This window comes from Mercurialis annua, linkage group LG6 (assembly GCF_937616625.2).
Source record: "Mercurialis annua linkage group LG6, ddMerAnnu1.2, whole genome shotgun sequence".
NCBI lineage: Eukaryota > Viridiplantae > Streptophyta > Magnoliopsida > Malpighiales > Euphorbiaceae > Mercurialis > Mercurialis annua.
The window spans coordinates 24,223,612-24,295,700 of record NC_065575.1 but is presented as its reverse complement, the minus strand read 5'-3'; the positions used below and the strand labels follow the sequence as shown (position 1 = coordinate 24,295,700).

The 72,089-nt window shown below is 33.2% G+C and overlaps 2 long non-coding RNA genes across 2 annotated transcripts; both read right to left on the bottom strand.

Moving 5' to 3' along the window:
• Window positions 1-32,250: 32,250 nt before the first annotated feature.
• Window positions 32,251-33,471, bottom strand: LOC126686330 (uncharacterized). Its single transcript, XR_007643910.2, has 2 exons — window positions 32,959-33,471; window positions 32,251-32,473 (listed from the first exon to the last, which is right to left on the bottom strand). It is a non-coding gene; the product is annotated as an uncharacterized LOC126686330 (long non-coding RNA).
• A 16,414-nt stretch (window positions 33,472-49,885) lies between these two features.
• On the bottom strand, window positions 49,886-50,796 carry LOC126686331 (uncharacterized). The gene is made up of 2 exons (XR_007643911.1): window positions 50,594-50,796; window positions 49,886-50,108 (listed from the first exon to the last, which is right to left on the bottom strand). It is a non-coding gene; the product is annotated as an uncharacterized LOC126686331 (long non-coding RNA).
• Between the last annotated feature and the right edge of the window lie 21,293 nt (window positions 50,797-72,089).

The window sequence follows — 72,089 nt, the reverse complement described above, 5'->3', positions numbered from 1 at the left end:
TGGTTTTGTAATGTTTGTAAACGTTTGCCTTAACTCGTAAAACAGGTGAAACGTTTTGTTTTATTTCGTAAAGTTTGTAAACGTTTGGATTAAATTGCTAAAAAGTTGGAACGTTTGATTTTGTCTCGTAACGTTTGTAAACGTTGGGCTTAAATCGCTAAAAATGTGTAACGTTTAGATTGGTTTCGCAACGTTTTAAACGTTTGGCTTGAATCGCTAAAAATGTGAAACGTTTGGATTTGTTTCGTAATGTATTAAACATTTTGATTGGTTTTGTTACGTTTTAAACGTTTGGCTTCAATCGCTAAAAAGGTGAAATATTTGGATTTATTGTGTAACGTTTGTAAACGTTTGGCTTAAATCACTAAAAAGGGGAAACGTTTGGATTTGTTTCGTAATGTTTGTAAACGTTTGTCTTAATTTGCTAAAAAGGTGAAACGTTTGGATTTGTTTCATAACTTTTAAACGCTTGGATTAGTTTCGTAATGTTTTAAAGTTTGGCTTAAATCGATAAAAAGGTGAAACATTTGGATTTGTTTTGTAACATTTTAAACGTTTGGATTTCCTTCGTAATGCCTTAAACGTTTGGATTTGATTCGTAACGTTTGTAAACGTTTGGCTTAAATTGCTAAAAAGGTGAAACATTTGGAATTGTTTCATTTTGTTTGTAAACGTTTGGCTTAAATCGCTAAAAAGGTGAAACGTTTGGTTTTGTTTCGTAACATATATAAACGTTTGCCTCAAATCGCTAAAAAAGTGAAACGTTTGGATTTGTTTCGTGAAGTTTGAAACGTTTGGATTGGTTTAGAGATTTAAGCCAAACGTTTAAAACATTATGAAACTGTCACGACCCAATTTCATGAATCGTGACCGGCGCTAGGGTATGGGTATGGTTGTACCAAAACCCGTAGCAAGCCTTGCGGAAATCAAATGAACATTTAAACCTGCAGGAAAACTGCTCGGGGGCAACCGAGACTCCAACCTAAGTCTAGCAATTTATAATACAGTTCTATTATAAATAACTTAAATATCTGAAATGCTCAACAGCATGCCTTAAATATAATAATAAAATATTCCAGTGTAACATGCTAAAAATAAACAATCGGACTAATCGATAATCCCAATGCAATAACAAATGTAATATATAAACTAGCTCTACTGCGGTTTAAGAGTTCGAAAATAGAAATTAGTTTAATAACATAAAAACCTCCGAGGAATCAAAAGAATCGGAGTGGACCGGCTTTCAAATCATAAACCTGGAAAATTTGGGAAAACAACGGGGTTAGATATACTGAGATGAGTTCGCAATACTATTTAAATTTATTAAGTTTAAAACCGTTAAATCAAAACATTTTTATACTAATATAATATGATTATGGAAAAACAGTATTGAAATGATCCCAGCGTAAGTATGACATAGCATACTGATAAACCCAGAGTGGACGGGAACAAATCCTCGTCATAAATATATACCAGCGTAAGCAAGACTTTAGTCTGCCGTTTCCCAGAGTACTTACCGGTGCACACAATCTCGATACAAGCCTATCGAGCAGTTCGTTTCAATCCAGATCCATAATCGCTTAAAACAGTTCGAAAACATTTATAATACTAAAATAAATTGCGGTACTTAATAAAGTGGTAAATAGCACTACAAACTCACTGCTTGCTTATCCACGTAACTCTTGGCAACAGCTAACCCTGCGTAGACTCCGTAGCACGAGCAGTCGACGGGTCTAAAACATAATATAAGTTAAATTCCGAACAACCCCTATCTCTAAGAATACTAGACTCCACATAGGACTAGCATTGCAACCAACAATCAAACAAGGTAATCAAAGTACAACTAAACATCCATACAACTAATTATCCAAATAAGGCAAGTTCAGTTTAGGTGAGTTCATATCTTTAAAAAAACAAAACCAAAGTCTTACATACTTAAATAATCTTCAAAACAATAACAGTTCCCAAAGTAGTGTGTTGGCCTTACTGCAGTATAGCCTAACACAACATGTCGGAAGACCACGTCTAACCCGAACCAACCATAAACCAAATTTAAAGCCAAAGTCTTTAATCAAGCCTTAAATGAAACCAAATTCGGTTTTTAAAAAAGAACTCACACCGAAACTTAATAATGCCATAAACAATTAAGCTTGCTAACACTTAGGAAGTAGCACCCCAAGTACATTGAAATATAACACCATGAATAGAATCAATAAGATTCAACATCTTTTAAGTATCAACTTGAAAATAGAATAAATCAATCAAAACCTTACATGACAAATAACACTCTTATATGCCTTATATAGTTTAATCAAAATCAAACCACAGCCTAAGATAGAACTAACATCCTGAAATATGTTAAAACCAATTAGTAAATAATTTCCAGCCCTTAGTAACTTGATTAAAATCACCCTAAGTATGTCTCAAAGCTAGGGCAAAACCACAACACTTAGCAAATTAAGCCAACAACCAAAAGAGACCCAAAGTATTCGATTTTACTTTATAAAATAAATTCTTAAACTTACAAATTTCCAGCCACATATCTATGTTCTTAAAACAGCGATTTAAACCATCAAAACCATATTTAACATATGTTTTAGCCATTAGACAATTACCTCAAATCACTCAATGAAACAATTGTTAACAAACACCCTTTTAACCTTTTTAAAAGAAATTTCCAAATTTAGTTTTTAAATCAAAACAGAGTTTAGTCCAAAAACTTTAATCAAATGCAACACTAATCTACTTAAACGATTTCTCCAAGCCACCCAAAGTATTGTTAAGTATCTAACACCTTATGATTCATTCGCTTGAAATTTCCAGGTTTGAATAGAGTTTCAAAACAGAATTTACAACACAAAAATGTTAGCAATTTGATAAACCTTTCAATTGTAACATCTAAACCAAACCACCCAAGTTACAAGTAATATGAACAAGCCAACAACACCTTAAATCAACCATTTACAGATTTAAAATCAATACAAACAGAAAATATACTCAAACCACCCAATGTATCGAATCCAATCAAAAAGCTAACAATCTTAACAACACAAAATAAGGGATTAGATCTACTAACCTTTTGAGATAACACACAACAAGAAAACCCAGCAATAAGAACAATTCAAATCAGCCTAAGAACGAACAACAACCCAAAGCTAATGAGCACACAACCCAAGGATAGATAAAATATGAATTAAACCTTAAAGAAATGATGATAATACTTACTAATGATCACCAAAGGCTTAGGAATAGGTGGAATATGAAAATCAGAGAGTATGTGCCGTTTTAGGGTTTTTAGAAAAGTGTAAAATCAGTTTAGGTCGAATTAGGTGAGTTTAAATAGAAATCAGCGAACTGCACAGTGCACGCGTCGCGCCCGCTACACCTCCTTCGCGCCCGCGATACATGAATCGCGCCCGTGATTCATGCATATCGCGCCCGCGAAATGCTAGTGCCTCCGATGAAATTTTGAGATTTTAAAATTTAAATCGAAAACGTTTCAAACTCCGAGGTTACTTCTAATACATCTTAAAACACATTTTAAAAGGTTTGGAACCTTCGACACGCGAATCTAAGTGGTCGAACCACTCAATGAACCCAAGGTATCGTTTGGGCTAACGGAACAAGTTAGAAAAATACGGGGTGTTGCAGAAACCAATCCAAACGTTTAAAACGTTACAAAACAAATCCTAACGTTTCACCTTTTAGCTAGTTAAGCCAAAAGTTTAAAACGTTACGAAACCAATCTAAACTTTACGAAACAAAACCAAACGTTTAACCTTTTTTGCGATTTAAGCCAAAAGTTTAAAACGTTACAAAACCAATCCAAACGTTAAGAAACAAATCCAAACGCTTCACCATTTTAGCAATTTAATCGAAATTTTTAAAACGTTACGAAACAAATTCAAACGTTTTACCTTTTCAGCGATTTAAGCTAAACGTTTACAAACGTTATGAAACAAAACCAAACGTTTCACCTTTTTAGCTATATAAGCCAAACATTTACAAATATTACGAAACAAATCAAAAAGTTTCACCTTTTAGCAATTTAAGCAAATTGAATTTGTTCGTAATATTTTAATCTTTTGGCTTAAATCGCTTAAAAGGTGAAGCGTTTGTATTTGTTTCGTAGCATTTTAAACGTTTGGATTTGTTTTGTAATGTTTTTAACGTTTTGAATTGTTTCGTAACGTTTTAAACGTTTGGCTTAAATCGGTAAAAAGGTGAAATGTTAGGATTTGTTTCGTAACGTTTTAAACGTTTGACATAAATTGCCAAAAAGGTGAAACGCTATTATTTGTTTCGTAAAGTTTAAAACATTTGGATTAGTTACGTAACGTTGTATACTTTTGGTTTAAATAGCTAAAAAGTTGAAACGTTTGGTTTAAATAGCTACAAAGGTGAAATGTTCGTATTTGTTTTGTAACGTTTTAAACGTTCGACTTAAATTGCTAAAAAGGGGAAACGTTTGGATTTGTTTCGTAAAATTTGTAAACGTTTGGCATAAATCGCTAAAAAGATGAAATGTTAGGTTTTGTTTCGTAACTTTGTAAACGTTTGGATTGGTTTTGTAACGTTTTATTCGTTTTGATTGGATTTCGTAATATTTTTATACGTTTGGCTTAAATCGCTAAATAAAGTGAAACGTTTGGATTTGTTTTGTAACTTTTGTAAACGTTTGGCTTCAATCCCTAAAAATGCAAAACTTTTGGATTTGTTTTCCAACGTTTGCAAAAGTTTGACTTAAATCGATAAAAAGGTTAAACGTTTGGATTTGTTTCGTAACGTTTGTTAAAGTTTGGCTTAAATCGATAAAAAGGTGAAACATTTGGATTTGTTTTGTAACATTTTAAACGTTTGGATTTCCTTCGTAATGCCTTAAACGTTTGGATTTGATTCGTAACGTTTGTAAACGTTTGGCTTAAATTGCTAAAAAGGTGAAACATTTGGAATTGTTTCATTTTGTTTGTAAACGTTTGGCTTAAATCGCTAAAAAGGTGAAACGTTTGGTTTTGTTTCGTAACATATATAAACGTTTGCCTCAAATCGCTAAAAAAGTGAAACGTTTGGATTTGTTTCGTGAAGTTTGAAATGTTTGGTTTGGTTTAGAGATTTAAGCCAAACGTTTAAAACATTATGAAACCAATCCAAATGTTTAAAACGTTACAAAACAAATCCTAACGTTTCACCTTTTAGCTATTTAAGCCAAAAGTTTAAAACGTTACGAAACCAATCTAAACTTTACGAAACAAAACCAAACGTTTAACCTTTTTTGCGATTTAAGCCAAAAGTTTAAAACGTTACAAAACCAATCCAAACGTTAAGAAACAAATCCAAACGCTTCTAAAAAGATGTAAAGTTTGTAACATTTGTAAACGTTTGGCTTAAATAGCTAAAAAGGTGAAACGTTTGAATTTGTTTTGTATCGTTTCTTAACGTTTGGCTTAAATCGCTAAAAAGGTGAAACGTCTGGATTTGTTTCGTAATGTTTGTAAACATTTGGCTTAATTTGCTAAAAAGGTGAAATGTTTGGATTTGTTTCGTAACGTTTTAAACGCTTGGATTAGTTTCGTAACGTTTTAAACGTTTGGCTTATATCGCTAAAAATGTGAAACGTTTAGATTTGTTTCGTAACGTTTTAAATGTTTGGATTGGTTTTTTAACATTTGTAAACGTTTTGCTTAAATAGATATAAGGGTGAAACGTTTGAATTTGTTTCGTAACGTTTGTTAACTTTTGGCTTAAATCGCTATAAAGGTGAAACGTTTCGATTTGTTTTGTTACGTTTTAAACGTTTGGATTGGTTTCGTAAGGTTTTAAACGTTCGACTACGTTTGGATTTGTTTCGTAATGTTTGTAAACGTTTGGATTGGTTTCAAAGATTTAAACGTTTGGCTTACATCACTAAAAAGGTGTAACATTTGGGGTTGTTTCGTAACGTTTTAAACGTTTGGATTGTTTTGTAAAGTTGTAAATGTTTGGCTTAAATTTCTAAAAAAATGCGACATTTGGTTTTGTTTCGTAACGTTTGTATATGTTTGGCTTAAATCGCTAAAAATGTGTAACGTTTGGATTTGTTTCAAAACATTATAAATGTTTTGCTTAAATCGCTAAAATGGTGAAACGTTTGGATTTATTTCGTAATGTTTGGCTTAAATCGCTAAAAAGGGGAAACGTTTGGATTTGTTTTGTTACTTTTGTAAACGTTTGGCTTCAATCCCTAAAAATGCAAAACTTTTGGATTTGTTTTCCAACGTTTGTAAAAGTTTGGCTTAAATCGATAAAAAGGTTAAACGTTTGGATTTGTTTCGTAAAGTTTGTAAAAGTTTGGCTTAAATCGATAAAAAGGTGAAACGTTTGGATTTCCTTCGTAACGCCTTAAACGTTTGGATTTGATTCGTAACGTTTGTAAACGTTTGGCTTAAATAGCTAAAAAGGTGAAACATTTGGAATTGTTTCATTTTGTTTGTAAACGTTTGGCTTAAATCGCTAAAAAGGTGAAACGTTTGGTTTTGTTTCGTAACGTTTGTAAACGTTTGGCTTAAATCGCTAAAAATGAGAAACGTTTCGATTGGTTTCGTAATTTTTGTCTTAACTCGCAAAAAAGGTGAAACGTTTTGTTTTGTTTCGTAAAGTTTGTAAACGTTTGGATTAAATTGCTAAAAAGTTGAAACGTTTGGTTTTGTTTCGTAACGTTTGTAAACGTTGGGATTAAATCGGTAAAAATGTGTAACGTTTAGATTGGTTTCATAACGTTTTATATTTTTGGCTTGAATCACTAAAAATATGAAACGTTTGGATTTGTTTCGTAATGTATTAAACATTTTGATTGGTTTTGTAACGTTTTAAATGGTTGGCTTATATCACTAAAAAGGTGAAACGTTTGGATTTGTTTTGTAACGTTTGTAAACGTTTGTCTTAATTCGTTAAAAAGGTGAAATGTTTGGATTTGTTTCATAACGTTTTAAACGCTTAGATTAGTTTCATAATGTTTTAAACGTTTGGCTTAAATCGCTAAAAGTGTGAAACGTTTGGATTTGTTTCGTAACGTTTTAAATGTTTGGATAGGTTTTGTAGCATTTGTAAACGTTTGGCTTAAATAGCTAAAAAGGGGAAACGTTTGAATTTGTTTCGTATCGTTTCTTAACGTTTGGCTTAAATCGCTAAAAAGGTGAAACGTTTGGATTTGTTTCGTAACGTTTGTAAACGTTCGGCTTAATTTGCTAAAAAGGTGAAACATTTGGATTTGTTTCGCAACATTTTAAACGCTTGGATTAGTTTTGTAACATTTTAAACGTTTGGCTTATATCGCTAAAAATGTGAAACGTTTAGATTTGTTTCGTAACGTTTTAAATGTTTGGATTGGTTTTTTAACATTTGTAGACGTTTGGCTTAAATAGATATAAGGGTGAAACGTTTGAATTTGTTTCGTAACGTTTGTTAATTTTTGGCTTAAATCGCTAGAAAGGTGAAACGTTTGGATTTGTTTTGCTACGTTTTAAACGTTTGGATTGGTTTTGCAAGGTTTTAAACGATCGACTACGTTTGGATTTGTTTCGTAACGTTTGTAAACGTTTGGATTGGTTTCATAACAATTAAAACGTTTGGCTTACATAGCTAAAAAGGTGTAATATTTGGATTTGTTTCGTAACATTTTAAACGTTTGGATTGTTTTGTAAAGTTGTAAATGTTTGGCTTAAATTTCTAAAAAGTTGCAACGTTTGGTTTTGTTTCGTAACGTTTGTATATGTTTGGCTTAAATCGCTAAAAATGTGTAATGTTTGGATTTGTTTCCTAACGTTTTAAACATTTGGATTAGTGTCGAAACATTATAAATGTTTTGCTTAAATCGCTAAAATGGTGAAACGTTTGGATTTGTTTCGTAATGTTTGTAAATGTTTGGCTTAATTTGCAAAAAAGGTGAAACTTTTGGATTTGTTTTGTAACTTTTGTAAACATTTGGCTTCAATCCCTAAAAATGCAAAACTTTTGGATTTGTTTTCCGACGTTTGTAAAAGTTTGGCTTAAATCGATAAAAAGGTTCAACGTTTGCATTTGTTTCGTAACGTTTGTAAAAGTTTGGCTTATATCGATAAAAAGGTGAAACGTTTGGATTTGTTTTGTAAAGTTTTAAACGTTTGGATTTCCTTCGTAATGCCTTATACGTTTGGATTTGATTCGTAACGTTTGTAATCGTTTGGCTTAAATAGCTAAAAAGGTGAAACATTTGGAATTGTTTCATTTTGTTTGTAAATGTTTGGCTTAAATCGCTAAAAAGGTGAAACGTTTGGTTTTGTTTCGTACTGTTTATAAACGTTTGGCTTAAATCGCTAAAAATGAGAAACGTTTCGATTTGTTTCGTAACGTTTGTAAACGTTTGGCTTAAATCGCTAAAAATATGAAACCTTAGGATTGGTTTCGTAACGTTTGTCTTAACTCGCAAAAAAGGTGAAACGTTTTGTTTTGTTTCGTAAAGTTTGTAAACGTTTGGATTAAATTGCTAAAAAGTTGAAACGTTTGGTTTTGTTTCATAACGTTTGTAAACGTTGGGATTAAATCGGTAAAAATGTGTAACGTTTAGATTGGTTTCGTAACGTTTTATATGTTTGGCTTGAATCACTAAAAATATGAAACGTTTGGATTTGTTTCGTAATGTATTAAACATTTTGATTGGTTTTGTAACGTTTTAAACGGTTGGCTTATATCACTAAAAAGGTGAAACGTTTGGATTTGTTTTGTAATGTTTGTAAACGTTTGTCTTAATTCGTTAAAAAGGTGAAATGTTTGGATTTGTTTCATAACGTTTTAAACGCTTAGATTAGTTTCGTAATGTTTTAAACGTTTGGCTTAAATCGCTAAAAGTGTGAAACGTTTGGATTTGTTTCGTAACGTTTTAAATGTTTGGATAGGTTTTGTAGCATTTGTAAACGTTTGGCTTAAATAGCTAAAAAGGGGAAACGTTTGAATTTGTTTCGTATCGTTTCTTAACGTTTGGCTTAAATCGCTAAAAAGGTGAAACGTTTGGATTTGTTTCGTAACGTTTGTAAAAGTTTGGCTTAATTTGCTAAAAAGGTGAAACATTTGGATTTGTTTCGCAACATTTTAAACGCTTGGATTAGTTTTGTAACATTTTAAACGTTTGGCTTATATCGCTAAAAATGTGAAACGTTTAGATTTGTTTCGTAACGTTTTAAATGTTTGGATTGGTTTTTTAACATTTGTAGACGTTTGGCTTAAATAAATATAAGGGTGAAACGTTTGAATTTGTTTCGTAACGTTTGTTAACTTTTGGCTTAAATCGCTAGAAAGGTGAAACGTTTGGATTTGTTTTGTTACGTTTTAAACGTTTGGATTGGTTTTGCAAGGTTTTAAACGATCGACTACGTTTGGATTTGTTTCGTAACGTTTGTAAACGTTTGGATTGGTTTCATAACAATTAAAACGTTTGGCTTACATAGCTAAAAAGGTGTAATATTTGGATTTGTTTCGTAACATTTTAAACGTTTGGATTGTTTTGTAAAGTTGTAAATGTTTGGCTTAAATTTCTAAAAAGTTGCAACGTTTGGTTTTGTTTCGTAACGTTTGTATATGTTTGGCTTAAATCGCTAAAAATGTGTAACGTTTGGATTTGTTTCCTAACGTTTTAAACATTTGGATTAGTGTCGAAACATTATAAATGTTTTGCTTAAATCGCTAAAATGGTGAAACGTTTGGATTTGTTTCGTAATGTTTGTAAATGTTTGGCTTAAATTGCAAAAAAGGTGAAATGTTTGGATTTCTTTTGTAACTTTTGTAAACATTTGGTTTTAATCCCTAAAAATGCAAAACTTTTGGATTTGTTTTCCAACGTTTGTAAAAGTTTGGCTTAAATCGATAAAAAGGTTAAACGTTTGGATTTGTTTCGTAACGTTTGTAAAAGTTTGCCTTATATCGATAAAAAGATGAAACGTTTGGATTTGTTTTGTAAAGTTTTAAACGTTTAGATTTCCTTCGTAATGCCTTTAACGTTTGGATTTGATTCGTAACGTTTGTAAACGTTTGGCTTAAATAACTAAAAAGGTGAAACATTTGTAATTGTTTCATTTTGTTTGTAAACGTTTGGGTTAAATCGCTAAAAAGGTGAAACGTTTGGTTTTGTTTCGTACCGTTTATAAACGTTTGGCTTAAATCGCTAAAAATGAGAAACGTTTCGATTTGTTTCGTAACGTTTGTAAACGTTTGGCTTAAATCGCTAAAAATGTGAAACATTAGGATTGGTTTCGTAATGTTTGTAAACGTTTGCCTTAACTCGCAAAACAGGTGAAACATTTTGTTTTATTTCGTAAAGTTTGTAAACGTTTGGATTAAATTGCTAAAAAGTTGGAACATTTGATTTTGTTTCGTAACGTTTGTAAACGTTGGGCTTAAATTGCTAAAAATGTGTAACGTTTAGATTGGTTTCGCAACGTTTTAAACGTTTGGCTTGAATCGCTAAAAATGTGAAACGTTTGGATTTGTTTCGTAATGTATTAGACATTTTTATTGGTTTTGTTACGTTTTAAACGTTTGGCTTCAATCGCTAAAAAGGTGAAATATTTGGATTTATTTTGTAACGTTTGTAAACGTTTGGCTTAAATCACTAAAAAGGTGAAACGTTTGGATTTGTTTCGTAATGTCTGTAAATGTTTGTCTTAATTTGCTAAAAAAGGTGAAACGTTTGGATTTGTTTCATAACTTTTAAACGCTTGGATTAGTTTCGTAATGTTTTAAACGTTTGGCTTAAATCGCTAAAAATGTGAAACGTTTGGATTTGTTTTGTAACGTTTAAATGTTAGGATAGGTTTTGTAACTTTTGTTAACGTTTGGCTTAAATAGCTAAAAGGGTGAAACGTTTTAATTTGTTTCGTATCGTTTCTTAACGTTTGGCTTAAATCGCTAAAAAGGTGAAACGTTTGGATTTGTTTCGTAACGTTTGGCTTACTTTGCTAAAAAGGTGAAACGTTTGGATTTGTTTCGTAACGTTTTAAACGCTTGGATTAGTTTCGTTACTTTTTAAACGTTTGGCTTATATCGCTAAAAATGTGAAACGTTTCGATTTGTTTCGTAACGTTTTAAATGATTGGATTGGTGTTTTAACATTTGTAAACGTTTGGCTTGAATAGATATAAGGGTGAAACGTTTGAATTTGTTTCGTAATGTTTGTTAACTTTTGGCTTAAATCGCTATACAGGTGAAACGTTTGGATTTGTTTTGTTACGTTTTAAACGTTTGGATTGGTTTCGTAAGGTTTTAAACGTTCGACTACGTTTGGATTTGTTTCGTAACGTTTGTAAACGTTTGGATTGGTTTCAACGATTTAAACGTTTGGCTTACATCGCTAAAAAGGTGTAACATTTGGATTTGTTTCGTAATGTTTTAAACGTTTGGATTGTTTTGTAAAGTTGTAAATGTTTGGCTTTAATTTCTAAAAAGATGCAACGTTTGGTTTTGTTTCGTAACGTTTGTATATGTTTGGCTTAAATCGCTAAAAATGTGTAACGTTTGGATTTGTTTCCTAACGTTTAAACGTTTGGATTAGTTTCGAAACATTATAAATGTTTCGCTTAAATCGCTAAAATGGTGAAACGTTTGGATTTGTTTCGTAATGTTTGTAAATGTTTGGCTTAAATCGCTATAAAGGTGAAACGTTTGGATTTGTTTTGTAACGTTAAAAACGTTCAGATTGGTTTTGGAAAGTTTTAAACTTTTGGCTTAGTAAACGATTGGCTTAAATCGCTAAAAAGATGAAATTTTTGGATTTATTTCGTAACATTTGTAAACGTTTGGATTAAATTGCTAAAAAGGTGAAACGTTTGGTTTTTTTTCGTAGAGTTTGTAAACGTTTGGCGTAAATCGCTAAAAATGCAAAATGTTTGGATTTGTTTTGTTTTGTTTGTAAACCATTGGTTTCAATCGCTAAAAAGGTGAAATGTTTGTATTTATTTCGTAACATATATAAACGTTTGCCTCAAATCGCTAAAAAAGTGAAACGTTTGGATTTGTTTCGTGAAGTTTGAAACGTTTAGATTGGTTTAGAGATTTAAGCCAAACGTTTAAAACATTATGAAACCAATCCAAACGTATAAAACGTTACAAAACAAATCCTAACGTTTCACCTTTTAGCTATTTAAGCCAAAAGTTTAAAACGTTACGAAACCAATCTAAACTTTACGAAACAAAACCAAACGTTTAACCTTTTTTGCGATTTAAGCCAAAAGTTTAAAACGTTACAAAACCAATCCAAACGTTTACAAACGTCAAGAAACAAATCCAAACGCTTCACCATTTTAGCAATTTAATCGAAATGTTTAAAATGTTACGAAACAAATTCAAACGTTTTACCTTTTCAGCGATTTAAGCTAAACGTTTACAAACGTTATGAAACAAAACCAAACGTTTCACCTTTTTAGCTATATAAGCCAAACATTTACAGATGTTACGAAACAAATCCATAAGTTTCACCTTTTAGCAATTTAAGCAATTTGAATTTGTTCGTAATATTTTAATCTTTTGGCTTAAATCGCTTAAAAGGTGAAGCGTTTGTATTTGTTTCGTAGCATTTTAAACGTTTGGATTTGTTTTGTAATGTTTTAAACGTTTTGATTTGTTTCGTAACGTTTTAAACGTTTGGCTTAAATCGGTAAAAAGGTGAAATGTTAGGATTTGTTTCGTAACGTTTTAAACGTTTGACATAAATCGCCAAAAAGGTGAAACGATATGATTTGTTTCGTAAAGTTTAAAACATTTGGATTAGTTACGTAACGTTGTATACTTTTGGTTTAAATAGCTAAAAAGTTGAAACGTTTGGTTTAAATCGCTAGAAAGGTGAAATGTTCGTATTTGTTTTGTAACGTTTTAAACTTTCGACTTAAATTGCTAAAAAGGGGAAACGTTTGGATTTGTTTCGTAACATTTGCAAACGTTTGGCATAAATCGTTAAAAAGATGGAATGTTAGGTTTTGTTTCGTAACTTTGTAAACGTTTGGATTGGTTTTGTAACGTTTTATTCGTTTGGATTGGATTTCGTAATATTTTTATACGTTTGGCTTAAATCGCTAAAAAAGTGAAACGTTTGGATTTGTTTTGTAACTTTTGTAAACGTTTGGCTTCAATCCCTAAAAATGCAAAACTTTTGGATTTGTTTTCCAACGTTTGTAAGAGTTTGACTTAAATCGATAAAAAGGTTAAACGTTTGGATTTGTTTCGTAATGTTTGTTAAAGTTTGGCTTAAATCGATAAAAAGGTGAAACGTTTGGATTTGTTTTGTTACATTTTAAACGTTTGGATTTCCTTCGTAATGCCTTAAACGTTTGGATTTGATTCGTCACGACCCATTTTCATGAATCGTGACCGGCGCTAGGGTATGGGTATTGTTGTACCAAAACCCGTAGCAAGCCTTGCGGATAACAGATAATTATCATAAGTAACAATGTACCTGCATAAAACCACATGCTCGGGGGCAACCGAGACTCTAACCTAGTCTAGCAGTACATATAAGCAACATATATTAAAAGCATACTTAATTTCAATTTAAACTCCAACAACATTGCGATTAATATATAATATCATAAACAATATAATCATGCCAAAGCTGATAAAAAGTAGTCGGACCAATCCAACAAACAATAGTCTAAATGTAAACGTAGACTATAACATAAATAAACTGATACTACTACTGCGGTCTAAAAGTTTAAAATAGTTCGAGTCTTTTATTCTGAAAATAAAATAAAAACCTCCGAGAATGAAGAAACGGAGATCGACCAATGCTCAAATCATAAACCTGGAAAATTTGGGAAAACAACGGGGTCAGATTTACTGAGTAGAGTTTATATAACCATTTACATTTATTAAGTTAAAAACCTTTAAACCATTTAATAAAACATTTTCATTATGGATTATCAATGAAACCCTAAACCACAATTCTAAATCCATTATCGTGTCGGTGAGACGTATCTCAATAACCGATCACCAACTATCACTTAATAAATAGTGAGCCCAGGAGACGTATCTTCCACCGGTGCCCTCACTAAGGGGAGACGTATCTCAAACCTACCTCAATACCATGATCATTACCGGTGCGCACGCAGTCCCGATGATGCCCATTGAGTAGCACGTTCCAAATCAAATCCACAATGCCGAAAACAGTTCAAAAGCTGTTTATACGTATAAATATACAAAATATAACATTTGCTTAATAAAGAGGCAAATAGAGATATAAACTCACTGCTTGCTATTCCACGTGAAACTGACAAGCAATCTAACTCTGGTTCGCCTCTGAAGTACGAACAGTCGACAGGTCTAAAATAATAAAATCATAATTAAAAAGAGACCCTAACTCTAAAGAGTACTAGACACCACATAGGACTTGCACAAACGACAAATCAATGTAAGGCCACGTCAGAGTAATCATAATACTCAAATAAATTATAAGTCACAACAAAATAAATCTATCGAGTTCCCGCCTTAAAATACGTTTCAGAAAATATTATTTAAATACTTATTAAATAATAAATCAATTTAATTTCGAAGTAGTAGGTTAGCCGAGTTACCGATAACTATCAATCTACCTCACATGTCGGACGACCAAAGTCTTACCCAACCCGAATATTTTATCAAAATTATAAACCATAGTTCATAATTATAAAATGGTACTTTTGATAAAATAATAATTAAATATTAAAACGCAACTCAATATCTTAAAACATAAGTAATCAAAAGTTACAGTCAAATACTTAACAAATATGAGTTAGGAAAAATATTTAAAAGGTAAACTGCTATTTAGCCAAATCGGTATGCTAAAATAATATTTTAGTAATTCATAATTACCCAAGTAATTATACTAATATAGGTTAAAATATAAATATTATTTTTAAATAAATTTAAATAAAGAAAAAAAATATTAAAAACAATCTGATTATATTTAATCAATTTTTATTTTCAAAAAAAAATATTGTGCTATAAGTTATCAAACAAATGATAGTAAAAGTTTGGTTTTAATTTGATAATTAACCAAGCAAACCATTAACGAATAAAAAAAAAATATACCAAATCACCATATATATAACTCACGTGGCCATGCACTTGAACCATTTCTGTTGCCAAATCAATTTGTTTTGTAATTTAAATTATTTACTTTGCCGCCCAACACAAATCCAATAATGAATATCAAACCAATAATTTGTATCTACACGTTATTACAATAACCATTTTACCCATCATTATATGCTATTTTTGTGCCTAATCGTTTGAGTATATATTGAATACTGGTGTTACGCTCACTGATATTTTTTTATTTACTCATAGGTTATTTGTACTTAAACCGATCCATCACTAGATTAACTTTATCCAATGGCTGCTACTATCTACTGCCAATTAAAAATATATCTCAGAATGATAATATGCTATATTACGATTTTTATTCAAACCAACAGTGTCAATTTTTAGGCCTCAAAATCACATGACAATTCTTAGTTCAAATCATTCAAATCTTAAAAATAACATAAACATCATTGTGAATGGAACAAATAATTTGACAGCAACATAGATGAACAAACAGTGAACACCAACTCAAACTGTGAATCGTACGACGTCTAAAACGGAAGGATTTACGTACCGTTAAGGATTTCAACACCTAGGGATTTATGAGGGCGATGAGTAATGAAGAATCGTTGCAAGAAACTTCAGATATAAGCTAGCATAATAAAAATTATGAGTTATGAAACGGTAAAAGCGATATCGAACGGAATAGCGAGAAAAGTGATGAGAATCTTACCGGATTGAAACGAATGAATGGAATGATGAGAGTTATGTCTCAGAGAAGTTTAGAGTGTTTGACGGCTAAGGTTTCGAAGAAAAAAAAAACAGGGTTTAAAAATATAAAGAAAAAAAACGAATGAAAAGAAAAGAAAACGCAGAAGCTATATATACTGGTATACAAAATTTGTTTCTGCTTCATATTGAAGTACACGGCTAAAAGGCTTTTCATGCATAAAAGAATGGGCTTTAATATATATGGCCAAAACAATACATTTAGGCTTATCATGCACAAAAGAATCACGTGGAAAGGAAGGTGATTGCATGGCTCATTTTCATGCCAAAAAAAATAAGCTTACTTTTTCCCCTTTTATTTTTCTTTTAAAAGTTAATAATAGAAACCATATACGAATCCAATCACGAACGAATAAATGAACGACTTTAATAAAATCAAATAAAATATTTAATAATAATAATAATAATAAATTACCTAAAGTTTGACGAAATTCAAAAATTATAATAAAAAAAATAAAAAAAATATGGGATATTACGTTCTCCCCAACTTATTAAAAATTCGTCCTCGAATTTAAAACAAAAACGACTAACGTATTACACAACATAAATTACATACAGAACACACATAACCAATGTAAAACTCACGAACAAGATACCCAAAGTAAACAAGGATAACAATAATAATAATTACGTGTAACGAACTCCGTCTCTTAAGAACATTCCTCAACCAAGTAACTAATAAAATCAAAACCATACAACAGTTAAGCCCTATTGAGTTCCATTTGAAAATATAATCTGGAAACCTTTTCAAACCATTGGGTAAAACAACTTAAAAGAAAATAAAATGGTACTTGGCCGAGTCAACTAAGACTTCTAAGCTTAAATCACGTGTCGGGCGACCCAAGTCAAACCCCAACTAAAGAAACCCCAATATAAACCAATGTTTAAAATCTGGAAATTCATTTGATAAAACAACATGAAGTTTGAAAAGCAACGGAACTCAACATTACTTAACTAGTCAGCAATTAACAACGCGCACCCAGAGTGTTCGATAAAATCCAAAATAACAAACATGCTAAAAATGGCACCACAAGCCACAACATAGTAATTTCGTGCTTAACGACTTAAGCGCTTGCGTAAACAAAACTCAACAGGTTGTTCCTCGAACAATAACTCAATAATACAACTCATACACTAAACAATCTCAAATGGTCACAAAAAGTAATAAAACTAACTTTCACTTGACATAAACGATAACACCAAATCTTGCTGACATCAACGAGGGAAAACAAACTCTCCCACTAAAGTTTTGACTTAAATAATCTAGAACGAAACCTCGAATCTCTCGCAATGATAACTCCAAACAAAAATTTCACTCGGTAAGGTCAACTGAAGATGAAACACGCCGAAAACATATGGGGTATTACATTCTCCCCAACCTACGAAAAACTCGACATCAAATTTTTAAATCTAAAACTGACCCGCAGTATAAACGGTCAAAACACACTTATGCGCAAAATTCTGATTCTAACAACTTAGTGCCCCAACGATCAATCGATCAACATAATGTGAATAATCAACAATTATCCAATTGAGAGCCACAAATACTCTTTAACAAATTGGCTTCCAAAACTAACTTTAATCTATATGATTACTAACTCCACATTATCAAAGTGCAAGAACAAGCCCTAAGCTCAACTATAGTTCTTACAATTCCAAACTCTATCATTTCATACCGGGTATTGAAAACACAAGCTGATAAAATCTTGCGTTCTACAACACCTACTCACTTATCCACTTATATCGAGCTCGACACCCAAAGCAATCGATAACAATACTCCACAACAACTAAGTAATATTTTGGCCAAAAAAAAACTACCACTATTTGAATCATTTGGTCCAACGATTAACACCAGTTTTGATAATACCATTAACTTTGTGAATCATAAACACAAAACTCTTACCGTCATTCAAACGAATACGTATACTTAACTCATGATAACAGAATATCCAGATTAGCAACAAAATATCAATTCTAGTTATTTCTCCAATCATTCAAAAATAAAATAGGTCGTAATAATCTAAGTATCTAATCATCAACTTACTTCCTATCTATCTCTCACAAACTTAACTTTATTCCGTACAAAAAAAATTTAATATTCGAACAAAACGATATCAAACTCTCAACAATTAAATCCTCAATCTACAGTGTCGACCAACCAGCTTTGTTGTCGAAACTCACCAAACACAATCCTCAGATTTTTTTTAAAAATCAACTAGTTCATATACTCAAAGCAAATATAAATTCTCAAAATTATTCCATCAATTGACTATAACCTTGTATACAACAAGAAATCACTACGACCAATTTTCCCGACCGGATTGTTAGTTATGCTAAAAACCAACCTATAAAGGTATAAAATGTTCAAATACGCAAAACATTGTATATTCAAAATTTTCCACCTCTCTTTTAAAAGACTTAACACCTTCTTTTTATATATCAAAATCGAAGTACCTTTACCGTTGGAAAACCATCAGTTTTGTAGACCCCTGAAAATTTTCAAAATGTTTGCAATTATAAATTCGCATATTCCCCTTTCTTTTAAATAAGTTTGCAATTTGTGAAACTGTTCAACTGAATGATAAAACTTATGTGATCTGTAAATCAAACTTGCTAAATAATTTATCCTTTTCTCGTAAATAATCAAACTGTGAAAAAATCTGTATTCAAAATGCACATTGAAGATTCAAAATATCCAAAATTTAAGTCGCTCTTAAGTCTTACTCTCAAACAAAAATACGATTTGAAGAATCGTTCAACCGAAAAAAATTAATTATTCCTTTTGAATCAAATTTGACAAAATTCCTTTCTTTCCACCCGGCCGTAAAAATTAGTAATGCATATCTCTTTGTTTACTAAAAAACCTTTATATCAATGTACCAAAAAAAAAATTACAGTGTAAAAAAAATATAAATAGAGCATAACGAAATCCCTTAATCTAACAATCCTCTAATCAAAATCGTAAATTGTTCACGAAAGTTTTCTAATCTACATATAACTATATACTTCACTTAGCACAACTAAATTCTCGCACGCAACCTTAAAATATTCCTTCAATTCCATACTTACAATCTACCGAATCATACGATACCACCAAAACAAATCAAAACAATGTCTCCAATAAAACTCATAAGCGTAAAGTAATATCCAATAAAACTCCAAATAAACTGAAGCTTAATTCAGAGAAAACAACAGATCACATACATTTCTACAAAACTTACCATCAGTTTCCGAATCACACCTAATCAACTTAATGAAAACACCAGCATATTAAATACACCAATTTATAATCTCGGGTCAGGATTTTCAGTATCCTTTTCCAGTATAATTAGAAACCACCAACCGTTCCAAGAAAAAAAATTCCCTACACTTCCTCGATATCGAAACCCAAAGATTTCGACTCATAAACAAAACACCAAATCCATCGAAACTAAAAATTAAGACAAAGGCAACTGGGGTCTAAACAAAGATCTTATTCACAAATTAAGACCATACAACAAGGTAAGCCATCCATGACAACGTGAATTAATTCATCTCACGTGTTACTCCAAATGAAGAGACACAGTAAAAACAATCAAAATAATTCAACCAAACATGACATTCAGCAAAATCAGCCTAACCTACTTAAAAGACCAAAATCAAGACATGCTACAACAAGCTTGAATTTTCTTATCAAAATTAACTTGTAATTATATCATCTTATAAGAGTGCACCTCAAAATTCATTTTGAAATTTAAACTCAATCATAAAACTTTTCAAGTTCAAGTTTGAGCCTCATGTTTTTTTTTTAAATTTCATTTTCCGGAAAAACTGCCTTTACAAGTTAATTGCTTTAAAAGTAACCAAGTATCTTAATTTGTAAAACCATCGAATTAGCTGAGTCATTACAACTTCCAAACTCAACTCCTAAATTTGGGTGACCCAAGTCAAACCAAAAATAATCGTTTATAAAATGTATTCTAAATATTTGTAAATCCGAAAAATGTACTTAAAACAAAATCTCAATTTTTTTATAGGAAGCTCGACATCACCCAAATAGCAACATAGGACTCACCATTTAAGTGAGGAAACAATTAATCTTTAACAAACTTTTCGGAAACACATACTCCGGCCATAACTAGCAAATCGAGTATAAAACCAACAACAACAAGGTGTAGACAAACCACAACATGGTAGAATTACAAAAGTAATATTAAATCTTAAAAACGGTATCACCTTTCAAAATAATTTTATTATAAAAACCACTCTTTTAAAATCAATAGTAAAAAGTAAGTTTTGAATACGAGAAAAATTATTTTATTGGAAAAATAACTAAAATCATATTTTTAAAGTTTTATAACCATACTACTCACTGGCTCTTGTGCCAAAGTATAAATCAGTTCAACAATATTTTCTCAATAATTAATATAAAAATTTACACGTGGCCAAACAATATATAACCACAAAAACATGTTTAAAGATTTAACAAACTATTTCTTTAAAAGCAAAGTAAGGCCAATGCCTATCATATTATCGTTAAAACCCTCAATGATTAAGGCCAAACCTAAAATTGCTTATCAACAAGGCTTAAGCAATCCAATATAATTAAAATTATCCAAGCATAAAGCCAACAAATAATCACAAATGAAAACAATCATATAATAAACAATAAAACAATAAATTCACGCGACTGACTCACAACATTTCTATAGCAGCAGACAGAAAGTTTTGAAAACAAAAGATGACGTTTCAAAGACAAGACTCGAATCCTAATTCCGCAGTAGTTTCTAGGAAAAGTTAACCACTTAACATGCCAAAACAATTAAACATTTAACACATAAAAGGCCTTGGTTTGAAATCAAAGCTCTGATACCAAGTTTGTCACGACCCATTTTCATGAATCGTGACCGGCGCTAGGGTATGGGTATTGTTGTACCAAAACCCGTAGCAAGCCTTGCGGATAACAGATAAATATCATAAGTAACAATGTACCTGCATAAAACCACATGCTCGAGGGCAACCGAGACTCCAACCTAGTCTAGCAGTACATATAAGCAACATATATTAAAAGCATACTTAATTTCAATTTAAACTCCAACAGCATGGCGATTAATATATAATATCATAAATAATATAATCATGCCAAAGCTGATAAAAAGTAGTCGGACCAATCCAACAAACAATAGTCTAAATGTAAACGTAGACTATAATATAAATAAACTGATACTACTACTGCGGTCTAAGAGTTTAAAATAGTTCGACTCTTTTATTCTGAAAATAAAATAAAAACCTCTGAGAATGAAGAAACGGAGATCGACCAATGCTCAAATCATAAACCTGGAAAATTTGGGAAAACAACGGGGTCAGATTTACTGAGTAGAGTTTATATAACCATTTACATTTATTAAGTTAAAAACCTTTAAACCATTTAATAAAACATTTTCAATATGGATTATCAATGAAACCCTAAACCACAATTCTAAATCCATTATCGTGTCGGTGAGACGTATCTCAATAACCGATCACCGACTATCACTTAATAAATAGTGAGCCCAGGAGACGTATCTTCCACCGGTGCCCTCACTAAGGTGAGACGTATCTCAAACCTACCTCAATACCATGATCATTACCGGTGCGCACGCAGTCCCGATGATGCCCATCGAGTAGCACGTTCCAAATCAAATCCACAATGCTGAAAACAGTTCAAAAGCTGTTTATACGTATAAATATACAAAATATAACATTTGCTTAATAAAGAGGCAAATAGAGATATAAACTCACTGCTTGCTATTCCACGTGAAACTGACAAGCAATCTAACTCTGGTTCGCCTCTGAAGTACGAACAGTCGACAAATCTAAAATAATAAAATCATAATTAAAAAGAGACCCTAACTCTAAAGAGTACTAGACACCACATAGGACTTGCACAAACGACAAATCAATGTAAGGCCACGTCAGAGTAATCATAATACTCAAATAAATTATAAGTCTGTCACGACCCATTTTCATGAATCGTGACCGGCGCTAGGGTATGGATATGGTTGTACCAAAACCCGTAGCTAGCCTTGCGGATAACTAATTCATAACATTTAAAACAATGTACCTGCAGAAAACCACATGCTCGGGGACAACCGAGACTTCAGCCTAGTCTAGCAGTACAATAAGCAACATATATTCAAAGTATACTTATTTAAAATTATAACTCCAACAGTATGGCAATATAATATAAATACCATAATTACTGTAATCATGCCAAAAGTGATAAAGTAATCACCAACAATCAACAGTCTAAAATATAATAAAAGACTAATCATAAATAATCTAATACTACTACTGCGGTCTAAGAGTTTAAAATAGTTCGAATCTTTTATTATGAAAAATAAAATAAGGAACCTCCGAGAATGAAGAAACGGAGATCGACCAATGCTCAAATCATAAACCTGGAAAATTTGGAAAAACAACAGGGTCAGATTTACTGAGTAGAGTTTATATAACCATTTACATTTATTAAGTTAAAAACCTTTAAAACGTTTAATAAAACATTTTTATTATGGATTATCAATGAAACCCTAATCCACAATTCTAAATCCATTGTCGTGTCGGCGAGACGTATCTCAATAACCGATCCCCGACTATCACTTAATAAATAGTGAGCCCAGGAGACGTATCTTCCACCGGTGCCCTCACTAAGGTGAGACGCATCTCAAACCTACCTCAATACCATAATCATTACCGGTGCGCACGCAGTCCCGATGATGCCCATCGAGTAGCACGTTCCAAATCAAATCCACAATGCCGAAAAACAGTTCAAAAGCTGCTTATACATATATATATACAAAATATAATAATTGCTTAATAAAGAGGTAAATAGAGATATAAACTCACTACTTGCTAATCCACGTGAAAACCTGGCAAGCAACTAATCCTGGTTCGTCTCCGAAGCACGAACAGTAGACGAGTCTAAGCAAATAAAATAATTATTAAAACAGACCCTAACTCTAAAGAGTACTAGACGGCACATAGGACTAGTACAACAACAAGTCAAGATAAAGCAATCCAGAGTAAACACGATACTCAGCTATAATGCCAAAAATAATTTGAGTCTACTGAATTTCCGCTTTAACATCTGTTCCAGAAAATATTATTTAAATAATTATTAAATAATAAATCAATTAAATTTCCAAATAGTGGATTAGCCGAGTTACCGATAACTAGCAAGCTACCTCACATGTCGGGCGACCCAAGTCTAACCTGACCCAAATATTTTATCAAAATTATAAACTATAATTTATAATTCCAAAATAATACTTATTGATAAAATTATAATTAAATATTAAAACGGAACTCAATAGCTTAAATAAAATGACCAATAATTACCGTCAATAATTTAACTAAAATTAGTTAAGAATAATTTAAAAGCTAAATTGAAATATAGCCAAATTGGCACATTAAGCCAATTATCAAAATAATAATAATTACCCGAGTAATTATATAATTATAAAAAATACTATAAATATCATTTTCCGATTAAAATTATCAAAAACAATATAAAGTATAATCACAACTAACTTTATTTTCATTTTAAAAATAATGAGAACATTATCAATTTAAAAATCAAAACAATAATTGAGAGTTCGTTTTAAATCGGTATTAATCAAATTAATAACCATTTAATAAATTAAGAAAAACACAACCAATACACTAAGAATCCAATTAGCCCAAAACAATTCCAATAGACTATTTACTACTGCAAGTTTTAATTCAAAGCAATAGAAACTTTAATTAAACCAAGCATGAACATGATAATTGAAGAAATCAAGTGGCCAAACACACATTTTAAAAGAATGGTTACTGCCTTAATAATCAAACCAATAATCAAAGCCATTACAATTAGAGATAGTGGGACATGAAGCCATCTCACATTTCAAACAATTATATTGCCGCCAACATCAATCCAAAACCCCATAACATGAAAAATCAACCGAAACAGTAACAAATTTTATATGAATCAAAATAACAATTAAATGTAGATCATTAGCAGGTTCTTCATAACCAAATAAACTAATTAAAACCGAAACAAACAGTAATAATAATGGCAGTAAACAAGAACATTGAACAGAGCAAATAATGTGGAAGCTAAGGATCATTAAACCAAAATAGCGGATATAAAATGAAACAACCATGAAATTATAACCTAAACACAATAAGAAAGATACCCAAAATAAAGTCTAGAATTCGGTAGATTAATGGCATAGAACACAGCCAATAATAACCAAAAACGGTGAACCGAACGACGATTAAACATAAGAGATTTACGTACCAAATTCGATTCCAACGCGATTGGATTATCTAGAACGATGAGAACTGAAGTAGTGACAAAGCAATCTCAATGCGACACTAGATTGAAAGAGAACGAATTAAGAAACGGTGGTGACGATATCGAATGAAATAACAAAACTGACGTGATAAACTTACCAAATACAAAAGCAAACAAGAGGAATGAAGGCTGAATATTTAAGAGTGTTCTTGAGTGTGTGACGGCTAGGCTTTGTAGTTTATGAGGGAATGATCTAGGGTTTAGAAAACATAATTTAGGAGGAAATAAAGAAGCAAAACGCAGCAATATGCTGCTGTTTCTATTTGAAATAGAAAGGAGTAGGTTTGAATGGGCTTGGAGAATACATGCATGGTTGCATGGGCTTTATGGCTTTCATGGACTTAATTAATTATATAATATAATAATATTGTACCATCAATCTTTAATGTTATTACATTTTAATAAATATCCTTTATATGAGAACATTAAAAAGATTCTATCCGAATGAAAATTAATTTAAAATAAAAAAAAATAAAAAAAAATCACAGAAAGCTCGACGGACAAAGCCTATATTTTTTACGGGATATTACAAAGTCACAACAAAATAAATCTATCGAGTTCCCGCCTTAAAATCCGTTTCACAAAATATTATTTAAATACTTATTAAATAATAAATCAATTTAATTTTGAAGTAGTAGGTTAGCCGAGTTACCGATAACTACCAAGCTACCTCACATGTCGGACGACCAAAGTCTTAACCAACCCGAATATTTTATCAAAATTATAATACATAGTTCATAATTATAAAATGGTACTTTTGATAAAATAATAATTAAATATTAAAACGCAACTCAATATCTTAAAACATAAGTAATCAAAAGTTACAGTCAAATACTTAACAAATATGAGTTAGGAAAAATATTTAAAAGGTAAACTGCTATTTAGCCAAATCGGTATGCTAAAATAATATTTTAGTAATTCATAATTACCCAAGTAATTATACTAATATAGGTTAAAATATAAATATTATTTTTAAATAAATTTAAATAAAGAAAAAAAAATATTAAAAACAATCTGATTATATTTAATCAATTGTTATTTTCAAAAAAAAATATAGGTTATCAAACAAATGATAGTAAAAGTTTTGTTTTAATTTGATAATTAACCAAGCAAACCGTTAACGAATAAAAAAAATATATACCAAATCACCATATATATAACTCACATGGCCATGCACTTGAACCATTTCTGTTGCCAAATCAATTTGTTTTGTAATTTAAATTATTTACTTTGCCGCCCAACACAAATCCAATAATGAATATCAAACCAATAATTTGTATCTACACGTTATTACAATAACCATTTTACCCATCATTATATGCTATTTTTGTGCCTAATCGTTTGAGTATATATTGAATACTGGTGTTACGCTCACTGATATTTTTTTGTTTACTCATAGGTTATTTGTACTTAAACCAATCCATCACTAGATTAACTTTATCCAATGGCTGCTACTGTCTACTGCCAAGTAAAAATATATCTCAGAATGATAATATGCTATATTACGATTTTTACTCAAACCAACAGTGTCAATTTTTAGGCCTCAAAATCACATGACAATTCTTAGTTCAAATCATTCAAATCTTAAAAATAACATAAACATCATTGTGAATGGAACAAATAATTTGACAGCCACATAGATGAACAAACAGTGAACACCAACTCAAACGGTGAATCGTACGACGTCTAAAACGGAAGGATTTACGTACCGTTAAGGATTTCAACACGTAGGGATTTATGAGGGAGATGAGTAATGAAGAATCGTTGTAAGAAACTTCAGATATAAGCTAGCATAATAAAAATTATGAGTTATGAAACGGTAAAAGCGATATCGAACGGAATAGCGAGAAAAGTGATGAGAATCTTACCGGATTGAAACGAATGAATGGAATGATGAGAGTTATGTCTCAGAGAAGTTTAGAGTGTTTGACGGGTAGGGTTTCGCAGAAAAAAAAAAACAGGGTTTAAAAATATAAAGAAAGAAAACGAATGAAAAGAAAAGAAAACGTAGAAGCTATATATACTGGTATACAAAATTTGTTTCTGCTTCATATTGAAGTACACGGCTAAAAGGCTTTTCATGCATAAAAGAATGGGCTTTAATATATATGGCCAAAACAATACATTTGGGCTTATCATGCACAAAAGAATCACGTGGAAAGGAAGGTGATTGCATGGCTCATTTTCATGCCAAAAAAAATAAGCTTACTTTTTCCCCTTTTATTTTTCTTTTAAAAGTTAATAATAGAAACCAAATACGAATCCAATCACGAACGAATCAACGAACGACTTTAATAAAATCAAATAAAATATTTAATAATAACAATAAATTACCTAAACTTTGACGGAATTCAAAAATTATAATAAAAAAAAAATAAAAAAATACGAGATATGATAGTAACGTTTGTAAACGTTTGGCTTAAATAGCTAAAAAGGTGAAACATTTGGAATTGTTTCATTTTGTTTGTAAACGTTTGGCTTAAATCGCTAAAAAGGTGAAACGTTTGGTTTTGTTTCGTAACATATATAAACGTTTGCCTCAAATCGCTAAAAAAGTGAAACGTTTGGATTTGTTTCGTGAAGTTTGAAATGTTTGGATTGGTTTAGAGATTTAAGCCAAATTTTTAAAACATTATGAAACCAATCCAAACGTTTAGAACGTTACAACACAAATCCTAACGTTTCACCTTTTAGCTATTTAAGCCAAAAGTTTAAAACGTTACGAAACCAATCTAAACTTTACGAAACAAAACCAAACGTGTAACCTTTTTTGCGATTTAAGCCAAAAGTTTAAAACGTTACAAAACCAATCCAAACGTTAAGAAACAAATCCAAACGCTTCTAAAAAGATGTAAAGTTTGTAACATTTGTAAATGTTTGGCTTAAATAGCTAAAAAGGTGAAACGTTTGAATTTTTTCGTATCGTTTCTTAACGTTTGGCTTAAATCGCTAAAAAGGTGAAACGTCTGGATTTGTTTCGTAACGTTTGTAAACGTTTGGCTTAATTTGCTAAAAAGGTGAAATGTTTGGATTTGTTTCGTAACGTTTTAAACGCTTGGATTAGTTTCGTAACGTTTTAAACGTTTGGCTTATATCGCTAAAAATGTGAAACATTTAGATTTGTTTCGTAACGTTTTAAATGTTTGGATTGGTTTTTTTAACATTTGTAAACGTTTGGCTTAAATAGATGTAAGGGTGAAACGTTTGAATTTGTTTCGTAACGTTTGTTAAATTTTGGCTTAAATCGCTATAAAGGTGAAACGTTTGGATTTGTTTTGTTACGTTTTAAACGTTTGGATTGGTTTTGTAAGGTTTTAAAACGTTCAACTACGTTTTGATTTGTTTCGTAACGTTTGTAAACGTTTGGATTGGTTTCAACGATTTAAACGTTTGGCTTACATCACTAAAAAGGTGTAACATGTGGGTTTGTTTCGTAACGTTTTAAACGTTTGGATTGTTTTGTAAAGTTGTAAATGTTTGGCTTAAATTTCTAAAAAGATGCGACATTTGGTTTTGTTTCGTAACGTTTGTATATGTTTGGCTTAAATCGCTAAAAATGTGTAACGTTTGGATTTGTTTCCTAACGTTTTAAATGTTAGGATTAGTTTCGAAACATTATAAATGTTTTGCTTAAATCGCTAAAATGGTGAAACGTTTAAATTTGTTTCGTAATGTTTGTAAATGTTTGGCTTAAATCGCTAAAAAGGGGAAACGTTTGGATTTGTTTTGTTACTTTTGTAAACGTTTGGCTTCAATCCATAAAAATGCAAAACTTTTGGATTTGTTTTCCAACGTTTGTAAAAGTTTGGCTTAAATAGATAAAAAGGTTAAACTTTTGGATTTGTTTCGTAAAGTTTGTAAAATTTGGCTTAAATCGATAAAAAGATGAAACGTTTGGATTTGTTTTGTAACGTTTTAAACGTTTGGATTTCCTTCGTAACGCCTTAAACGTTTGGATTTGATTCGTAACCTTTGTAAACGTTTGGCTTAAATAGCTAAAAAGGTGAAACATTTGGAATTGTTTCATTTTGTTTGTAAATGTTGGGCTTAAATCGCTAAAAATGAGAAACGTTTCGATTTGTTTCGTAACGTTTGTAAACGTTTGGCTTAAATCGCTAAAAATGTGAAACCTTGGGATTGGTTTCGTAACGTTTGTCTTAACTTGCAAAAAAGGTGAAACGTTTTGTTTTGTTTCGTAAAGTTTGTAAACGTTTGGATTAAATTGCTAAAAAGTTGAAACGTTTGGTTTTGTTTCGTAACGTTTGTAAATGTTGGGATTAAATCGCTAAAAATGTGCAACGTTTAGATTGGTTTCGTAACGTTTTAAACGTTTGGCTTGAATCGTTAAAAATGTGAAACGTTTGGATTTGTTTCGTAATGTATTAAACATTTTGATTGGTTTTGTAACGTTTTAAACGGTTGGCTTAAATCACTGAAAAGGTGAAACGTTTGGATTTGTTTCGTAATGTTTGTAAACGTTTGTCTTAATTCGTTAAAAAGGTGAAATGTTTGGATTTGTTTCATAATGTTTTAAACGCTTAGATTAGTTTCGTATGTTTTAAACGTTTGGCATAAATCGCTATAAATGTGAAACGTTTGGATTTGTTTCGTAACGTTTTAAATGTTTGGATAGGTTTTGTAACATTTGTAAACGTTTGGCTTAAATAGCTAAAAAGGTGAAACGTTCGACTTTGTTTCGTATCGTTTCTTAACGTTTGGCTTAAATCGCTAAAAAGGTGAAACGTTTGGATTTGTTTCGTAACGTTTGTAAACGTTTGGCTTAATTTGCTAAAAAGGTGAAACATTTGGATTTGTTTCGCAACATTTTAAACGCTTGGATTAGTTTCGTAACATTTTAAACGTTTAGCTTATATCGCTAAAAATGTGAAACGTTTAGATTTGTTTCGTAACGTTTTAAATGTTTGGATTGGTTTTTTAACATTTGTAAACGTTTGGCTTAAATAGATATAAGGGTGAAACGTTTGAATTTGTTTCGTAACGTTTGTTAACTTTCGGCTTAAATCGCTATAAAGGTGAAACGTTTGGATTTGTTTTGTTACGTTTTAAACGTTTGGATTGGTTTTTTACGGTTATAAACGTTCGACTACGTTTGGATTTGTTTCGTAACGTTTATAAACGTTTGGATTGGTTTCATAACGATTTAAACGTTTGGCTTACATCGCTAAACAGGTGTAACATTTGGATTTGTTTCGTAACGTTTTAAACGTTTGGATTGTTTTTCTAAAGTTGTAAATGTTTGGCTTAAATTTCTAAAAAGATGCAACGTTTGGTTTTGTTTCATAACGTTTGTATATGTTTGGCTTAAATCGCTAAAAATGTGTAACGTTTTGATTTGTTTCCTAACGTTTTAAACGTTTGGATTAGTTTCGAAACATTACAAATGTTTCGCTTAAATCGCTAAAATTGTGAACAGTTTGGATTTGTTTCGTAATGTTTGTAAATGTTTGGCTTAAATCGCTAAAAAGGTGAAACGTTTGGATTTGTTTCGTAACGTTTATAAACGTTTGGCTTAATTTGCTAAAAAGGTGAAACGTTTGGATTTGTTTCATAACGTTTTAAACGCTTGGATTAGTTTCGTAACGTTTTAAACGCTAGGATTAGTTTCGTTACTTTTTAAACGTTTGGCTTATATCGCTAAAAATGTGAAACGTTTAGATTTGTTTCGTAACGTTTTAAATGTTTGGATTGGTTTTTTAACATTTGTAGACGTTTGGCTTAAATAGATATAAGGGTGAAACGTTTGAATTTGTTTCGTAACGTTTGTTAACTTTTGGCTTAAATCGCTAGAAAGGTGAAACATTTGAATTTGTTTTGTTACGTTTTAAACGTTTGGATTGGTTTCGCAAAGTTTTAAAAGTTCGACTACGCTTGGATTTGTTTCGTAACGTTTGTAAACGTTTGGATTGGTTTCATAACAATTAAAACGTTTGGCTTACATCGCTAAAAAGGTGTAACATTTGGATTTGTTTCGTAACGTTTTAAACGTTTGGATTGTTTTTTAAAGTTGTAAATGTTTGGCTTAAATTTCTGAAAAGATGCAACGTTTGGTTTTGTTTCGTAACGTTTGTATATGTTTGGCTTAAATCGATAAAAATGTGTAACGTTTGGATTTGTTTCCTAACATTTTAAACATTTGGATTAGTGTCGAAACATTATAAATGTTTTGCTTAAATCGCTAAAATGGTGAAACGTTTGGATTTGTTTCGTAATGTTTGTAAATGTTTGGCTTAAATTGCAAAAAAGTTGAAACGTTTGGATTTGTTTTGTAACTTTTGTAAATGTTTGGCTTCAATCCCTAAAAATGCAAAACTTTTAGATTTGTTTTCCAACGTTTGTAAGAGTTTGGCTTAAATCGATAAAAAAGTTAAATGTTTGGATTTATTTTGTAACGTTTGTAAAAGTTTGGCTTATATCGATAAAAAGGTGAAACGTTTGGATTTGTTTTGTAAAGTTTTAAACGTTTGGATTTCCTTCGTAATGCCTTAAACGTTTGGATTTGATTCGTAACGTTTGTAAACGTTTGGCTTAAATATCTAAAAAGGTGAAACATTTGGAATTGTTTCATTTTGTTTGTAAACGTTTGGCTTATATCGCTAAAAATGTGAAACGTTAAGATTTGTTTCGTAACGTTTTAAATGTTTGGATTGGTTTTTTAACATTTGTAAACGTTTGGCTTAAATAGATATAAGGGAGAAACGTTTGAATTTGTTTCGTAACGTTTGTTAACTTTCGGCTTAAATCGCTATAAAGGTGAAACGTTTGGATTTGTTTTGTTACGTTTTAAACGTTTGGATTGGTTTCGTATGGTTATACACGTTCGACTACGTTTGGATTTGTTTCGTAACATTTGTAAACGTTTGGATTGGTTTCATAACGATTTAAACGTTTGGCTTACATCGCTAAACAGGTGTAACATTTGGATTTGTTTCGTAACGTTTTAAACGTTTGGATTGTTTTTTAAAGTTGTAAATGTTTGGCTTAAATTTCTAAAAAGATGCAACGTTTGGTTTTGTTTCATAACATTTGTATATGTTTGGCTTAAATCGCTAAAAATGTGTAACGTTTGGATTTGTTTCCTAACGTTTTAAACGTTTGGATTAGTTTCAAAACATTATAAATGTTTCGCTTAAATCGCTAAAATGGTGAACCGTTTGGATTTGTTTCGTAATGTTTGTAAATGTTGTGCTTAAATCGCTAAAAAGGTGAAACGTTTGGATTTGTTTCGTAACGTTTGTAAACGTTTGGCTTAATTTGCTAAAAAGGTGAAACGTTTGGATTTGTTTCGTAACGTTTTAAACGTTTGGATTAGTTTCGTAACGTTTGGATTTGTTTCGTAACGTTTTAAACGCTTGGATTAGTTTCGTTACTTTTTAAACGTTTGGCTTATATCGCTAAAAATATGAAACATTTAGATTTGTTTCGTAACGTTTTAAATGTTTGGATTGGTTTTTTAACATTTGTAGACATTTTGGCTTAAATAGATATAAGGGTGAAACTTTTGAATTTGTTTCGTAACGTTTGTTAACTTTTGGCTTAAATCGCTAGAAAGGTGAAACGTTTGGATTTGTTTTGTTACGTTTTAAACTTTTGGATTGGTTTCGCAAAGTTTTAAACGTTCGACTACGTTTGGATTTGTTTCGTAACGTTTGTAAACATTTGGATTGGTTTCATAACAATTAAAACGTTTGGCTTACATCGCTAAAAAGGTGTAACATTTGGATTTGTTTCGTAACGTTTTACACGTTTGGATTGTTTTGTAAAGTTGTAAATGTTTGGCTTAAATTTCTAAAAAGATGCAACGTTTGGTTTTGTTTCGTAACGTTTGTATATGTTTGTCACGACCCATTTTCATGAATCGCGACCGGCGCTAGGGTATGGGTAATGTAGTACCAAAACCCGTAGCTAGCCTTTCAATTAACATATAAACACATAAACCTGCAGAAAACCAATGCTCGGGGGCAACCGAGACTTCAACCTAAATCTAGCAGTTATAATATTCCACAATTAATATAACATGCTTAGCCAATTCCGAGACTAATATAGATTTATCATAAATCAATGTAAGTATTATAATCATGCCAAAGCAATATAACCAGTCGAACCAATCCGACAAAATATACAGTAATAATAAAGACGTCTAGTTACTACTGCGGTCTAAGAATAAAACAGTTTTACAGTTTATCAAAAATAAATGGAACCTCCGAAGAAAAGTAAATGCGGAGATCACCAGACTCTCTCAGATCATAACCCTGGGAAAATTGGGAAAACAACGGGGTCAGATATACTGAGATGAGTTTATACCACTATCTACATTTATTAAGTGGAAAACCTTTTAAAACCGTTTAAAACATTTAATAACCATATTACAGATAATAGTTGGAACCCTAATCCACAATTCTAAATAATAAACATAATCCAATAGGTCTGGTCCCGAGAGCTGAGCTACACCGAGTTACCACTGACCACACTTATACCAGAGTCCCGAGAGCTGAGCTACACCGAGTTACTCTACTTGGTCCCGAGAGCTATGCTCACACCGAGTTACCACATTACCATAAATACCTTTCCCAGATCATTACCGGTGCGCACGCAGTCCTAATGATGCCCATTAGGTAGCATGTTCCAACTAGAAGCCATAATATAAAACCAGTTCGAAATATACGTACAGTATATATATTTATTATTAAAATAACAATTTACTTAATAAAGCGGTAAATAGTAAGTACAAACTCACTGCTTGCAAATCCACGTGAAAACTTGACAAGCAACTAAACCTGATCCGACTCCGAAGCACGAGCAGTCGACGGGTCTAAGAAAATATATATAATAATTAATATCATCCCCTAACTCTAGAGAGTACTAGACACCACATACGACTAGCACATATATCAATCAAGCCAACGTATAAACCATCATAACGCCATTATACATATATAGTCAAAATGCCAAAGCATAAACTAACGTGGAATAATCATACTTACTCGGACTGTCACCAAAGTCATACAATCAGTTAAGTCAAATTGAGTTCCCACTTTGAAAACATGATCCGAAAATCCATTTCAGATAACTTAGTTAAATCCATAAACCAAGTTTAAAACCAACATGGTGAGTCAGCCAAGTTACAACAATTGCAAGGCGTCTTCTCACAAATCGGGCGACCCAAGTCTAACCCGAACCAAAATCCAACCAGAGTAAAACCAGAGTTTAATATTTAGGTCATCTTTTGATAAACTATGAAATCCATTTTGAAAACAAGGAACTCAATAACCAAAATATCATAACGCTCATAAGGTTCTCGACAAAAGTCCTCAATGGGAAAACATGTTCAAACGGCCAACATAAAATATACAATCACCTTAGCATGCCCTCTAACATTAAACATGCCCAATCAAGATTTACAATAATTTATACATCATACTAACACAAGTATGTTAAACTTCTTTTAAATGAACCAAAAAGGATTAAATCATCCATTTAAACGTCAAACTCAGATTTGAAACGATAATCAAATCATGGCAATAACTTGTCTACAGGCATAATCAACACGAATGAGTAAAACACAAACAAAGCAATGCCAACATGTCAAGAACGATACAAAACAGCCCCAACACAATAGTGGGCAGCAACTAGATCATTAAAAACTAATCAACACAACAACAAGGTGAAATCATGCATTATAAGCCATATAATCAACCTATGATTTACCAAGCATGTCAAAAATATACCATTGATTCACACACATAAGATCAGACCCAAAACATGAATTTCCAGCCATCTATAACAATGCTAAAACAACAATTTAACAACCAATTAACATACGAAATCAACTAGCACTTGAACCCAACAATTGACATTTAAATCTAAATGTTATAGCATGATAATTCAATCATAAACACCCTATTACAGATTCGGCTAAGCGTTTCAGAGATCAAATCATCCACAATATAGGTACAACACAATAGAACACAATCTATCGAATTAGCACGCGAATCTATACGCAAAAACTTAAAGGATTGCAACACATACCGTAATGATTCGAGATCGGCGTACGAATCAAAAGGAAACAGTAAATCAATATCCACAATAAGCTGGAAAAAGGTTCGAATAAGTTAAGAGCCGATATACGCGATAAGGAATTGATTAATCGAAGAAATGAGTATTAGAATCGCTTACCGAATGATTAAACCAAAGGGAATGAAGGAAAATAGAGTATCTCAGATGCTAGGGCGGCTCTAGGGTTTTAGAAAAGTGAAAAATTAGGTTAGATCGAGTTAATGATCTATTTATAGGTCAAAATATCAAATCTGACAGAGGGGCACGATGGGAGGCGCGATGGACCCATCGTGCCTTCCGTCGTGCCTTCCTAAGAAAAATGGAAAAAATGCCTAGGGCACGATGCGAGGCGCGATGGACCCATCGTGCCTTCCATCGTGCCTTCCTCAGCAGCATGAAAATAAGCCTAGGGCACGATGGCAGGCGCGATGGACCCATCGTGCCTTCCATCGTGCCTCCCTGCACAAAGCTATAAAAATACAAAAACTTGCATAAGGCCCAACGGCAACGACAGATCAAACCCAAAGTATAACATAGAACACACGGAGCCCAACGAACACCAAAACCGATCAATACGGTGACGGAACAACGCCGAAACCAAACGGAAAAATACGGGATATCACAATCTCCCCAACTTATATAAAATTCGTCCTCGAATTTAAAACAAAAACAACCGACGAAAAACATAAGATAAAAAAACTACATATCAAACTGAATTAAACGCACATAATCAACGTAAAAACGCATAAACAAGATACTGAAGGTAATCAATGACAACAATAATAACAATTCTGCATAACAACTCTGTCTTTTTAGAAGATTCCTCAACCGAGTCCAATCCAAACTGTAATCATAGGAATTTCCATGCTTAACGACCTAAGTACTTGCGTAAGCAAAACTCAAAAGGTTGTTCCTCGAACAATAAATCTAAACCACCACTTTCATAAACCAAACAATCTCAAATGATCACAAAAAGTATCAACACTAACTTCCACTTAACATAAAGCGATAATACCATTTCTAGGTGAAACCAAATGAAGGAATACAAACTCTCCCACATGAAACTTGACTGAAATACTAAGGATAATCAAGAACGAAACCTTGAATCTCTTCAATGATAACTCTAACAAAATTTTCACCCAGAGAAGGTCAACACAAGACGAAACACGCCGAAAACATATGGGGTATTACATTCTCCCCTACCTAAGAAAAATTCGACCTCGAATTTTAAATCTGAAACTGATTCGCAGTTTAACCGGTCACAACATACATATGCGCAAAAATTTAAGTCTAACAACTCGGTGCTCTAACGATTACTCGATCAACACAAAAGTGAACAGACAAAAATTATCCAACTGAGAATCACAGTTACTCTTTACCAGGATGGCTTCGAAAACCAGCTTGAATCTTAACGATTACCAAATCCACATTATCAAAGCGCAAGAACAAGACCTAACCTCAAACTATAGTTCTTACAATTCCAAACTCTATCGTATCAAACACGAACGCTGAAAAAAAATATTGCGTTCCACAACACTTACTCACCTGTCCACTTATAACTAGCTCGACACCAAAATAATTGATAACAATACTCAATAACAATCAAATAATATTTCGGCCAAAAACAAACACTACTTGGATCATTCTGTCCAACTATTAACACCAAACTTGATAATACCATCAATCTCGCGAATCATAAAGCACAAAAACTCATATCGTCATTCAAAAGAATACGTGAACCTATCTCATGATAACAGAATCTCCAGATTAGTAACAAACCATGTGTCACGACCCAATTTCATGAATCGTGACCGGCGCTAGGGTATGGGTATGGTCGTACCAAAACCCGTAGCAAGCCTTGCGAAAAACAAATAAACATTAAACCTGCAGAAAACTGCTCGGGGGCAACCGAGACTCCAACCTAAGTCTAACAATTTATATTTCAGATATAATATAAATAACTTAAATATCCAAAATGCTCAACAGCATGCCTTAAATATAATAATAAAATATTCCAGAGTAAACATGCCAGTAATAAATAATCGAACAGATCGACAATCCCAAAGTGCTATAACAATGTAATATATTAACTAGTTCTACTGCGGTCTAAGAGTTTGAAAACAGAAGTAGTTTAAATAACATAAAATCTCCGAGGAATCAACTAATCGGAGTGGACCAGCTTTCAAATCATAAACCTGGAAAATTTGGGAAAACAACGGGGTCAGATATACTGAGATGAGTTCGCAATACTATTTACATTTATTAAGTTTAAAACCCTTAAATCAAAACCTTTTTTACTAATATAATATATTGATTATGGAATAACAGTATTGAAATGATCCCAGCGTAAGCATGACATAGCATACTGAAAAACCCAAAGTGGACGGGAACAAATCCTCGTCATATACCAGCGTAAGCAAGACCATAGTCTGCCGATCCCAGAGTACTTACCGGTGCACACAGTCTCGATACAAGCCTATCGAGCAGCTCGTTTCAATCCAGATCCATAATCCGTAAAAACAGTTCAAAAGCATTTATAATATTAAAATATGATGCGGTACTTAATAAAGCGGTAAATAGCACTACAAACTCACTGCTTGCTTATCCACGTGATCTTGACAAACAGCTAACCCTGCGTAGACTCCGAAGCACGAGCAGTCGACGGGTCTAAAATAATAAATAGGTTAATATCCGAGCGACCCCTAACTCTAAGATCACTAGACACCACGTAGGACTAGCACAATTAAATAACCAGATAATTAAATCACAGAGAAATACAATTCTCAAATAAATTATAATGCCGTAAATTATTCAAGACCATTGAGTTTGCACTTAAATCCAATCCGAAATATTATTAAAATAATATTTAAATGATAAATAAAATCAATTCCTCAAATAGTGGGCTAGCCGAGTTTCATTAAAACTACCAAGCTAACCCCACATGTCGGTGACACAAGTCTAAACCGACCCAACTGATATTTCAGAATTATAAACCACAGTTTATAATTATAATTTTATAAAAATATTAATCAATATACAAATGGAACTCAATAGCTTGAAACCCAAGTAGTTAAAAATTACCGGCAAAATATCTCCTTAAATAAATCAATAAATAATCAAAAAGGCTAAATTATAAATTTAGCCAAATTGGCACGCTAAGTCAAACTTTAAATAACTCATAATTACCCAATTAATTATGCGAATATAAGTAAAAATAAAATTATCGTTTTTCGATTATAATTATCAAAACAATTTAAATTATAATCAAGACAAACAATTTAAGATTTAAATAATGTTATTAAAATTCAAAACGCTAATCGGATGTCCGGTTTTAAATCATTATATTATTTTTTTTACAAATTAAAACCCTTACTTAAACAAGCACAATCAACCAATAATAATAATCATGAAACAACAAAATCAAGCAATTTAATAAGGCCATTCACGTCAGATTATTAGCCCAACAACTTGAAACATAAACCATTTAATAATCATGAAAGAAAAGACCACTTAAACCAATAGCAAAACAAATAATCCATACTTAAGACATCCAAAAGAGTTTCCATGCAGCCATTGAAGAATCCAAAATTAACATTAACAAATGCAAAAGTGGCAATTAATAATTTGAACACGTAATTTGCCGTTCTCAACAATTCAAACCATGAAAACCTTTTTCACTTTGAATCAATAAGCAATATAACCAGGCCATGTTCATTATACCAAGTATCACAGGTAACCAAGCACAGAAGCTAAGATAACATTTCTAATCAACAAAGCACAACAATTTCTGATCTCAACAGCAAACATCGACAACTAATAGAATAAGAACAAGCAAAAAAAAAACAGTGGCATGGAAGGCCATATTCGATAAGAATGAAGAGTCGCAACGCATTGGATTCAAACGAGTCCGAATTGTGGCAAGAACGAATCAAATAAACTCAAACCAAGCCTAAGCTATTCAATTAACCACAAACACTTATCAAAAATAACCTTAGAATCAGTAGCGTGCTAAAGAACAATAGGCAGAAAATCAAACACAAAACAGAAACCAAGAACATTCAAAAACGGTAAAACGACGACGTTTAGTACGAAGAGATTAACGTACCAATTCGATTCCAAAGCTTTGGGATTAAAGAGTATGATTTCTCCTACAGCTGAGACGAGACGGATCCCAATTCTATGCGATTACACAAGCTAAAAAGATGGAGGAATGGTGAATGATTTTTCAGCGAATTTGGTAGGATGGTGGCTAGGGTTTGATGTGAAAGAATGGAAAAAGAAATAAAACGTAGCAGAAGAATATATAGGTCAGAAAAAGGAAAATAATAGCGGCCGTGAGTTATTTTCAGAAGTGGTAGAGGCACATATGAGCACGTTATTGCTCACATATGAACAAGCAAGAATAATGTGCCCATGGCCAAACCAGCCATGGGCCAAACCCACTCAAACCCAACTAAAAAAGAATAAGCCTAGGGCCAAACCAACCCGACACAGTCCGAATAATTTATTTAAACCACGAATTGAAAAGAAATGAATCTGCAACGATTCTAATTATTATTGGAAATAAAAATAAAATCATTATTTTATTTTTTACAAAAATGCGGGTTATTACATTCTCCCCAACTTATAAAAAAATTCGTCCTCGAATTAACCACAAGCCAAAGTAATAAAAAAAAAAAAAAAAAAAAAAAATTGGCACGCATAAAATCACGCGAAAACAAAAATACGGATCTACACATCCCAATAAAAAAAAAAGGAACAACAACAAATAAAATTTTTTTGATTCCCAAAAGTGCTCAACGATTAAGTGACAACTCAACGGGAAACAAAATTAAAAACCGCATAACTCATCTTTATCAAAACAAAACCGCAATCTCAAAAGATAAAACCAAACTCTCACCGAAAGATATTTCTACCACAAAGTCAATTGAGGAGAGTCAAGCGAAACGAAACATAATTTGACCGAAAATACGCTGAAAATTTTATGGACATTCTCCCAAACTTATAGAAATACGACTTCGAATTTAAAACTAATTTAAAAACTCAAAAGATCACCACACGCATACGTGAAAATTTCTTAATCAACAATCTGGTACCTCAAATGACTCTCCAAACATCACGTGTGAATGAATAAAAAATTTATTTTTCAATCGGGAAATAACCAATACGCTGTACGATGAAGAAAATTCAAATGAATAGCTCAAGTCTCAAAGACTACCAAAGTAACACCACAAGAGTAGGAACAATCCCAAAATTCAAATTGTAAACTTACTAAGCCAAAATTCAATGCTACAAACCGAAAATCTACAGATACTCTTCTTTGAAAATAATATTACATTACTTAAATGCACTACATCACTTATAGTGATCACAACACCAAATACCTCATATGAGAAAACTTAAAACGTCCGCTAACAAGCATACAAGAAATTCAATATGTCGTCCAATTTATATATATACTCTAACAAAATAACGGCTGAAAACTAAATACCACTAGAATCGTCTCGATTCAACTAACTAAGATCAGTTCAACAATTTCATCAACTTTTCGAACCCAGACGTAAGAAAGCACACCAATTCTAAGGAATACATAACTTAAACTCCTGACAACAAAATTTTTCATCCTTAATTTTTTTTTTATCAATCACTATAACCTCGAATCCTACAAAAGATCATTTAGATCGGATCGAAAGTAATCGGTTTATTGGTTATGCTCGAAACAAAATTTTCTAGAAGAATGCTTTCCGCAAACACAATTATATAATTAACACCGTTCTCTTTTAATTTGAAATTACTAGCACCTCAAGTTAAATTTCATTTTTAACCGAAAACAATTAACCCGTTGAAAAATCCTTTTGTTTGTAAACGTATCAACATAGTAAAATACTCTCAGTTTGAAATCATAACCGAACCAAACTTTCAAATAATTTCATGATTTTATAAAATCGTTCATTTAGGAAGTCTTAAAATCCACTTTTAAATCAAAACTGATAAAGTTTCATCACTTCTCAAAAAGTTAAAATTTCACAAATAAAATTTTCTTTATTTATGAAAATTTTTCCATATCGGTATCAAGACTTTTTTTGTACAGAAACTGAATCTGTAAAAACAAAATTTCTTTTAATTTTTTTTTTTCCAGTGTAAATAGACATGTAGAGCATAACCAATTTCCTTAAATCAAAAATCCTCAAATGCATACTCAAAGCTGACACAATTCTTAAATCCGAAATAAACCTCGAGTGCAACCTTATAACCATAGTTCCTATTTACTAATTACTGATACTCCAACAGAATAGAATAAATCCTAACAATGCGATTTCTCTTAAGTCACCACCGTCATCACAGAGTATTTGTCTAGTTTCCAACCAAATAAAAATTCCAAACCGTTTGAAATTTAATAACCTTTTAAACACTATTTTCACAATATAACTCGCGAGTTTATAGCAAAATATTTTTTTTTTTTTGAAAAGTCTCACCGAGAATATTTATTTTACATAATTGTGCGCCAGGGTGATGACAACTCTCATCCCCAAAGAGTTGCATTCAACCCTAATAATTTAATGTCGTGATGAATGTTCTAAATGCATGTATCAATTATTTATTTCTCTTTTAATTAGTGATCATACTCAATGCTCAATGCAGTTCCCTATTCGTGGCATTTCAAATGCATGTTCATGACATGTCTGGGCACAATTATGTGATAAAAACATTTCAATTACTTTAACAAGTTAACATTTGAAATCAATTTTCCTTCGAAACATTTTTCTAGACATTACACTCTGTGAGACGGGCACTCGTCCATCTTGACATATTTGCCCATCTCTATTATACTAGTCCACCAATTTGCATCGTCATTAACGAAATAACCTAAAATGAATGACGAAACTAAAATTTACCTAACAACAAATTTCCCTCAAATCGAATTGAAAATTTTCTAAAGGCATCAAACAACACGAACGCCTTCACAACCCCACTATCAGTTTTGGTATATCACTGATCTACCTAATGAAAGATGCCAATATATTACTACATTGATCAACCTCGAACACAGTTTCTACATTCTTTTCCAGAATGCCTAAAGCCAAAAGATTTAGATACACCAATTTATCACAAACAAGCCCGACCTAAAAACGCATAACGCTCGAAATTTCACGCACTAACGCTCATGAGTACAATTATCCCTCCGGTGCTGAGTAATATAACTCAAATCGCCTTCCTCTGACAAAGACAGATTTGTAAAATTCAAATCTGCGAACAGCTCTTGAGAATCGCTTCTCGAATTTAATGATAAGAAAATTGATCACTTCTATTTCCAGGGTTAAACGTTCGATCCGGGTAAATCAATTAGAACATCTAAATTAATCGCAGGGTCAAAACAAAGGTTCGAATCGCACATCGACACCAACGCTAAAGTTAAGCCAAAGAAAAACTAGCGAGGAGTACCCTCACGTGCTACTCCACACAATGAGGCCAACGGGAACAAAACCGATATGGCTTAACTTAAAAAACATGAGAGGCAAGAATAATAACACAGTAATATAGGTCAAGAATTGATCACACGTTTGAAAAGCACTTAAGCATCTTGTAATAAAATAATTACTCATTTGGGTAGCTAACCAATATAATTCCAAAAGATTAAGCATGCAACATCTTATATGGTTAGCGTATTCCTATCGACATGGTGACAACTCAAAACAACCCGTAATTAAGGAAAATTTAACTTATACAATAACATTTTCAACACATCAACTCAAATCAAAATAATAAAGATACTGGTCAAAAGTACTTATCAAAATCCACTTCGAAAAAAAAAAAATTATAATATATACTTCAAGTTCATATCGAGCCCCACAGTTTTAAAATTATTTTCCGGAAAACCCCGTTATAAAACTATAATTATAATTGTTCCCAAACGCCTCAATTTAAAATCATCGAGTTAGCCGAGTGATTACCACTTCCAAGCTCAACTCCAAATTTGGGTGACCCAAGTCAAACCCACAATTACCATTTGAAAAAAAATGTATACAAAACATTTTCAAATTCGGAAAAACGCATTTTAAACAAATTTCAATCCTTTCAAAATAGAAAGCTCGACGTCACTCAAATAACAACATCAGACTCATCACCCAAGTGAGAAAAAAATTTAACAACATTTTCAGAAACACAATCTTTAGTCAAAGCTAGAAAATCGAGCATAAGACCAATAATGCCAAGTGTTGACAAACCAAAATATGGTAAAATTACAAAAGTAATATTAAATTGCCAAAACTGTAACACCTTTCAAAATAACTTTTATTTCCAAACAATCATTTGAAAATACCAAGCTAGACGTAACATTCTAATTTTAAGACTTTGAGAAATTCATTTTATTTTAAAAGAACAAACCCCTTTTTCAATCCTTAGTCGAAAATACATTTTGAAATATACTGATTTCATTTTACTGGTGAAATTACTGAAATAATATATTAGGGTGTCATGTACAGACTACCCATTAAACTATATGCGTCTAAACACAAGTTAGGCAAAAATAATTTTCTTAAGGCAGTTTAAAACCAATACGTGGCCTACAACGTAATTCACAAACGTGAAAAAGATTTTTCGGTCAAAAATCATTTATCCCAAAATAATGTCAAAGCCTAACAAAATATAAATTTTTTGAAATCAAAGTTCACGGTCAAAATCAGAAGTATTGACAAAATAATTTAACGTTGACAACATCCTTAAAGCATAACGACCAAAATATATCACTCAGGTGAAAAGTAACATCATCAAGATAAGACAATGAACATCATACCCAAGTATGACATAGAGGAAATTACCAACATAAGATTTCCCGAGAAATCAAAAGTAATTAAATCACCCAAGTGAGATAACATCAAAAGCATCAAATCAAAGCATAAATAATGACTTACTGGACGCAATCCTATCAGTGTAGGCAGAAAGTTTTAAAATCAAAAGATGACGTTTTAAAGACAAGACACGAATCCTAATTCCGCAGTAGATCCTATGACACAACAGTAGCACTAAACATGCCTTAAAGCGATAAACACATAACATGCAAAAATTTGACCTTAGTTCGAAACTAAAGCTCTGATACCAATTTTGTCACGACCCAATTTCATGAATCGTGACCGGCGCTAGGGTATGGGTATGGTCGTACCAAAACCCGTAGCAAGCCTTGCGAAAAACAAATAAACATTAAACCTGCAGAAAACTGCTCGGGGGCAACCGAGACTCCAACCTAAGTCTAACAATTTATATTTCAGATATAATATAAATAACTTAAATATCCAAAATGCTCAACAGCATGCCTTAAATATAATAATAAAATATTCCAGAGTAAACATGCCAGTAATAAATAATCGAACAGATCGACAATCCCAAAGTGCTATAACAATGTAATATATTAACTAGTTCTACTGCGGTCTAAGAGTTTGAAAACAGAAGTAGTTTAAATAACATAAAATCTCCGAGGAATCAACTAATCGGAGTGGACCAGCTTTCAAATCATAAACCTGGAAAATTTGGGAAAACAACGGGGTCAGATATACTGAGATGAGTTCGCAATACTATTTACATTTATTAAGTTTAAAACCCTTAAATCAAAACCTTTTTTACTAATATAATATATTGATTATGGAATAACAGTATTGAAATGATCCCAGCGTAAGCATGACATAGCATACTGAAAAACCCAAAGTGGACGGGAACAAATCCTCGTCATATACCAGCGTAAGCAAGACCATAGTCTGCCGATCCCAGAGTACTTACCGGTGCACACAGTCTCGATACAAGCCTATCGAGCAGCTCGTTTCAATCCAGATCCATAATCCGTAAAAACAGTTCAAAAGCATTTATAATATTAAAATATGATGCGGTACTTAATAAAGCGGTAAATAGCACTACAAACTCACTGCTTGCTTATCCACGTGATCTTGACAAACAGCTAACCCTGCGTAGACTCCGAAGCACGAGCAGTCGACGGGTCTAAAATAATAAATAGGTTAATATCCGAGCGACCCCTAACTCTAAGATCACTAGACACCACGTAGGACTAGCACAATTAAATAACCAGATAATTAAATCACAGAGAAATACAATTCTCAAATAAATTATAATGCCGTAAATTATTCAAGACCATTGAGTTTGCACTTAAATCCAATCCGAAATATTATTAAAATAATATTTAAATGATAAATAAAATCAATTCCTCAAATAGTGGGCTAGCCGAGTTTCATTAAAACTACCAAGCTAACCCCACATGTCGGTGACACAAGTCTAAACCGACCCAACTGATATTTCAGAATTATAAACCACAGTTTATAATTATAATTTTATAAAAATATTAATCAATATACAAATGGAACTCAATAGCTTGAAACCCAAGTAGTTAAAAATTACCGGCAAAATATCTCCTTAAATAAATCAATAAATAATCAAAAAGGCTAAATTATAAATTTAGCCAAATTGGCACGCTAAGTCAAACTTTAAATAACTCATAATTACCCAATTAATTATGCGAATATAAGTAAAAATAAAATTATCGTTTTTCGATTATAATTATCAAAACAATTTAAATTATAATCAAGACAAACAATTTAAGATTTAAATAATGTTATTAAAATTCAAAACGCTAATCGGATGTCCGGTTTTAAATCATTATATTATTTTTTTTACAAATTAAAACCCTTACTTAAACAAGCACAATCAACCAATAATAATAATCATGAAACAACAAAATCAAGCAATTTAATAAGGCCATTCACGTCAGATTATTAGCCCAACAACTTGAAACATAAACCATTTAATAATCATGAAAGAAAAGACCACTTAAACCAATAGCAAAACAAATAATCCATACTTAAGACATCCAAAAGAGTTTCCATGCAGCCATTGAAGAATCCAAAATTAACATTAACAAATGCAAAAGTGGCAATTAATAATTTGAACACGTAATTTGCCGTTCTCAACAATTCAAACCATGAAAACCTTTTTCACTTTGAATCAATAAGCAATATAACCAGGCCATGTTCATTATACCAAGTATCACAGGTAACCAAGCACAGAAGCTAAGATAACATTTCTAATCAACAAAGCACAACAATTTCTGATCTCAACAGCAAACATCGACAACTAATAGAATAAGAACAAGCAAAAAAAAAACAGTGGCATGGAAGGCCATATTCGATAAGAATGAAGAGTCGCAACGCATTGGATTCAAACGAGTCCGAATTGTGGCAAGAACGAATCAAATAAACTCAAACCAAGCCTAAGCTATTCAATTAACCACAAACACTTATCAAAAATAACCTTAGAATCAGTAGCGTGCTAAAGAACAATAGGCAGAAAATCAAACACAAAACAGAAACCAAGAACATTCAAAAACGGTAAAACGACGACGTTTAGTACGAAGAGATTAACGTACCAATTCGATTCCAAAGCTTTGGGATTAAAGAGTATGATTTCTCCTACAGCTGAGACGAGACGGATCCCAATTCTATGCGATTACACAAGCTAAAAAGATGGAGGAATGGTGAATGATTTTTCAGCGAATTTGGTAGGATGGTGGCTAGGGTTTGATGTGAAAGAATGGAAAAAGAAATAAAACGTAGCAGAAGAATATATAGGTCAGAAAAAGGAAAATAATAGCGGCCGTGAGTTATTTTCAGAAGTGGTAGAGGCACATATGAGCACGTTATTGCTCACATATGAACAAGCAAGAATAATGTGCCCATGGCCAAACCAGCCATGGGCCAAACCCACTCAAACCCAACTAAAAAAGAATAAGCCTAGGGCCAAACCAACCCGACACAGTCCGAATAATTTATTTAAACCACGAATTGAAAAGAAATGAATCTGCAACGATTCTAATTATTATTGGAAATAAAAATAAAATCATTATTTTATTTTTTACAAAAATGCGGGTTATTACACCATGTCAATCATAATTATTCCTCCAATCATACAAAAATAAACAGCCTCTAATAACCTAAGGTAACTAACCATCAACTTAATTCTAACTAAGTTTCACAAACTTAATTTTATTCCACACACAAAAGGTTCAATATCCGAACAAAACGATATACAAACTTTCAAGAATTAAACCCTCAATGAACATTATCGACCAACCAACTTTGTTATCGAAATTCACCAAACACGAAGATCGATTTTCGGACCAGCTAGCTCATATATTCTAAACCAAAATTATTCAATCAAATGACTATAACCTCGTATACAACAAGAGATCACTACTATCAATTCACCTCGACCGGATTGTTAGTTATGCTCAAACATTTTATATTCAAAAAAATTCACTTTTCTTTAAAAGACTATACGTCTTACAGCTCCTTTTTATATTCAATAATCAAAATACTTTACCGTCGAAAAACCATCAGTTTTGTAAACCCTTGAAAATTTTCAAAATGTTTGCATTTTGATTCCACAAGTTTTCCTTATTTTTAAATACGTGTGCGAATTTCACGAAACAGTTCAACTGGAAAAATTTATATTATTTGTAAGTCAAATTTACTAAAATAATTTATACTTTTCTCGTAAATGATCAAACCGTGAAAGAATCCCCTGTATTTAAAATACACTAACTGTGGAATCATCTTTCGTATTGAAAATACACATTAATGTTTCAAAACATCACAAAATTTTAAATCGCTTCTAAATTTTTCTCAAACAAAAACTTAATTTGAAGAATCGTTCAACCGAAAAATTTATTATTCCTTTTGAATTAATTTTGACAAAATTTATTCCTTTCCTCAGAAGGATAAAATTTAACAACGCAGATCTCTTTGTTTATGAAAATACTTTTATATCCATTTATCCAAAGTAATTAGAAAAATCTAATCTGAAAGATAACATCTCTTTTTTTTTTTTAAAAAAAAACCCAGTGTATAAACACACCTGGAGCATAACCAACATCCTTAATCCACAAATCGTAAATTATCACGAAAGCTTTCTATTCTAAATTACTCTATACCGCACATAGCACAACTATATCTCGAACGCAACCTCAAATTCATTTTCACTTTCTATGAAACACATGATTCTGACAATACAAACTGATCTCTAACAATGTAATCATCCAAAAAATCCACCACCATCATCATAGAGTACTTGTCTAGCTACCTTTCGGTAACTGTTTCAAAATCATTTGAAATCCGACAACTTATAAATAAGTTTATCACACATTGACTCGCGAGCTCGTTTCAAAACACTTTATCGATAAAAATTCATTTTACATAATTGTGCGCCAGGGTGATGACATCTCTCATCCCCAAAGAGTTGCATCCAACCCTAATCATTTCTATGCACGTGATGCATGTACTATTATGCATGTATCAGTTATTGGTTTTTCTTTTATTTAGTGAACATACTTAGTGCTCAATGCAATCCTATTCGTGACATTCAAAATGCAAGTTCATGATATGGATGGGCACAATTACGTGTTGAAAATATTTCAAATATTTTAACAAATCAACCTTTGAAATCCATTTGTCGATTAAACATTTGCTAGACTTTACACTCTGTGAGATGTGCACTCAATAACCTCAAAATAATTCTCAAACTCAATACTTGTAATCCATCGACATTCGCTATTATATAACAACTCAACCTAATAATTTCGTTACAACTCTTCGGTATAAAATATCCAACTAACCTCAACCCAAACTGAAACTTATACCCAATGAAATAACATATCACATACGTTCATATAAAACTTACCGCCAGCTCCCGCATCGCATCATCAGACTTGATGAAAAACATCAGTGTATTAATGCACCGCTCAATCTTCTTTGATCAGAATTTCCAATATCCTTTCCAGGATAATCAGAAACCGTCAACCATCCTAAAGGAATACTTCCCTTATATTTCTCGATATCGAAACCCAAAGATTTCGGTTCACAACAATAATATGGCAAACCCAGCTTAACCCAAAGTCGATACTAGATCAAACAGGGTCTGAACAAAGGTTCAACTCACAATCAAACCATACATCAGGTAAGTCAACCACGACCACGTGGTTAAATCCTCTCACATGCTACACTTCACAAAGAGACAAAACAAAAACAATCAACTTAGTCCAACAGACAAGCGAGTTACACAACACAAATTATTTCTAAGGGACACCAAATTTGTAAATTATGAGCCATGCAAACATGCCATTCAGCAAAACAACCCATTCATTCTTAAAACAATTATTAAGACAAGCTACAACAAGTTTGAATCTTTGTATCGAAATCAACTTACAATAATATCATCCTTTAAGAATACGCTTCAAATTTTATTTTGAAATTTAAAAGTCAAATACGAAAACTTCCAAATTTTTTTTTTGAGCCCCACGGTTAAATTAAAATCACTTTCTGTAAAAGTCTCTTCTTAGTAATCAATTGCTTTAAAGCGGATACATAAGTATCTCAAATCATAAAATCATCGAGCTAGCCGAGTCATTACAACTACCAAGTTCAACTCCTAAATTTGGGTAACCCAAGTCAAACCCAATACAACTGTTTATAAAACATAATCAAAAGAATTGTAAATCCGAAAAAATATGTGAATAAAATTTCCATCCTTTAAAAAAAATTGAGAGCTCAACTTAACCCAACCGCTAAACGGCAATTTAAAAACTCAAGTGAGAAATCCTTAATCTCAAACAGTCATTTCTGTAACTCTAAAAATTTAAAACACAAGAAAATTCTTTTTACAAGCAACTTAATCAAAAATCAAACTTTTAAAGAATTAAGTTCAAACTTCTCTTATGATTTTGTGTTGAAACACAAATTGGATAAAACAATATTGTCAATGAAAATCTTTAAATCAACATGTGGTCAAACAATGCATGACCATCAAACACGTTTTATCTCTTTAATAGAAAAAAAAAAAAACAAGGCTAACGCCCAACATACGATCACATTTAAAATCAACAATCGAGGCCAAAGACAAGATGTACTTTATTAATAAGGCAAAAGCAGTGGAACGCATCATGCAAAATAACCGTATACGTACCATATTTTTTTAAATCGCATCAGGCATAAACGCCAAAATTTATCAAACATCATACCCAAGTATGAGTTTAGAAAAATTTACCAACCTATGATTTCCCGAGAAATTGAAAGCAATAATAATTACCCAAGTTAAATAATCTCAACATGATAAAACACAGCACGTAACATCCAAGTGAAATTAATTGTCAATCATAACACCAACACCAAATAAAGACTGACAGACATCACCTATAGGATGTAGGCAGAAAGTTTGAAAATAAAAGATGACATTTTAAAAGACAAGACACGAATCCTAATTCCGCAGTAGTTCCTATGACACGACATCAACTTATCATGCCAAAACACATAATACATAACATGCATAAGGCCTTGGTTTGAAACCAAAGCTCTGATACCAAGTTTGTCACGACCCATTTTCATGAATCGCGACCGGCGCTAGGGTATGGGTAATGTAGTACCAAAACCCGTAGCTAGCCTTTCAATTAACATATAAACACATAAACCTGCAGAAAACCAATGCTCGGGGGCAACCGAGACTTCAACCTAAATCTAGCAGTTATAATATTCCACAATTAATATAACATGCTTAGCCAATTCCGAGACTAATATAGATTTATCATAAATCAATGTAAGTATTATAATCATGCCAAAGCAATATAACCAGTCGAACCAATCCGACAAAATATACAGTAATAATAAAGACGTCTAGTTACTACTGCGGTCTAAGAATAAAACAGTTTTACAGTTTATCAAAAATAAATGGAACCTCCGAAGAAAAGTAAATGCGGAGATCACCAGACTCTCTCAGATCATAACCCTGGGAAAATTGGGAAAACAACGGGGTCAGATATACTGAGATGAGTTTATACCACTATCTACATTTATTAAGTGGAAAACCTTTTAAAACCGTTTAAAACATTTAATAACCATATTACAGATAATAGTTGGAACCCTAATCCACAATTCTAAATAATAAACATAATCCAATAGGTCTGGTCCCGAGAGCTGAGCTACACCGAGTTACCACTGACCACACTTATACCAGAGTCCCGAGAGCTGAGCTACACCGAGTTACTCTACTTGGTCCCGAGAGCTATGCTCACACCGAGTTACCACATTACCATAAATACCTTTCCCAGATCATTACCGGTGCGCACGCAGTCCTAATGATGCCCATTAGGTAGCATGTTCCAACTAGAAGCCATAATATAAAACCAGTTCGAAATATACGTACAGTATATATATTTATTATTAAAATAACAATTTACTTAATAAAGCGGTAAATAGTAAGTACAAACTCACTGCTTGCAAATCCACGTGAAAACTTGACAAGCAACTAAACCTGATCCGACTCCGAAGCACGAGCAGTCGACGGGTCTAAGAAAATATATATAATAATTAATATCATCCCCTAACTCTAGAGAGTACTAGACACCACATACGACTAGCACATATATCAATCAAGCCAACGTATAAACCATCATAACGCCATTATACATATATAGTCAAAATACCAAAGCATAAACTAACGTGGAATAATCATACTTACTCGGACTGTCACCAAAGTCATACAATCAGTTAAGTCAAATTGAGTTCCCACTTTGAAAACATGATCCGAAAATCCATTTCAGATAACTTAGTTAAATCCATAAACCAAGTTTAAAACCAACATGGTGAGTCAGCCAAGTTACAACAATTGCAAGGCGTCTTCTCACAAATCGGGCGACCCAAGTCTAACCCGAACCAAAATCCAACCAGAGTAAAACCAGAGTTTAATATTTAGGTCATCTTTTGATAAACTATGAAATCCATTTTGAAAACAAGGAACTCAATAAGAACTCAATAACCAAAATATCATAACGCTCATAAGGTTCTCGACAAAAGTCCTCAATGGGAAAACATGTTCAAACGGCCAACATAAAATATACAATCACCTTAGCATGCCCTCTAACATTAAACATGCCCAATCAAGATTTACAATAATTTATACATCATACTAACACAAGTATGTTAAACTTCTTTTAAATGAACCAAAAAGGATTAAATCATCCATTTAAACGTCAAACTCAGATTTGAAACGATAATCAAATCATGGCAATAACTTGTCTACAGGCATAATCAACACGAATGAGTAAAACACAAACAAAGCAATGCCAACATGTCAAGAACGATACAAAACAGCCCCAACACAATAGTGGGCAGCAACTAGATCATTAAAAACTAATCAACACAACAACAAGGTGAAATCATGCATTATAAGCCATATAATCAACCTATGATTTACCAAGCATGTCAAAAATATACCATTGATTCACACACATAAGATCAGCCCCAAAACATGAATTTCCAGCCATCTATAACAATGCTAAAACAACAATTTAACAACCAATTAACATACGAAATCAACTAGCACTTGAACCCAACAATTGACATTTAAATCTAAATGTTATAGCATGATAATTCAATCATAAACACCCTATTACAGATTCGGCTAAGCGTTTCAGAGATCAAATCATCCACAATATAGGTACAACACAATAGAACACAATCTATCGAATTAGCACGCGAATCTCTACGCAAAAACTTAAAGGATTGCAACACATACCGTAATGATTCGAGATCGGCGTACGAATCAAAAGGAAACAGTAAATCAATATCCACAATAAGCTGGAAAAAGGTTCGAATAAGTTAAGAGCCGATATACGCGATAAGGAATTGATTAATCGAAGAAAGGAGTATTAGAATCGCTTACCGAATGATTAAACCAAAGGGAATGAAGGAAAATAGAGTATCTCAGATGCTAGGGCGGCTCTAGGGTTTTAGAAAAGTGAAAAATTAGGTTAGATCGAGTTAATGATCTATTTATAGGTCAAAATATCAAATCTGACAGAGGGGCACGATGGGAGGCGCGATGGACCCATCGTGCCTTCCGTCGTGCCTTCCTAAGAAAAATGGAAAAAATGCCTAGGGCACGATGCGAGGCGCGATGGACCCATCGTGCCTTCCATCGTGCCTTCCTCAGCAGCATGAAAATAAGCCTAGGGCACGATGGCAGGCGCGATGGACCCATCGTGCCTTCCATCGTGCCTCCCTGCACAAAGCTATAAAAATACAAAAACTTGCATAAGGCCCAACGGCAACGACAGATCAAACCCAAAGTATAACATAGAACACACGGAGCCCAACGAACACCAAAACCGATCAATACGGTGACGGAACAACGCCGAAACCAAACGGAAAAATACGGGATATCACAATGTTTGGCTTAAATCGATAAAAATGTGTAACGTTTGGATTTGTTTCCTAATGTTTTAAACATTTGGATTAGTGTCGAAACATTATACATGTTTTGCTTAAATCGCTAAAATGGTGAAACGTTTGGATTTGTTTCGTAATGTTTGTAAATGTTTGGCTTAAATTGCAAAAAAGTTAAAACGTTTGGATTTGTTTTGTAACTTTTGTAAACGTTTGGCTTCAATCCCTAAAAATGTAAAACTTTTGGATTTGTTTTCCAACATTTGTAAAAGTTTGGCTTAAATCGATAAAAATGTTAAATGTTTGGATTTGTTTCGTAACGTTTGTAAAAGTTTGGCTTATATCGATAAAAAGGTGAAACGTTTGGATTTGTTTTGTAAAGTTTTAAACGTTTGGATTTCCTTCGTAATGCCTTAAACGTTTGGATTTGATTCGTAACGTTTGTAAACATTTGGCTTAAATAGCTAAAAAGGTGAAACATTTGGAATTGTTTCATTTTGTTTGTAAACGTTTGGCTTAAATCGCTAAAAAGGGGAAACGTTTGGTTTTGTTTCGTAACGTTTGTAAACATTTGGCTTAAATCGCTAAAAATGAGAAACGTTTGGATTTATTTCGTAACGTTTGTAAACGTTTGGCTTAAATCGCTAAAAATGTGAAACGTTGTGATTGGTTTCGTAATATTTGTAAACGTTTGTCTTAACTCGCAAAACAGGTGAAACGTTTTGTTTTATTTCGTAAAGTTTGTAAACGTTTGGATTAAATTGCTAAAAAGTTGGAACATTTGATTTTGTTTCGTAACGTTTGTAAACGTTGGGCTTAAATCGCTAAAAATGTGTAACGTCTAGATTGGTTTCGCAACGTTTTAAAATTTTGGCTTGAATCGCTAAAAATGTGAAACGTTTGGATTTGTTTCGTAATGTATTAAACATTTTGATTGGTTTTGTAACGTTTTAAACGTTTGGCTTCAATCGCTAAAAAGGTGAAATATTTAGATTTATTGTGTAACGTTTGTAAACGTTTGGCTTAAATCACTAAAAAGGTGACACGTTTGGATTTGTTTCGTAATGTTTGTAAACGTTTGTCTTAATTCGTTAAAAAGGTGAAACGTTTGGATTTGTTTCATAACTTTTAAACGCTTGGATTAGTTTCGTAATGTTTTAAACGTTTGGCTTAAATCGCTAAAAATGTGAAACGTTTGGATTTTTTTTGTAACGTTTTAAATGTTTGGATAGGTTTTGTAACATTTGTAAACGTTTGGCTTAAATAGCTAAAAAGGTGAAACGTTTGAATTTGTTTCGTATCGTTTCTTAACGTTTGGCTTAAATCGCTAAAAAGGTGAAACGTCTGGATTTGTTTCGTAACGTTTGTAAACGTTTGGCTTAATTTGCTAAAAAGGTGAAACGTTTGGATTTGTTTCGTAACGTTTTAAACGCTTGGATTAGTTTCGTAACGTTTTAAACGTTTGGCTTATATCGCTAAAAATGTGAAACGTTTAGATTTGTTTCGTAACGTTTTAAATGTTTGGATTGGTTTTTTAACATTTGTAAACGTTTGGCTTAAATAGATATAAGGGTGAAACGTTTGAATTTGTTTCATAACGTTTGTTAACTTTTGGCTTAAATCGCTATAAAGGTGAAACGTTTCGATTTGTTTTGTTACGTTTTAAACGTTTGGATTGGTTTCGTAAGATTTTAAACGTTCGACTACGTTTGGATTTGTTTCGTAACGTTTGTAAACGTTTGGATTCGTTTCAACGATAAACGTTTGGATTGTTTTGTAAAGTTGTAAATGTTTGGCTAAAATTTCTAAAAAGATGCGACATTTGGTTTTGTTTCGTAACGTTTGTATATGTTTGGCTTAAATCGCTAAAAATATGTAACGTTTGGATTTGTTTCATAACGTTTTAAACGTTTGGATTAGTTTCGAAACATTATAAATGTTTCGCTTAAATCGCTAAAATGGTGAAACGTTTGGATTTGTTTCTTAATGTTTGTAAATCTTTGGCTTAAATCGCTAAAAAGGTGAAACGTTTGGATTTGTTTTGTAACGTTATAAACGTTCAGGATGGTTTTGGAAAGTTTTAAACTTTCGGCTTAAATTGATAAAAATGCAAAACATTAGGATTTGTTTTGTAACGTTTTCGTAACGTTTGTAAACGTTTGTAAACGTTTGGCTTAAATCGCTAAGAAGGTGAAACGTTTAGATTTGTTTTGTAACTTTTGTAAATGTTTGGCTTCAATCCCTAAAAATTCAAAACTTTTGGATTTGATTTCCAACGTTTGTAAAAATTTGGCTTAAATCGATAAAAAGGTTAAACGTTTGGATTTGTTTCGTAATGTTTGTAAAAGTTTGGCTTAAATCGATAAAAAGGTGAAACGTTTGGATTTGTTTTGTAACGTTTTAAACGTTTGGATTTCCTTCGTAACGCCTTAAACGTTTGGATTTGATTCGGAACGTTTGTATACATTTGGCTTAAATAGCTAAAAAGGTGAAACATTTGGAGTTGTTTCATTTTGTTTGTAAACGTTTGGCTTAAATCGCTAAAAAGGTGAAACATTTGGTTTTGTTTCGTAACGTTTGTAAACGTTTGGCTTAAATCGCTAAAAATGAGAAACAATTGGATTTGCTTCGTAACGTTTGTAAACGTTTGGCTTAAATCGCTAAAAATGTGAAACGTTAAGATTGGTTTCGTAATGTTTGTAAACGTTTGTCTTAACTCGCAAAAAAGGTGAAACATTTTGTTTTGTTTCGTAAAGTTTGCAAACGTTTGGATTAAATTGCTAAAAAGTTGAAACGTTTGGTTTTGTTTCGTACGTTTGTAAACGTTGGGCTTAAATCGCTAAAAATGTGTAATGTTTAGATTGGTTTCGTAACGTTTTAAACTTTTAGCTTGAATCGCTAAAAATGTGAAACGTTTGGGTTTGTTTCATAATGTATTAAACATTTTGATTGGTTTTGTAACGTTTTAAAAGTTTGGCTTCAATCGCTAAAAAGGTGAAATATTTGGATTTGTTTTGTAACGTTTGTAAACGTTTGGCTTAAATCGCTAAAAAGGTGAAACCTTTGGATTTGTTTCGTAATATTTGTAAACGTTTGTCTTAATTCGCTATAAAGGTGAAACGTTTGGATTTGTTTCATAACGTTTTAAACGATTGGATTAGTTTCGTAATGTTTTAAACGTTTGGCTTAAATCGCTAAAAATGTGAAACGTTTGGATTTGTTTCGTAACGTTTTAAATGTTTGGATAGGTTTTGTAACATTAGTAAACGTTTGGCTTAAATAGCTAAAAAGGTGAAACGTTTGAATTTGTTTCGTATCGTTTGTTAACGTTTGGCTTAAATTGCTAAAAAGGTGAAACGTTTGGATTTGTTTCTTAACGTTTGGATTAATTTGCTAAAAAGATGAAACGTTTGGATTTGTTTCGTAACATTTTAAACGCTTGGATTAGTTTTGTGAAGTTTTAAACGTTTGGCTTATATCGCTAAAAATGTGAAACGTTTAGATTTGTTTCGTAACGTTTTAAATGTTTGGATTGGTTTTGTAAAATTTGTAAACGTTTGGCTTAAATAGCTATAAAGGTGAAACGTTTGAATTTGTTTCGTAACGTTTGTTAACGTTTGGCTTAAATCGCTATAAATTTGAAACGTTTGGATTTGTTTCATTACGTTTTAATCGTTTGGATTGGTTTCGTAAGGTTTTAAACGTTCGACCTCAATCGCTAAAAAGGGGAAACGTTTGGATTTGTTTCGTAACGTTTGTAATCGTTTGGATTGGTTTCATAACGTTTTAAACGTTTGGCTTACATTGCTAAAAAGGTGTAACATTTGGATTTGATTCGTAACGTTTTAAACGCTTGGATTAGTTTCGTAATGTTTGTAAATGTTTGTCTTAATTCGCTAAAATGGTGAAACGTTTGGATTTGTTTCATAACGTTTTAAACGCTTGTATTAGTTTCGTAATATTTTAAAGGTTTGGCTTAAAACGCTAAAAATTTGAAACGTTTGGATTTGTTTCGTAACGTTTTAAATGTTTAGATTGGTTTTGTAACATTGGTAAACGTTTGGTTTAAATAGCTAAAAAAAGTGAAACGTTTGAATTTGTTTCGTATCGTTTGTTAATATTTGGCATAAATCGCTAAAAAGGTCAAAACGTTTGGATTTGTTTCATAACGTTTTAAACGTTTGGATTAATTTGCTAAAAAGGTGAAACGTTTGGATTTGTTTCATAACGTTTTAAACGCTTGGATTAGTTTTGTAAAGTTTTAAACGTTTGGCATATATCGCTAACAATGTGAAACATTAGGATTGGTTTTGTAATGTTTGTAAACGTTTGTCTTAACTCGCAAAAAAGGTGAAACGTTTTGTTTTGTTTCGTAAAGCTTGTAAACGTTTGGATTAAATTGCTAAAAAGTTGAAACGTTTCGTTTTGTTTCATAACGTTTGTAAACGTTGGGCTTAAATCGCTAAAAATGTGTAACGTTTAGATTGGTTTTGTAACGTTTTAAACGTTTGGCTTGAATCGCTAAAAATGTGAAACGTTTGGATTTGTTTCGTAATGTATTAAACATTTTGATTGGTTTTGTAACGTTTTAAACTTTTGGCTTCAATCGCTAAAAAGGTGAAATATTTGGATTTGTTCTGTAACATTTGTGAACGTTTGGCTTAAATCGCTAAAAAGTTGAAACGTTTGAATTTGTTTCGTAATGTTTGTAAACGTTTTTCTTAATTCGCTAAAAAAGTGAAACGTTTGGATTTGTTTCATAACATTTTAAACGCTTGGATTAGTTTCGTAATGTTTTAAACGTTTGGCTTAAATCGCTAAAAATGTGAAACGTTTGGATTTGTTTCATAACGTTTTAAATGCTTGGATAGGTTTTGTAACATTTGTAAACGTTTGGCTTAAATAGCTAAAAAGGTGAAACGTTTGAATTTGTTTCGTATCGTTTGTTAACGTTTGGCTTAAATCGCTAAAAAGGGGAAACGTTTGGATTTGTTTCGTAACGTTTGTAAACGTTTGGCTTAATTTGCAAAAAAAGGTGAAACGTTTGGGTTTGTTTCGTAACGTTTTAAACGCTTGGATTAGTTTTGTAAAGTTCTAAACGTTTGGCTTATATCGCTAAAAATGTGAAATGTTAGGATTGGTTTCGTAATGTTTGTAAACGTTTGTCTTAACTCGCAAAAAAGGTGAAACGTTTTGTTTTGTTTCGTAAAGTTTGTAAACGTTTGGATTAAATTGCTAATAAGTTGAAACGTTTGGTTTTGTTTCATAACGTTTCTAAACGTTGGGCTTAAATCGCTAAAAAGGTGAAACTCTTGGATTTGTTTCGTATCGTTTGTAAACGTTTGACTTAAATCGCTAAAAAGGGGAAACATTTGGATATGTTTCGTAATGTTTGTAAACGTTTGGACCTTTTTAGCGATTTAAGCCAAATGTTTAAAGCGTTACAAAACCAATCCAAACGTTTTGATTTGTTTTGTAAACGTTTGGCTTAAATCGCTAAAAAGATGAAATTTTTGGATTTATTTCGTAACATTTGTAAACGTTTGGATTAAATTACTAAAAAAAGGTGAAACGTTTGGTTTTTTTTTGTAGAGTTTGTAAATGTTTGGCGTAAATCGCTAAAAATGTGAAACGTTTGGATTTGTTTTGTTTTGTTTGTAAACAATTGGTTTCAATCGCGAAAAAGGTGAAATATAAATGTTTGGCTCAAATCGCTAAAAAAGTGAAACGTTTGGATTTGTTTCGTGAAGTTTGAAACGTTTGGATTTGTTTAGAGATTTAAGCCAAACATTTAAAACGTTATGAAACCAATCCAAACGTTTAAAACATTACAAAACAAATCCTAACGTTTCACCTTTTAGCTATTTAAGCCAAAAGTTTAAAACGTTACGAAACCAATCTAAATGTTACGAAACAAAACCAAACATTTAACCTTTTTTGCGATTTAAGCTAAACGTTTAAAACGTTACAAAACCAATCCAAACGTTTACAAACGTTAAGAAACAAATCCAAACGCTTCACCTTTTTAGCAATTTAATTGAAACGTTTAAAACGTTACGAAACAAATTCAAACGTTATACCTTTTCAGCGATTTAACCTAAACGTTTACAAACGTTATGAAACAATTCCAAAAGTTTCACCTTTTTAGCTATTTAAGCCAAACGTTTACAAATGTTACGAATCAAATCCAAACGTTTAAGGCGTTACGAAGGAAATCCAAACGTTTAAAACGTTACAAAACAAATCCAAACGTTTCACCTTTTTATCGATTTAAGCCAAACTTTTACAAACGTTACGAAACAAATCCAAACGTTTAACCTTTTTAGCTATATAAGCCAAATATTTATAGATATGTTAAGAAACAAATCCAAATGTTTCACCTTTTAGCAATTTAAGACAAACGTTTACAAACGTTACGAAAGAAATCAAACGTTTGGATATGTTTCGTAACGTTTTAAAACGTTTGAATTTGTTTCGTAATATTTTAATATTTTGGCTTAAATCAATTAAAAGGTGAAGCGTTTGTATTTGTTTCGTTGCGTTTTAAACGTTTGGATTTGTTTTGTAACGTTTTAAACGTTTGGATTTGTTTCGTAACGTTTTAAACGTTTGGCTTAAATCGGTAAAAAGGTGAAATGTTAGGATTTGTTTCGTAACGTTTTAAACGTTTGACTTAAATCGCCAAAATGGTGAAACGTTATGATTTGTTTCGTAAAGTTTAAAACATTTGGATTAGTTACACAACGTTGTACACTTTTGGTTTAAATAGCTAAAAAGGTGAAAGGTTTGGTTTAAATCGCTAGAAAGGTGAAACGTTCGTATTTGTTTTGTAACGTTTTAAACGTTCGACTTAAATTGCTAAAAAGGGGAAACGCTTGAATTTGTTTCGTAACATTTGTAAACGTTTGGCATAAATCGCTAAAAAGATGAAATTTTTGGTTTTGTTTCGTAACTTTGTAAACGTTTGGATTGGTTTTTTAACGTTTTATTCGTTTGGATTGGATAACGTTTGTATACGTTTGGCTTAAATCGCGTAAAAGGTGAAACGTTTGGATTTGTTTTGTAACTTTTGTAAATGTTTGGCTTCAATCCCTAAAAATGCAAAACTTTTGGATTTGTTTTCCAACGTTTGTAAAAGTTTAGCTTAAATCGATAAAAAGGTTAAACGTTTGGATTTGTTTCGTACCGTTTATAAAAGTTTGGCTTAAATCGATAAAAAGGTGAAACGTTTGGATTTATTTTGTAACGTTTTAAACGTTTGGATTTCCTTCGTAACGCCTTTAACGTTTTGATTTGATTCGCAACATTTGTAAACGTTTGGCTTAAATAGCTAAAAAGGTGAAACATTTGGAATTGTTTCATTTTGTTTGTAAACGTTTGGCTTAAATCGCTAAAAAGGGGTAACGTTTGGTTTTGTTCCGTAACGTTTGTAAACGTTTGGCATAAAATGCTAAAAATGAGAAACGTTTGGATTTGTTTCGTAACGTTTGTAAACGTTTGGCTTAAATCGCTAAAAATGTGAAACGTTAGGATTGGTTTCGTAACGTTTGTAAACGTTTGTCTTAACTCGCAAAAAAGGTGAAACGTTTTGTTTTGTTTCTCAAAGTTTGTAAACGTTTGGCTTAAATTGCTAAAAAGTTGAAACGTTTGGTTTTGTTTCGTAACATTTGTAACTGTTGGGCTTAAATCGATAAAAATGTGTAACGTTTAGATTGGTTTCGTAACGTTTTAAACGTTTGGCTTGAATCGCTAAAAATGTGAAACGTTTGGATTTGTTTCATAATGTATTAAACATTTTGATTGGTTTTGTAACGTTTTAAACGTTTGGATTCAATTGCTATAAAGGTTAAATATTTGGATTTCTTTCGTAACGTTTGTAAACGTTTGGCTTAAATCGCTAAAAAGGTGAAACGTTTGGATTTGTTTCGTAATGTTTGTAAACGTTTGTCTTAATTCGCTAAAAAGGTGAAATGTTCGGATTTGTTTCATAATGTTTTAAACACTTGGATTAGTTTCGTAATGTTTTAAACGTTTGGCTTAAATCGCTAAAAATGGTAAACGTTTGGATTTGTTTCGTAACGTTTTAAATGTTTGGTTAGGTTTTATAACATTTGTAAACGTTTGGCTTAAATAGCTAAAAAGGTGAAACGTTTGAATTTATTTCGTATCGTTTGTTAACGTTTGGCTTAAATCGCTAAAAAGGTGAAACGTTTGGATTTGTTTCTTAACGTTTGTAAACGTTTGGATTAATTTGCTAAAAAGGTGAAACGTTTGGATTTGTTTCGTAACGTTTTAAACGCTTGGATTAGTTTTGTGAAGTTTTAAACGTTTGGCTTATATCGCTAAAAATGTGAAACGTTTAGATTTGTTTCGTAACGTTTTAAATGTTTGGATTGGTTTTGTAAAATTTGTAAACGGTTGGCTTAAATAGCTATAAAGGTGAAATGTTTGAATTTGTTTCGTAACGTTTGTTAACGTTTGTCTTAAATCGCTATAAATTTGAAACGTTTGGATTTGTTTCGTTACGTTTTACACGTTTGGATTGGTTTCGTAAGGTTTTAAACGTTCGACCTCAATCCATAAAAAGGTGAAACGTTTGGATTTGTTTTGTAACGTTTGTAATCGTTTGGATTGGTTTCATAACGTTTTAAAAGTTTGGCTTAAATCGCTAAAAAGGTGAAACATTTGAATTTGTTTCGTAATGTTTGTAAACGTTTGTCTTAATTCGCTAAAAAAGTGAAACGTTTGGATTTGTTTCATAACGTTTTAAACGCGTGGATTAGTTTCGTAATGTTTTAAACGTTTGGCTTAAATCGCTAAAAATGTGAAACGTTTGGATTTGTTTCATAACGTTTTAAATGTTTGGATAGGTTTTGTAACATTTGTAAACGTTTGGCTTAAATAGTTAAAAAGGTGAAACGTTTGAATTTTTTTCGTATCGTTTGTTAACGTTTGGCTTAAATCGCTAATAAGGTGAAACATTTGGATTTGTTTCGTAACGTTTGTAAACGTTTGGCTTAATTTGCAAAAAAAGGTGAAACGTTTGGATTTGTTTCGTAACGTTTTAAACGCTTGGATTAGTTTCGTAACGTTTTAATCGTTTGGCTTATATCGCTAAAAATGTGAAACGTTTAGATTTGTTTCGTAACGTTTTAAATGTTTGGATTGGTTTTTTAACATTTGTAAACGTTTGGCTTAAATAGATATAAGGGTGAAACGTTTGAATTTGTTTCGTAACGTTTGGCTTAAATCGCTATAAAAGTGAAACGTTTGGATTTGTTTTGTTACGTTTTAAACTTTTGGATTGGTTTCGTAAGGTTTTAAACGTTCGACTACGTTTGGATTTGTTTCGTAACGTTTGTAAACGTTTGGATTGGTTTCATAACAATTTAAACGTTTGGCTTACATCGCTAAAAAGGTGTAACATTTGGATTTGTTTCGTAACGTTTTAAACGTTTGGATTGTTTTGTAAAGTTGTAAATGTTTGGCTTAAATTTCTAAAAAGATGCAACGTTTGGTTTTGTTTCGTAACGTTTGTATATGTTTGGCTTAAATCGCTAAAAATGTGTAACGTTTGGATTTGTTTCCTAACGTTTTAAACGTTTGGATAAGTTTCGAAAAATTATAAATGTTTCGCTTAAATCGCTAAAATGGTGAAACGTTTGGATTTGTTTCGTAATGTTTGTAAATGTTTGGCTTAAATCGCTAAAAAGGTGAAACGTTTGGATTTGTTTCGTAATGTTATAAATGTTCAGATTGGTTTTGGAAAGTTTTATACTTTCGGCTTAAATCGGTAAAAATGCAAAACGTTAGGATTTTTTTCGTAACGTTTGTAAACGTTTTATTTAAATTGATAAAAAGATGGAATATTTGGATTCGTTTCGTAAAGTTGTAAACGTTTGGCTTAAATCGCTGAAAAGGTGAAACATTTAATTTGGATTTGTTTCGTAACGTTTGTATACGTTTGGCTTAAGTCACTAAAAAGGTAAATCGTTTAAATTTGTTTCGTAACGTTTGTAAACGTTTGGCTTAATTCGCTAGAAATGTGAAACGTTTGGATTTATTTCGTAGCTTTTCTAAATGTTTGGCTTAAACCACTAAAAAAGGTGAAACGTTTGGTTTTGTTTCGTAACGTTTGTAACATCCGACTTAAATCGCTAAAAATGTAAAACATATGGATTTGTTTCGTAACGTTTTGTTTGGTTTCGTAACGTTTTAAATGTTTGGCTTAAATTGATAAAAAGGGGGAACGTTTGGATTTGTTTCTTAACGTTGTAAACGTTTGGCTTAAATCGCTAAAAAGGTGAAACTCTTGGATTTGTTTCGTATCGTTTGTAAACGTTTGGCTTAAATCGCTAAAAAGGGGAAACGTTTGGATTTGTTTCGTAATGTTTGTAAAAGTTTGGACCTTTTTAGCGATTTAAGCCAAACGTTTAAAACGTTACAAAACCAATCCAAATGTTTTGATTTGTTTTGTAAACGTTTGGCTTAAATCGCTGAAAAGATGAAATTTTTGGATTTATTTCGTAACATTTGTAAATGTTTGGATTAAATTGCTAAAAAGGTGAAACATTTGATTTTTTTCGTAGAGTTTGTAAACGTTTGGCGTAAATCGCTAAAAATGTGATATGTTTGGATTTGTTTTGTTTGTAAACCATTGGTTTCAATCGCTAAAAAGGTGAAACGTTTGGATTTATTTCGTGACATTTATAAATGTTTGGCTCAAATCGCTAAAAAAGTGAAACGTTTGGATTTGTTTCGTGAAGTTTGAAACATTTGGATTGGTTTAGAGATTTAAGCCAAACGTTTAAAACGTTATGAAACCAATCCAAACGTTTAAAATGTTACAAAACAAATCCAAACGTTTCACCTTTTAGCAATTTAAGCCAAAAGTTTAAAACGTTACGAAACCAATCTAAACGTTACGAAACAAAACCAAACGTTTAACCTTTTTTACGATTTAAGCTAAAAGTTTAAAACGTTACAAAACCAATCCAAACCTTCACAAACGTTAAGAAACAAATCCAAACGCTTAACATTTTTAGCAATTTAATTGAAACGTTTAAAACGTTACGAAACAAATTCAAACGTTTTACCTTTTCAGCGATTTCAGCTAAACGTTTACAAACGTTATGAAACAAAACCAAACGTTTCACCTTTTTAGCTATATAAGCCAAACATTTACAGATGTTAAGAAACAAATCCAAACGTTTCACCTTTTAGCAATTTAAGACAAACGTTTACAAACGTTACGAAAGAAATCAAACGTTTGGATATGTTTCGTAACATTTTAAAACGTTTGAATTTGTTTCGTAATATTTTAATCTTTTGGCTTAAATCGCTTAAAAGGTGAAGCGTTTGTATTTGTTTCGTAGCGTTTTAAACGTTTGGATTTGTTTGGTAACGTTTTAAACGTTTGGATTTGTTTCGTAACGTTTTAAACGTTTGGCTTAAATCGGTAAAAAGGTGAAATGTTAGAATTTGTTTCGTAACGTTTTAAACGTTTGACTTAAATAGCTAAAAAGGTAAAACGTTATGATTTGTTTCGTAAAGTTTAAAACATTTGGATGAGTTACGTAATGTTGTACACTTTTGGTTTAAATAGCTAAAAAGGTGAAACGTTTGGTTTAAATCGCTAGAAAGGTGAAACTTTCGTATTTATTTTGTAACGTTTTAAACGTTCAACTTAAATTGCTAAAAAAGGGAAACGTTTGGATTTGTTTCGTAACATTTGTAAACGTTTGGCATAAATCGCTAAAAAGATGAAATGTTTGGTTTTGTTTCGTAACTTTGTAAACGTTTGGATTGGTTTTGTAACATTTTATTCGTTTGGATTGGATTTCGTAACGTTTGTATACGTTTGGCTTAAATCTCTAAAAAGGTGAAACGTTTGGATTTGTTTTGTAACTTTTGTAAATGTTTGGCTTCAATCCCTAAAAATGCAAAACTTTTGGATTTGTTTTCCAACGTTTGTAAAAGTTTGGCTTAAATCGATAAAAAGGTTAAACGTTTGGATTTGTTTCGTAACGTTTGTAAAAGTTTGGCTTAAATCGATAAAAAGGTGAAACGTTTGGATTTGTTTTGTAACTTTTTAAACGTTTGGATTTCCTTTGTAACGCCTTAAACGTTTGGATTTGATTCGTAACATTTTTAAACGTTTGGCTTAAATAGCTAAAAAGGTGAAACTTTTGGAATTGTTTCATTTTGTTTGTAAACGTTTGGCTTAAATCGCTAAAAAGGTGAAACGTTTGGTTTTGTTTCGTAACGTTTGTAAACGTTTGGCTTAAAACACTAAAAATGAGAAACGTTTGGATTTTTTTCGTAACGTTTGTAAACGTTTGGCTTAAATTGCTAAAAATGTGAAACGTTAGGATTGGTTTCGTAACGTCTGTAAACGTTTGTCTTAACTCGCAAAAAAGGTGAAACGTTTTGTTTTGTTTCTCAAAGTTTGTAAACGTTTGACTTAAATTGCTAAAAAGTTGAAACGTTTGGTTTTGTTTCGTAACGTTTGTAACTGTTGGACTTAAATCGATAAAAATGTGTAACGTTTAGACTGGTTTTGTAACGTTTTAAACGTTTGGCTTGAATCGCTAAAAATGTGAAACGTTTGGATTTGTTTCATAATGTATTAAACATTTCGATTGGTTTTGTAACGTTTTAAACGTTTGGATTCAATTGCTAAAAAGGTTAAATATTTGGATTTGTTTCGTAACGTTTGTAAACGTTTGGCTTAAATCGCTAAAAAGGTGAAACGTTTGGATTTGTTTCATAATGTTTGTAAACGTTTGTCTTAATTCGCTAAAAAGGTGAAATGTTTGGATTTGTTTCATAACGTTTTAAACACTTGGATTAGTTTCGTAATGTTTTAAACGTTTTGCTTAAATCGCTAAAAATGTGAAACGTTTGGATTTGTTTCGTAACGTTTTAAATGTTTGGATAGGTTTTGTAACATTTGTAAACGTTTGGCTTAAATAGCTAAAAAGGTGAAACGTTTGAATTTGTTTCGTATCTGATAACAACACAAATGAACAAACCCTAAACAGCACATGAACCGAGTAGATCACGCCGAGCAACCAACCCAACTAATCGACCAGAACACACAACTAACAGCATGCGTAGAAGTAGTACCATCTCGGCCGCACCGAGCACCGTATATACCATCTCGGTCACCGAATGCCTTACATAAAAGTACCATCTCGGTCTGACCACACACCATAAAATACCATCTCGGTTTCACCCGAGCTCACCTTCAACAAAACACACCGACAAACTTGTCAGGACGTACCCTGACATTCCAGACAACATCTGCACAGACAAAGAGAACGAAATCAGGTCTGTCAGGCCCAGACAAAGAGGAACAACACACATAGTATAAAAGGCTAAAGAAAAATAGGAAAAAAGGTTAATTCTCTTTTTCTCTCAACTCTTAATTACCTTTCACTTCTTATTCTTTCTCTCACTAAAACAGTTACTAACTAGACCGTCGGAGTGATTTGCCGGAATCCCCTTCCGGTATCCTTCTTACGGTTGTGTTGTGCCTTTCAGGTATAACATTGGAGTGGTCATTGGATCAGAACGTCGCCGCCGTTTCACAAGTTATCATTTGGCGCCGTTTGTGGGAAAGAAAGTTAGAAAGTCTCCCCCTTTCTAGTCTACCAGGAAGAAGTAGGATGAGCAGAGTAGAAGGAGAGGATCCTGGCACCGGAGACAATAGCACACTCAGCAATAGAGTGAGAGAAGGACTCAACGCGCCGCCAGGAAGAGCCACGGGGGAAAGTTCGTTCTGCCCGGTCAGGAGGTGGTATCCATCCTGGCACTACCTCGGGAGTCACCACCCAATACCCCTGGGGAATGCCACTACCGGGAAACGTTCCTCCCACATCATACTTCACTCCCACACAACAAACCACCCAAAATTTTTCATTGGGCATGACCCCCATCAACCTCTCTTTCACTCCAAACACCACCCCGACTCCCAGACCTACCACCGAAATTCCAAACCCCACGCCAGCACAAATCCAAGAATACATCGAATTTCACACTCGGCAACTGGCCTTCCTTCAACAATTAGAACACGCCCATGCTCAGCCAGCGACCGTAGCAACATCCCAAGGCAACATTACCACCCCACCATACATTCCAACCGCACCACCCCATCCACAAGAATTTTACCAAGGCCGGACAATCTCCGAGGAAACAAACCACGAGAAAAATCCACGTGAACAAAATGCGAAGGAAGGGCAAGGAATACTAGCCGGGCACAAATCCCCGGAAGGACCAAACAAAACACCCCAACGCATTGAAATCGAGGAGAGCGTTCACAGCTCGGGAGCCGAGTCACCAAAGAAAAAGAATCTAGAGCAAGAAATTACCGAAAGGGTCAGAACCGAAATGGAAAAATTCAGGAGAAAAGAACCGAGAAACACAAGCTTTTTAAACATCGGGAACCCGCTGTCTGCCGAGATGCGGGAAGAACCTTTCCCCTTAAACTACAAAATACCGCAGTTAGACGACTACAATGGAACAGGAGATCCGGTCACACACTTGAGCTGTTTCCAAGTAGTCATGATGGTACAAAGTTTGTCTGAAGCCGCTGTCTGCAAGCTTTTTCCAACAACCCTAAAGGGACCGGCAGCAACCTGGTATCAAAGTCTGAAAGAAGGCTCTATTCGTAGTTTTGACGAGCTAGCAAAAGCTTTCCGAACTCATTTTGCACCGAGCATACAGCGAAAGAAAAAGTCCAGCGACCTAAAGCTCTGCTACCAGAAACCGGGAGAAAGTTTACAGAGCTACATTGCCAGATTCAATGCCGAGGCAGTCGAAGTAGGAAATTTGAATGACGATACCGTGATAGACGCAATGAAGGACAACACGACGATGATGGCCTTCAGGGATAACCTGATAACGAATCCGGTGCAAACTTACTCCCAGCTTATGGACCGAGCATGGAATTACATAAATCTGGACGAGGAACAACGACAAAAAGCCGCACAAACCACAACACGGTTCCAAACACCAAGGCCTCTTTTCAATCAGCCGGCTAGGCAAGAACGGTTCAGGCCACAAAACCAACAACAAGCTAGTCCTCAACGAACAGAGCCACACCGACCAGTAAAAGTAGAAGACCAAGCCTTCATCCCCCTTAACACACCGAGGTCACACATCCTAATGTGGATACAGAACAACAATGAGCTAGTGAGGTACCCACCCAAGCTTCAGCACGAGGGAGACAGGAAAAAATATTGCCAATTTCACGATGGCCATAGCCATGTCACAGACGAATGTGGAAGCCTAAAGAAAGAAATCGATCGATTGGTGCAAGTCGGTCGGTTGAAAGATTTCGTCGCACAAAACAAGAATTATAGCTCGGGAGGAAATTACCGGGGCGAGCATAGTCGAAGAAGAGAGGAAGCGCCACTTGCCAAAAGACAAAATGTATCGGGTGTAATAAACACTATAGCAGGTGGTATGGCCGACCCTGAGTATAGACGAGGAAGACGGAAAAGGCAGAAAATAGTAATGAACATATCGGCAGCTAAACCCTTACCTGAAGTTCGTTTCAGCACGGCTGACGGCGAAGGAATAGATTTTCCACACCAAGACCCTTTGGTAATCTCAGGTCTAATCGAAAACTTCTGGGTAATGAGGCAACTGATCAACGAAGGGAGCTCGGTTAACCTCATCACAAAACAAGCATACCTCGGAATAGGATGCTCCGTCCTAAATCTCAAACCGGTCAAAACCCCACTAGTCGGACTAGGAGGAACACCGGTACATGCAGAAGGAGTGGCGGAACTGACGGTAGAAGTGGGAAAAGAAAATGGCTCACCAGGAGGAGGACTGGTCGGTATCACAAAGAAATTCAAAACATTATTCATGGTCATCGACATGCCACTTGCTTATAACGTCATACTCGGCAGACCAATGTTATACAACACCGGGGCAGTCACATGCATCAAATACTTGTGTATGAAAATACCGACCGAAGCAGAAGTGGTGATAGTAAAAGGAAGGCAAGACATAGCAAAGCAATGCTACTTGGTATCAATGAAAGGAGTATCAGAAACCTTGGCCATAGAAACAATGGAGATACCAGACTCGGACGAAGGCAAGCTCGAACCGCACGGAAAGTTGGAAAGAGTTAGTCTGGCAGGAATAACACCACGATCGGTCCAGATAAGCGCAGAACTACCTAAACCAATAAAACAGGAGATAACCGACATGCTGATCAGAAACGAAGTCGAATTCGTTAATACCCCAGGCGAAATAGAAGGGGTTGACCCGGCAATAATATCACATAAACTCAACGTCGACCCGAAACAGAAACCAGTCAAACAAAAGAAAAGAGCCTTCGCAATAGACAGACAGATCACCATCAGAACCGAGGTAGACAAACTGTTAGCAGCAGGCTTCATCAGAAGGGTATATTATCCGGAGTGGCTATCCAATGTCGTGCTCATAAAAAAACCGAACGGAAAGTGGAGGCTGTGCATAGATTTCACAGACCTAAACCGAGCATGCCCCAAAGACAGCTATCCCCTGCCAAACATTGACCAGCTGGTCAACTCAACCAGCAGCTACGAAGTCTACTCGTTCATAGACGCAGCCCAAGGATACCACCAAATCCCAATGCACAGAGATGATGAAGAAAAAACAAGCTTTGTAACCGACAGTGGCACATACTGCTACAAACAAATGCCATTCGGACTAAAAAATGCGGGAGGAACATATCAGCGGCTAATGAATTTCGTGTTCAAAGACCAGATCGGTCGCAACATGGAAGTCTATGTAGACGACATCATCGTCAAGTCCAAAAACGTAGAAGATCATGCGAGAGACTTGGAAGAAGTCTTCACAAAGCTAAAAAAATACAAACTCAAGCTAAATCCGGACAAGTGCGCATTCGGAGTCCCAGCAGGAAAATTCCTAGGATACCTCATCTCCCAGAAAGGTATCGAGGTAAATCCGGAGAAAACAAAGGCAATTCTAGACATGAAGGCACCAAAATCAGCTAAAGAAGTTCAGAGGCTAAACGGAAGAATCACGGCCCTCGGTCGATTCGTGTCTAACTCGGCCAAGAGGTGTCTCCCATTCTTTAAAACATTGAGAAATGTGAAAAAATTCGAGTGGACCGAGGAATGTCAGCAATCGTTCGAAGAACTCAAGAAATTCCTAAGTTCACCACCATTGCTCGGAAGACCTGAAACCGGAGAAGTGCTATACCTATACCTAAGTGTCACTAATGAAACAGTGGCATCGGTACTGGTGAAGGAGGAGCTGACCGAGCAAAGGCCGGTATATTACACAAGCAAGGTGTTAAAAGGTCCCGAGATCCGATACAGCAAAATCGAGAAATTTGCACTCGCATTGGTCTTAACAGTGGAAAAGCTAAAAAGATACTTCCAAGCTCACACCGTTATAGTCCGAACAAACCAACCCCTACGAAAAGCGCTGGCAAGACCGGAAACATCTGGACGGCTAATCAACTGGTCAGTCAAGGTGGGATCATACGATATCAAATATGAGCCACGAACAGCAATGAAAGCTCAGATCCTAGCTGACTTTGTAGCAGAAACAACAACACACGATCAACCCACCGAAGTAGACAAGGGCCTGGTTAGCTGGACGCTGCAAGTTGACGGGGCATCAAACATAACCGGGGCCGGAGCGGGCATGATACTAAGAGGACCACACAAAATCAAAATGCAACAGTCAATCCACCTAAATTTCCCAGCAACCAACAATGCGGCAGAGTATGAGGCTTTGATAAATGGATTAAGGATGGCAACGGTAGTCAAGACTGAATATATCAAAATTCAGAGTGACTCTCAGCTAGTGGTTAATCAGGTACTTGGGTTATATGAGGTAAAGGACCCGGAAATGAAAAAATATGTAGACCGAGTGAAAGAGCTGCTTGCAAAAATTACCGAAGAGGGTGGGAAATGGGAGCTAGAACAAATCCCCAGAGAAGAAAACACAGAAGCATACACACTAGCAAAAGCAGGGGCATCCAGAGAAACAATGCCGAGCATACCTTGTTCAGTTCAAAATTTCAGTAGTATCCAGAATCCCGAAGCAACATTCCTCATCAACCCTTTAGACCAGTGGATGGAACACATCATATCATACATCGAGAATGGGAGCCTGTCCGAGGATAACAAAGAAGCAAAGAAAGTAAAACGCCGAGCACCACACTTCTCGTACCGAGACGGGACTCTATACAGAAAATCCTTCTCACACCCCTGGTCCAGATGCCTCACAATAGAAGAAGGAAAATATGTATTGGCCGAGATACACGAAGGTGTATGTGGAAGTCACATCTCACATCTTGCACTCTGCCGAAAAGCTGTTTTACAAGGTTACTACTGGCCGACACTGGCACAAGACGCAGCAAATCTGGTGCAAAAATGTGAAAAATGTCAATACCACCAAAACGTACACCATCAGCCAACAGCTGAACAAAACCCAATAGTAAGCCCTTGGCCATTTAGCAGGTGGGGAATAGACATCGTCGGGCCTTTTCCAACGGCAAGTGGGCAGCGAAAATTCCTGATAGTAGCAGTCGACCACTTCTCGAAGTGGGTAGAAGCCGAAGCTGTTTCCACCATAACAGAAGCACGAGTTCGAAGCTTCGTCCGAAGAGAAATAATCTGTCGTTTTGGGATCCCAAAAACAATCATAACCGACAACGGGAAGCAATTCGACAACAAAAACTTCAGAGAATTCTGCATTGAAAAAGGAATTGACCTAAGGTTCACTTCGGTCACCCACCCACAAAGCAACGGAATGACAGAAGTCACCAATCGAACCATTGTTAATGGCTTGAAAAAGCGCCTAGACGAAGCAAAAGGTCGATGGGCCGACGAGCTACATAACGTACTATGGTCATACACAACCACTCCAAAAGCCGGCACAGGAAGAACACCATACAGCCTGACCTATGGGTGCGAAGCAATGGTGCCAGTCAAAATCGGCATGCCTACCATCAGAGTACAATATTTCGACGAGCAACAAAACGAAGAAAGCACCAAAATTTGCCTCGATTTACTAGAAGAGAGAAGAGATCAAGCATTAATGCACATCGAAGCATACAAACAAAGGATGGCAACATATCATAACAAACGGGTCAAACCCTTAACGTTCGAAGTAGGTGACCTGGTACTGCGACGAGCCGATACAGCAAGAGGTAATGCAGGCGTTTCTAAGCTCGGAGCTAACCGGGAAGGGCCTTACCAAGTGAAGAAAGTAGGAAAAGGTCGAGCCTACTACTTAACCTACATGTCCGGACGAGACATACCAAGAACCTGGAATGCCAGAGTTCTCAAAAGATTCTATCAGTAGACAACATTCAGGTTATCGAGTCTGTCAGGGGTTTTTTCACTTGCATTTTGGTCAAAGATGGTTGCAGGCAAAAATGCAAGTTTTTCCCCTATCAATAAAGAAAAAAGAAAAGAAAAACCGAGTCAAACCATAACTTAACAGAATTCAAAGCTATTGCTTAAAACCGAGTTAAGTCATAACTTAACAGAATTCAAAGCTATTG